Here is a 51607-nt window from a genome sequence, read left to right on the forward strand (position 1 = left end):
AGAAACAGATTGGATGTATAATGTACTTTAAATTTATGTACTAAAATAATGGATAGAGTAGCTTGTTTGAAGCTATAACTTGTTTGGTAGAATGAAAATAAGGGGCTACATGCTTGTCATGATATCATGTTTTTCTAATGACATCATGGTTAATTTGTATAGAATGAGGATATCTCAGTCCCTTCTATAATCTGTATCTATATTTATTTATTTATTTTGGAGGGGACTATGACGTCAAAGTACTGTTATAAATTCATCTTTTCAGGGTGTCCAGATTAGATGATGTATTTTAAAATTATTTACTAATATAATGGATAGAGTACTATTCCCATCCATGCCTTTCCTGTCTGGTTTTATAATTTCTGAAACTGTACTGTAGAACCATCAAAGTTGTGTTTGCGTAAACTAAAATACAAGTTGGAGGAGATAAAAACAATAAAATGTTGCAAAATTGTATTGAAAATAACAATACAATGTTGCTCTCCAATAATGTTTTCGAACTTTTAATGACACCAGAGGACCTAGTTCAAAGATAAAATTACACTTAAAGAATTTCTAAAGGTGCTCGATGCCCCCACCTTGCGCTAAGAGCTGAGATGGTGGCTCAAAGGGCTCCAAACTTTAGCTACCTCATCATCTCCTTATGTGGCAATTTTTAAAACAATAGTGAGTACTTGTCATTTCTAAGTGGCACAAACAGGACCATTCACCCCATTTATTATTTCAGAGGGTAAAAGATTCACTATCAATCATTCAAGAAGCTTCTGGATTATATATTTAAGTGGATAAAGGTACAACAGACATGGCTAAGCTTCAATGCTTTCCTATTGGATAAACATTCAAAGTTAACCATGTGGTCCTTCTACATGGCAAAAACAAGAGATCCCAATATATATATATATATATATGCACTCCCACCGACCCCCCCCCCACACACATACATGCAAGTAGTCCCCATTATCTCATTATGGGGGCATGGCAAAACCACAGGCTTCCCTATTGGATCAATATTCTAAGTTGACTATGTTGTTTTTCCACATGGAAAAACAAAGTTTCTAATATATATACATGAGCATTCTGATACAATAACATTTCCAGAATGCAAATAAAAGCATTGTGGTACAATAAACTCTTTCAGAATTGATTAAAAAGTGGGAAAGTGGATAAATAATCACAAACCTGGGACTATTCCACTGGTATATGGAGATTCTGGTGGAGCATGGACTGTTATATTTTGAACTTGCACATTGCTGCATGGTATCCAAATAAATAAAAATACTCCTTATGTCCAGCATCTTCTTTCATAAGTAATAGAAATTTGAGAAATAGCATGATAATGAACACATAATAAGCGTTTGCTAAATACCTGCAATAGACTGGATGGATGCTCCAGGCAGGGGAATTCAAGAAGGTAATATTTGATACTACAACATTATTGCAGCCTATAAATTCCACAAGATGGGGACGGCTGTAATTCAAAGAATGAGAGTTGAACCACTCCCACCAAATGGAACCCTGGCCATCGATTGTTCCATTATCTCCTAATTAATTATGAAAAGAAAAAATGTTATGCAATAGAAGCCAATAAGCATGCACAAATAAATTCCAGAATCAATGGGTTGGGAATTTAAAGTATTTGCCTGTTATCACTACATCTGTCAAGTTATATCCTGTTATCAAGCTTCGATATCTTCCACCTGGGAGTTCAATCCCTCGACCATATGATGGTAAGGGATCTACAACATCCCAGTGAGATGAATCCTGTGAGAACAAGAAATATAAGGCCATAAATCAGAAAATGCCCAATAAATCAGTCCCTAAGATACTATTATCATATCTAAAGATATCAACCTCCCCCACCCTTTAAGACAAGAGTCATCTGAAATGTACATAAGAAGCAAATAGCAAATGCTAGTAACCATCATCAATTACCATCAGGGAAGTCTAAACCTATGCATCTTGCCATACCAATTCAGACTATATAGGGCTGAAAGTCCTTAACTGTTATCATGCTACCTTGAAACTAGCCCTCTTAGTTGGTCCCCACAAATTCCTAATGTCTTCAATCTGAGCTACTTCTAACTGGGGCCATTATTCATCTTGTTGCATATGATGAAAACATCTTATTGCACCAAATGAATATAGCATAACCTTGGATTGTTTGAACACAAAAAGGACAGATTAACAAGAAATCCATTTTTTTCCTTAGCAAGGTAATGCAACTGGGTTCTTAGATGCAACCTTTGATATCTCAAATTCAGTATCTGCTTAAATCCACACAAATATGCTGCACCAGGATGGTGTTTGATTTTCCAATTGGGATCATAAACAAGGGTTTGTCTATGATACCAAAAAAATTTATAACCAATCAACCAGTATCATAAAAGTGGTTACCAATCAGGTGGTATTCATCAAAATTCAAGGAGGGTGGGTTGGGTTAATTGGTCATAGCCCTATCATGTCTTTCCAGCAGCATAGTTTTTCTCCTATAAACAATTTAACTATGAATTATCAAGGTATAAAAGGAACATATAAAAGCAAAGGAGTAGGAGATTTACTTCAAAGAAATGGTGGGTAAACAAGTTGATAAGTGGGTAACAGTGCTCAATCTAGAATCCAGGACATTGCTCTTGGCTCTTGTCATAGTTCCCATGATGCATTGGAATTTATAGAGAGCTCAGGACTAATGCTTGTTGGAAGTTGATAAGAAAATACAAAAGGAGAATTAATTTTATGGTGAAGCTATATGCTATTTGACTACATGTACCTGATCAATGGAATATATTCTGCAAATGTGAGGAAAATTCTGCATTCTAAACCAAAGGGTCTTTTCAAAGACAGGGTCATGGCCACCAAGATTCAAGAACATGAAGATAGAAGACTGCTTTGGAATGAAAGTGATACATTGGAGAGGACCAAAGAAACTATCCAATTTCCTTTAAAATTCTATAATCCAATGTAAGGCTTTTATTTTTCCTGATAATCTGATACGCCTCCAAGCAGTCTTCTAACATATTATTTATAATCAATTTGCTTAACATTCTAAATACAGAGAAATTTCCATGACCTCAGTTTACCCACCCAAAACAGAAAACTTCTTCCATCTTCTACAATGAGGAATTTCCTCTAACATTTATATCTAATTTCATGACTACCCAAACAAGGGGGACAATAGCCAAGAAAGTAAAGGAAGCCGAGCAAGACATGCATAAATACCTGGGATCCAAGAACGAGGGCACCTCTCTCCAAGAATAGTGTGAGGTGGCTGGTAAGACTGAAGCTTCCAGTAAGCCATCTACCCGGAGGAACATAGAGCTGAGCGCCCCCCTTGTCAGCAAAAGACTTGAGATAAAAGATGGCATTCTGAAAGGCAATTGTGTTCAGTGTCTTTCCATCCCCAACTGCACCAAACTCCAATATAGATACACTATGAGGCCTGGAGTCCAAAGCCCTCTTGTACCTGCACTGCCCCTCAATACTTCCATCAATTTCAATGCCATTGCTCAAAAAGATAAGCAAAAAAAGTGTCACCTGAGAAAGAGGACAAGGAATAGATCAGAAAAAGGAAAGAGGACAAGGATAATTTATTGCCCACGGAAAAGAGTAGGTCACTAAATTGTGGAAGAAATAATGAAATAAAAAAGTGCAAAAATACTTCAATGTTACAAAAGCCCAACCAGGAAAAAGAATGAACCAGCAAAAATTTTTTTTATCAATAATCAGCAAAGATTAACAACCATAAATTCTACAAAGCTCTAGAAACACAAAACAGAAAAATGAATTCATAGAAAGAGAATATGACAGACAAAAAATCTAGAGGATAGGAACCTTGAATAAAACTCTATGTTCAGTAACTTCAGATACTAAACTGATAACAAGAAGCAGATGTCCGCTCAGAAAAATTAGCAAAACTCATAAGAAAATTTCACCAGAGTGACTACATTGAAATCAATAGATGATGACATGAAGAAACTTAATCAATTAGAACGAATAATGAGGCCTTGTCAGGCTTTAAAAAAAAATGAATGAATATTGAGAAACCCCAGGAAATTGAGCACCGGAACAATCTTTTCTTGATAAAACGGAACAACTTAAGCCAAGACTTCCTGGTTACCATATCTGGAATTGGAAAGTCAACTACCTAGTCCCTACTTCGGTAAAGCAGAAATTTTGATCCCAACAGAAATAGGACATGTGACTTAAAATTAAAAAGCAATAAAAACAAAAGAAAGCAATAGGATTAAGAAGAACGAGACATGACAACACCTGTAACCCAAAGTTAAAAATTTGGAGACTGATGATACATTCTCATTATTGGAGAAATAGGAAAACAATGTCACAGACAAAACAACCCACTAAAAGTAAGATTTCGATTACCAGTATGTAGGAACATGAAAACAAAACCTTGAAAAACCTCTGATTCCTAAACAAAGCAGCACGAAAGAGAAACAAGTGAACAGTCACAAAGAACAAAAGAGGAGAAAAACAAAACACAGACAAACACGATTAAAGCCAGAACACTCATCTTGAGACTCCATCTAACTGGAAGCTGAAGAATACATTATTACAATGTCCACTTTGTAAAAGCATTCCCGTGATAGCGAAAAAAGTACATTCAACCCATATCTTGATTTAGAACTCAATAACCGCTACGAAAACCACAATAAATTCTGAATTGCAGAAGATCCACGAAGAAAACTCAAAAACATGATCTCAAGTAGATTTAGAAAAAGACAATAAAAAAGCAAGATTTAAAGTCCTTGGAGCTCATTGTCATCTTCAAAGGTCACTCCAATAGAAAATTATACACTAGCCACAATAAAATAAATGAAAAAAGAAACGAAAATCTGAGTCACCCCAAGTTTTGAAATTTCGTGATCAGACAACAAAAGATCTACGAAAAGAAACTAAAAAACGTACTTACTAGCCTCTTCATGAGCCTCTGCTCCTGGAACACACCAACCCAGAAAAGGCAGCAGGAAACAATAATAGCAACAGATTCTGCAACTCAGAGAAGAAGAAGAAGAAGAAAGAAAGAAACAAGTCTCAGTGTATATACATGAAGCAAGAGGTTTACAAAATTGAGGGAAACAAAAGGATGATAACAGGACCAATACTGAATGCTCTGCTAATAATAATAAGGGAAAAAAAAGGAAAAAATAAAAGAAGGCAAAACTTCATGCATATATGACGCAAATCAAAATTAGAAGGTGCAAAGGGAATAATTAAAGCAATAATTATGAGTAATTACTCTCCCGTCTCTGTAGATTATTACTTAAAACGTTCCTTTTCGCCGACAATAAATACGCATGAAAACGGCTTCATCACATTCGCAGGTGGTAGGTTTTATCTAAGCATTTGTTAATTATAATTAGTGACAGATAATCGCGATTGTTCAACTTCGACGGATGGATTGGACAGTAAGATAGATAATAAAAATAAAATAAAAATAATAAAGACTATAAAAACAAAAAAAAAGTATATATCTGTAAATATAAGCTCTGTGTGTGTGTTGTGTGAGCAATTGTGCATGGGGTTTCGAGTCGCATGTGGTCGCCAGGACGGGCGTGGGATCCACTCCAATCATGTCCCCAATGCCAGGCTGGCTTCACTCATCTTGGCAGAACAGAAGTCGTTTTGCCGTCACTCATGCCCCACCCGGCCCCACCATAAATAAAAGAAAAGAAAAGAAAAAAAAAAGGAAAGAACTCTCCGCTCTCGGCTCTTCTCCCTTCTGCCTGTGGATGTGGGGGACTTGAAATGACGAAAATATCCTTATTGACAGCAATGTAAGTGTCTAAGTTTGACCTGCAATGGTAACGCTAACGAAGGCAGGAAGAGAAGGCTGCTTTTCCTTTTAATTTTTTCTATTGACCGCCTCTCACTGTCACCGGTCACCGGGTGGGGTCGCTTCCTGGGAAAATGACCAATCAGCCCAGATCAAAATTTTATAGCCCCAGGGGAAATGCATCCTGACCGTGAATTGATATCAAATTCAGGGACAGGATGTGGTTTATACGGGTAGTAAAGAGATTGGAATTCAGAATTCTGCATTGGATGTATCCGTATTTCTTCATTTATTTATTCGATTCGAAAATAACAAAGATTGCCATTGTGGAAAATTGAATGACGGAAGTGTTGTTGGGACGGACAACGAACACAACTGCTGTGTGCAGAGTGTAGAGAATAGAATAGACTGTAGAGTGTTAGGGTTAGGCCAGAGAATGATTTGTTTGGCGTTGTTTGTTGCCGGTGATTGAGATTCAATGTTTCATTTACCCACAATAATGAATGTAAATTATTGGGATGCAAACGGATTGGTTCGTTCGAATTCGAATTCGAATCAGAGTATATTTAAATCCTATCCAATATTGTTTATATCGGATCTGATCCGAAGATTCGATCAGATTTAATAAGATTTTATTTGATTTCGAATTTTATCAGTAAGTTGAATCTTCAAATTATATTCTATACAACTTGTTTTCTTTAAAAAATAATAAATTATTTAAAAGAAAAATAAAATATACTAATTTAAATAAATTAAAAACCAAAAAAACAAATATTTTTTAATTATTTTTATCATACAGATATATATTTTTTATAAAAAATAAATAATATACCAATTTTATAAAATATAATATAAAAAATATATTTATAAATAAATAAATAATATATATGTGTATTATATATATTTATATTTATAAATATATAATATGTATTGGATCGAAATCTTTTCAAATCAAATAAGAGTAATCCAAATTCCATCCAATTTTTAATCGGATTCAAAGATCTTTGAATTTGAGCAAATAGCATCGTATGTCGAATCGGATGATATCCATTTACATATAGTGAATTAAACGTGTGAGTCGGATAATTTGGGTTGATGGGTGGCTCATCTCTTTCTATTTGATTTTTGGGAGCGAGATGATGACGATGATGAATAAACTAATAATATAATACAATACTGTAGACTGTAGTGAAAGCAAGAGACGCGATGGTGGGTGAAAGATAAGACAACTCTCGTATAGAGACTCTTGTAAAGTGTTTACCCTAACCCAATTGGATAGGATTCCCATCATGGGACTCTTTGCCTACATTACATAATTTAGATTCTAAGGCCCGTACCTAAACCTTTATATACGATATGTGTCAGCATCTATTCCATACCATTCCATGGTGGCTGCAGTCCACAAAATCCACGGCAAGAATGGCTTGGGTTACTTTACTTTTGTGTCAGAATCCTCTACGGGACCTGACGATACAGGGCCAATCACGACATGACATATCCACATGCCATGTGGAATGTGCGGTGTGAGATTCATATTTACACAGCTGGCGTGGTATCCTTTTTATGATTTGCTGAGTATTACACGAGTACGTGTAATAGCTATTGTACGTGCTTGCAAAATTGAGAAGGATAATAATTACAATCATCATAACAGTAGAAAAACACCTAACCGGGAGGACTTTAAAAAATAATTTCAGCATTTATTAAATAAACGCTAGGGTGTTTGATTCGTCGGCGTTTATTCAAATAATGTGTCACTTTAATAGTTCCATTCTATTGCTCTTAGGTATGCATTAAGAATGTCAAAAGTGAACTTCAGCTTTTATGCATTTTTTTTAAAGTTTATACAACTGTTAAATGTTTTTTCATTGTTAAGATGATATAGTGCCCAGGTGCCTAATTGTCATAAACGATTTATAATTATTACCTTTTTTAATTTGGAGCCAATTTCCTCTCAAAATGAAATTAGAAAACCAACGATTCTTAAGCTTTCTTCAACCCATGCATTTCTTGGGATTTTAAAATTCATAGCTGAGCTAATAGTTTAAATTTATTAGTATTTGAAATTCATAGCTAAGCTACTAGGGTGTTTGATTGCGCCAGTTTAGCAATTCCCCTCTCCTGCTCTTCCCTATACATCAAGAATGGCAAAAGTAAACTTCAGTTTTTATGCACACCTACCGTTTAGAAAAATTATTTTTTAAAACTTATACAAACAGTTAGACATTTTTTCATTGTTAAGATGATACAGTGCCTAGTGGCGCCTAATTGTCATAAACGATTTATAATTATTACCTTTCTCAATTTGGAGCCAATTTCCTCTTAAAACGGAATTGGAAAACCAACCATTCTTAAGCCTTCTTCAACCCATGCATTTCTTGGGATTTTAAAATTCATAGCTGAGCTAATAGTTTAAATTTATTAGTATTTAAAAGACAAAAAAAAAATATTAGTATTTCCTTCAAAGTTTTCTTTGTTCGACTGCACAACCATACCCGAGAGATGAATGGTGTTGATTGCTTAATCTAAACAATGCTCTTTTCACTGCATTTCTTTGGACTTTTTTTTTCTTTTCACAGTAACATGATTTTTTTCCATGTTTGTTTTGAAGGAAAAGGTAGGGAAAGCTACACAAACCATAGTTTTCAAAACCAGACTGGACCTGACAATCAGATTGGAAAAAACCGGGAACCAGTTCCATTTCACTCCAAAACTGATTTTGGGCCAAAAACCGTTGGTTTGGTCAGCAAACTATTAACCCGGGAGGTCAAACCATCAAACTGTTGACCCAAACAATGGTTTTTGGCTGTTTTTATTTTTTTATTTGTTTAAGTTAAAACGGGCCATCCATTTGAACCAGATGATCAGACCATTCAACCCAAGAACCGGTCCCTAGAATGATTCCATTTCCCTACCTTTTCCCTACTTTTTTCCTTCAAACCAAATATTCAGTATATAAAATTGATTAATATGAAAAAGACTCAAATATTTCAGTACATAAAATTCTGTCCGATAAATTTTACCTTAAATAAATGGAGCTTTAGTACTGCTGAAGACAAACCATCACCTTTTCTTTCATTCACAGTATTCATTGTATTCAGAGTAATGAATCGCCAATGCTTGATTCTTTGGGTTATAAAAATAGCTGTTACCCATTCTAGGTTCTTTTTTCATCTTCATGGGGCTACCCATCCCCTCCCCTTAACCCCACTAACCCTGGTGGCAGTGGGATTTGATCCCAGGTTTCCACTCCAACCAGTCAGAGATCCTACCAACTGAACCACCAATATTACCTATTCTAGCTGTGCATCATTTTTGGAAACAGCGTATCCATATATTTGCATCTCTGTGTATTTGCAGGGGCAAGGCTGCACATCTATCCTCTCTCCGGACACGCATTGGCGAGTCTCGTGAACTGGACTGCCCTTTAACTGCAAGGGCAAAGGACTGGTTGTGCCTCATTTTGCAGGGAAGGTCAAGATGAGATTGTTAGAGATATCCAATGATTTTTTTATTTTTTGGTAGCATTATAAATCTACAAGAAGGATTCAAAATTAAATGCTTTAAAATGATTACTGGGTTGCTCCAGGTAGACATCCAACTGTCCAAGAGAGCGTTATTCAATTACAAGTAAATTTAGAAACATCAGCTTCTCTGAACAAAAGTCTTCTTCCTAGTTCTTTTTTTCATCTTTAAGACTTCCTCAACATCATTTATAGCATTAGCTATCTATTTCTCATAATCATTGTCCAAAAACTGAGTATATCAAAACCCAAATTGGTTATCTACATGACTACGTTTCCGGTTTGACTAATTGACTAATTGACTTGTATATTAGTTCTTAAATTCAATTGGTATTTAATTCATGTTAAATGACCCAGAAGAATTTGTTAACTACTTAAAAATTAATAAAAAATGGTTATACACATGCCTACTGTTTTTGACTATTCCATCATGTAAAGCTCCTCCACTCAGTTGAATATGTAAATATAATGTGTTTCAATTAGCTTAAAAAATAAAAACCATGTCTCTAGCATGGTTCAAAGCATTGATACACAACGCAAAAATTGGGTTTCATGAGTTTTCAAACAGTGATAATTTATTTTTTTCAGTCCAGTATTTCAAAGATAAATGCTGATCCAGAGTGGCTTGCTGCTGTGCACGATGCTGATCGTTCTTCTGTTGAGTTGGGAGATGCTCCCTAGCTTGGTTTCTGTTATTTTGTTTTAGTAGTGAGTAGGTGTTTTTCTTTCTGCTGTTTGTTTCTGTGTTTTCTGTATGCTGGGTGTATTCCCGTCGGGAGTTTGTTTGCTTCCGTAATGAATCTTCTTTACACCAAAAAACTAAGTATTTCAAAGATAAATATGTTGGGAGGGGTTCTAAGAAAACCTTTATATCCTACTATATAGAGTTTTGGTGACCCTGAAAAACAATACATATCATACGATATGGTACAGGTACAATACACATTGATACTTTGAACATGGTCTCTAGTTATCCAAAAAAGATAAATTAATCCAAGACCATGATTTCTCAAATAATGAGAGAAAATGTAAAGTAAGATTAATGCATACGCATTATGACATTATACATCCATTTGTATGCAAATGTGAAGAACATCAAAAGATTCCCTTTCCTTTCTCTTTTCACTGACTATTAGTCAATGTTAAGTTTTTCAGTATAATGAAATAGGAAATTAAACTAAAATTTCAAGTCTTAACCCATCAAGGACTTAATTTTGTTTGTGCGACACAATAATTGGTTTCACCTAACATATAAAAGGACTATTACCTAATGTTGTCCCTGTTATCTGAGGTCTTAGGAGAGATGCATACCTCTGGCATTTTTTTTCATACCAAGTGGCCAATCTCTGTCAACACATGTTCTCAACTTGTCAGCCCAAGGTTTTTTGTCATTGCACTCAATATGTAACTATGTGGCTCAAAATTTCAACAACCAATTGGAATCAAGCTTAACCCTGGTTTATTGCTTATTTTATTAACAGGTTGACTTGTTGAGAAGTGGATCAAACTTTCTATAGCAACAGTATATAGTTTAAAATAAAGTTACAAAATCCTCATTCAGACTGAATAAAAATATCAATCATTCAGCAATACAATTAACCCAACCAGAAGAAGATTTTGATTCATTATTTTCTGCTGTTTTACATAGTTTCCAGATTCAAGATTTTTGGGGTACATATAGTAGCTTCACCCTTTTCCACTGATTATCAAGACCATGCAACATACTTTCATATGAAATCATAAGTGATAACAAAACTTGGTGGTTAAATAAAAGTTGTTTTGAAAAGATGTTTGATAGAGCAGAAAAAACATACAGTATGCAAGGAAAAAAATAGATATAATATGGAGGATTTATCTTGCTTTAATGATTTCTATGATTATCTTTGAGGTACATATTTAAGTACAGGGAGAAACTACTGTACAATGCCTAAAAAGGAATTTGGGTAACATACATGAGCATTAATCTTTGGAGCTGCTAAGGTGCCTGATTGCTGGTGGTTGATCCTGCTGCTGTCCTGCCATTGGGTATCCCATCATCAATAGGTGCTGCCACTCCCCACTTCCCCTCAGACTCTGAGGGTTCTATCACCTTAACAGAACCATCTGTCAACCCAATGGCCAATTGATTTGGCTCCTGTGGGTGTGCCGCAACAACAAGTGGATACACAGCATGATCGCTACAAAAAAAGAATTTACAGGTATTGAAGGTGAAGTTTCACCAAAAAAATGGTGCTAAAGGTGAAGATATAATTCCACAGAAATATAATGTGAGGCGATGTAGTTCAACAAAGAAAAAATTGCAAGGTCAACCATGATAGGTCTCAAGGGTAGAGAACAGATTGAGAGCTATCATCAACTTCTAAACTATTAGTGCTTTTACGGCTTTGACATTTCATTCCAAAAGGAGTATATTTACTCAACTGAAAGACAACAAAAAAAAAATGACAATGTAAGAGAGAACAAATAGAACATGAATAGCAAGAGATACAAAGTATGCTAGTTGGGAGAAAGACACTCTAGCCTGACCAGTGAAAGAAGGATGATAAAGTAAACAAGACATTTTTTATGATATTAAACAAACAAATCAAATTACTAATAACAAAAAAAAACTCTAAAAAAACAAACCAATCAAAATTGACTTTGGAATAACTATGGTAAATATCAACAAAGAGATTGATAACATCGATACTAAGGAGAAAGTAAAAAAAAAAAAAAATTATTCTGTCAACCATGATTATACTTGAAGAAAGATGGTCCCTGTGCAATAATGGTGAGGGAAAATGAACCATCGGGAACTAGATTAAGTATGAAAAGGTTATAAAACCTGTGCACTAATGAGGCATAAGAGTGATGGAAGTACCTATTTGACACTGCCTGGGGCAGATATGCTGATGGAGCTATCTGGCATCTAAGTCTGAGGTTTTCGGCATCAAACACACCAATATTACCATCAGAAAAAGAAGCATAAACCAGTTGGCTATTGCAGGAATATGCTGCACAGGATATAGATGCAGACAATGCACCTTGAGGCACCCACTGCAATGGTAGAATACAGAAGAGAGATGTTGATACTTTATAGTCATATATATGAAGACGAATTATTTTTTTACCAGATTCTGGGGAATATATTTGAACCTGCCGTACGCGGTCCATCTTTGAGGCATCATATGTTGCTAGCTGTGTTTCATGGAATACCAACAACCGTATTTGATCAGAATGAAACTGTACTCTTGTGTCACCACCAGGTCCCTTCCCAGCAGGCAGTTGGATAGCAACTGATTTTCGCTTCTCCCATGTATCTGTGTTCCATAAGCAAATCTGTACAGAACAACTTTATGTTGATACTAACGGAAGCAAATTTATTGTGCATGCAAATGTAAGGATACATCATTTTGTGTCATTTTTAATTGTTTTAAGAAAAAAGCAAATCAACATGAATTGATGTAAAACCAGGGATGCTGAAGAATAGCAAACAAACACAAAATGGAACTTAAATAAGTAAAAATATCCGAGCATGATCTGGTCAAGGATTAAATTTCAAAAAAAAAACATAAAAAGATTAAACTTCAAAGAAAAATGGAAAATGCAAACACAGAATTTCCATTCTCAGGGACCAGCACATGATGCTTAAAATCCAATTTGAATGGTTGAGGGTTTAGGGTAATTTTCTTTTTTCATTCTTCCTTTCCTTTTCCTCTCTCATTAATAAGATGAACTGCATAGTTCATGAAAAGGCACACAGACAATGAGAATAAATATGTGAACACAACATATTGAACACATGTAAAGACAAGGACTAAATATATACACATGCATCAGCATCATCTTCTTCTTTAGTCCCACTTAACAAACTGTTAAGCAGCATAAACTTGTAATAAAGAAAATGTAATCCAATTTTTTCTCGTTAACAGATCCAAGATTTTTTTTTGTTAACATTCATCTTGTCCTCTCATAAGTCATAACCTTCATATTGCAAATCCTTCTCCTACCAGTATGTTCTTCCCCCCACCCCCCCATCCCCTTCTTTCAATTTGTTGGTTTTCTTTTTTCTGGTGGAGAGCCTCCAATTTTCCAGGTCCTTTTGGAGCAACCTCATGTCTAGAACACTCAAAAATTGGCCCATCACACCCCCTCTTACAGCATGCTCTCCCTTTCTACCCTACAATATTCCACCCAAACCTTGTTTTTCACATCAAGAATTTAGCTGGTTTTGAAGTCTTTTCATCTAAAGGTATGATGCTTTTTTTTTTTACTTTTTTAAGGTATGATGTTAAGAGTCTTTCAGAGTCTTGGAATTAGGAAAAGAGTCCATGTAAGGTCCATAATGTGGCTAAGTGGATCATGAACTGCAGAATTACATTGAGACTTCACTAACAAAAGGGAACTTTCATTTAACAAAAATGACACAAAAAGAGGGAAGGATATACAAGATGTATAAGAGATACACCTCACCAGAACCGCTAAAAAAACCAAAAGAATCCTCCCAATCATTTACAAAGGAATCATGTCACTATACAAAAATTCCCTGCACACCCCAGACTTAGCTAGAGCATCTGCCACAGTATTCAACTCTCTAGGGATCCACCTGAAGGTACAGAGCACCCAAGACAGAATTTCCCTGATTTTGTTGAACTGATGAGAGTATCTCCAAGGCCCCTCCTGCTGGCTTAGCGTCCAACTGATAACCACCTTTGAGTCTCCTTCTACCACCACAGAAGAGATATTCAGAGACATCACAATCCTCAGACCCGCCAGCAAAGCCTGCACCTCAGGTTCAATTGCTTCAGCCTCCTCAATGGGCCCACTGAAGGCCCAAACCAGATTTCCAGAGGAGGTTAGAATCTGCCTCCTATTCCTGCCTGACCCCTGTGAGTTAGCCTGCTCAGACAGCTGCCATCAAACTGGAGACTACTCAGAAAAGGGTCCTGTGAGTTAGCCTGCCCACTGAACAGTAGCCAAGCACGAAGAACTTAAAACCTGCCCCAGGTTTCTTTCTAAATCTCCCATAGAGATGCCTCTAAAAAGTTTTGTAACCTTCATCAAGGAGTTGGCACAGAAAACCACCCTCACTTTTTCCAAAGAGGAACACTTGTCTTCAATGATTCTTCCATTGCATTCCTCCCAAATGCACCACCACACCGCATGGATGACAGCCTTCCATACAGAAAACCTCTTTTACTCAAGTTACAACCTGGCCATTTTATAACGAAATCAGACACAGTGTTGGGAGGAACCCAGTAGAAGCTGCAGCTGTAGAAGGTATCCAGGAAAAATTGCCAAAGGATTTGGCCGATCTTATTCCACAATAACGAAAGCACTTTTTCACTCTTTCATATACTAGGGGATTTCACTTGGAAAAGAAAATGTTCCATACTAATGGATTCAGGTCCATAACCATGGGTTCCAATGCACAAGTTTCACAATTTATAAGAAGATGGCCACATGACTACCCTTCAAATACATAACACGAGCGTGAGGAGCAACATAAAGATGCCCCTTCCTCTTCCTCAAGATCATGTCAAAAGTGTTGAAGCTGACACAAGAAGCCTCCCACACAAAAAACAGACCCTAGGAGGGATTGCTGAAAGCCATATCTTTTTATGGGGAGAAGGAGAGTTAGTTGACCTTGCCACCAAATTACAGAAAAGGGATTTGATGGAAAACTGACCATCCGCAGAAGGCCACCAAATTATCTTATCCCGAGCCAGGGAGGTAGGGAAAATAGAAGAGAGGGAGGACAGAAGAGAAGAGATATCTTGAGATTCTACATCAGATATAATCCTACCCTCTTCAGCAACATGTAATAAGCATGCTACCATTTCAGTATCTCTACTATCTGTTTTTGACTCCACAAAGTAATTACTTAAGCAGAACTTGTGCACTCATGTAACATAATACAATGCAAGTCGTTATCATCCTTATAATAATAGGTCAGTATATTAAATAATATAACTATTTTACACTTAATGCTATAATCTGAAAGAAATAATATTACTCTTCACCAAAATCAAGTAATTTTTCCTACACATAAACACATAATTATTTATCCCATAAATGTATAGATACCACACACCACTTGGCTGCCAAGCATTAGCGCAACTAAGGCGGGATAAAGAAGGGAGGAAGAACAAGTATGTCCACTGTCTAGTTTTTTAGTGCATTAACCTTCCAATGAATTGATGCTAACAAAAAGCTCATTGCTTCATACATCCTGACAGATGTACAGGTTGAAGGTGACTATAAAGTGATCATAAAATGGACAAGGCTTCATGATAAAGTCCCTTGAACCTTCAGAGTGTTAGTTAAAAGAGACTGGAGCTTTGGTTGCTACCCTGAAGCGCTCATTCAGGTAGATACCCAGAGCAGCTAATAGCCTGGCAGACTCACTTGAAAGAAATTGAGTCTCAAGAGATCAACTCTGTTGGGGATCAACTTGTAAATCACTTCTTGTGAATTTTGGGGTGGGCGAGCACTGCTAATTTCTGTACTTCATAACTGTTTCTTTGTTGTTATACTTCAACAGCATTTTTGCATCAATAAAATCACAGTTTAGTGTTTCTTATCAAAAAAATACCATCATAAATTATCTTTATTCCATCAAAATATCTTATGATGTGTGCATTACCATCTCTAGACATTCATCAAAACAATTTCAATGTCATCATTATCATCATCATCTAATCCTTGTCCCAACTATATGAGGTCAGCTACTTGAATCCTGTTTTGCCATTCTGTTCTGTTCAGTGCCATATCCATGGTTAAATTATGGGTGCTTAGATCACATCTTCTGTCTAAGTTCCTTTTTGGTCTGCCCCTAGATCTCATTTCCCCTTCAACTTGTAATAGATCACTCATCATATCTCAGTTTAATGTTTCTTATAAAAAAATACCATAAAAAATTACCTTTATTTCATTGAAATATATGCAATTACCATGTCTAAGCATTCGTCAAAATAATTTCAATATTTGAGTGTGAAATGGTGTAAGATTGTCTGTTATTGTAATTCTTAGGGTATTCTCAACGTTGAAAAAAGAAATTGCTTTTAAGCCAATAATCTAATTCTTTTAAAATGTATACTTAGTACAAACACAATATACACATGCACAGGATTACTTTTCTGGTGTTATTTTCCATTGAAACTACCTCAACACAACTCAACTCAACTAAACATGGCCCCAACTACATGGAATCAGCTTACATGGGTCCTGTTCCACCATTCCACTTTGTTCAGTGCCATATTCATTGTTAAATTATGGTCCCTCAAATCATTTCTCACTACTTCAACCCATGTCCTCAGTATTTTCCATCAAGAATACCTAGGCTCAATAAATCATCTGTTAGCATTACAGTGTACTGAATGTTTCCCACTACATATTCCAATTCAAGATTGAGTAGCATATGGTTGAAAGAGGCCCTCTAACAGATCAAGTACATTTAACTAATTCTATATCAGAATAATGAAATCTCAAGCAGTTGAGAAATACTGAACTTATAAAAGCATATAATCTTGGTCATACATCACATTTCCATATAGACATGAAGCTAGGTCAATTTCCCATCCATAAGGAATAGAAATAGAAAGGGAAGTTCAAAGCAATAGGCCAAAAGGTTCAAATAAGACCATCGTGAATTAGATGATTAGATACTATATACAACAGGACAAAAAAATATGCAAGGGAGCCATGAGCAATACTTACCTGAGCATCAGACCCAGAAGAAACTAGAATGTTAAGGTAGGTGGAAAAGGCTAAACAAGTTATGCGTTTCTGATGACCCTTCAATTTTGTTTTCGCCTGAAAAATAGTAGTACATGTTACTCCCACTGCTGGAACTAAAGATCCCAGGATGAGACTTCACATAGAAGTATTTACCTCATCCACCCTAACATTGTAAATGTGGATGGATGAATCCTCCATTCCAATTGCTATTATGTTATTGTCTTGTGGATGAAAGGCTAGGAAGGTTGAAGCAGGTGGAGGTGGCATGAATGTTGTCATTACCTGTGTATAGATGCATTTTAGTTCCCAACAATACAGTCAACACTGAAAAGTTTGAAGGGAATACACAAACATAATTACCTAACTTATGCATAATTCAAGTTACCTTAAAGGTCATCATGTTGAAAAGTGAAACCTTTCCACCACAGGCAGACATTACATATGAATCATTCTTTGAAAGTGCGATGCATGGTACCGCTTCTTCAAGAGTCACATCTGAGACATCATTAGTCATGAGAAGACCACTGTTTGGTTGCCAATGCTGTGGAGCAACACTGGCAGTGGCCTTTAACCCTCACTTGAATCAGATGTTTCTTCTTCAAATGAAAAGTTTTATGTAAATATTCGACATGAATCACAAAGAGTAAATAAACTAAATTCTCTGTCAATCATTACCTTGCCACTGGGATTTTGTTCATTGCGGCTCCATTTCCACAGCCTTTGGATCCCATTTGATCCAAGAGCCAAAATGCCAACACCAGAGTTTGTGTAAAGAAGACGAACAACCTGGATCATTCAATTATTAAAAAAAATGCTGAAATGTTTTATATAGGACAAAATTCAGAAAAACTAAACAGTGAGACACCTTGCTGGAAGGATCTGCACTGTCACCAAGGCTTACTGCTCGACACTGAGCAGGTTCCAAGATCTCGGTTAGTTCCCATGGTTTGGTTTTGTCAGATAAATCTTCCAAAGGTCTCTTTTCAATGCTTCTAGCCATAGAATCGACTCCATTCTACAAATAAATAAATAAAGAACAAAATTAGATACATCCACATAAAAAAAAAATATTGACTAGATGAATTAACAACTTAGCCTAGCCATAGATGTAGGAGCTGCTAAAGAAAATCTTAGCCTAAGAAGCAAGGAGATATTCTAATAGAAACTAATCCTACTAAATCCCCGACGTGCTCATGATGGAAATGCCTGGACCCAACATTCAGGAATCAGAGCATGGCACCCTTCCTGCTTCTGATATGCCAGTATGTCAGGTTAAGCAGTACTCAAAATCATATAGCTCTGCAGATTTACATTCCATCTATCTGACATACAAGAACTGCAGAAGGTCTTTTCGGAGAGCTTGTCTCCAAGCGTTCTACTTTGCTAATGCTTGGACTGATGCTTGCAGCTGTAGCAGCAGTAGTAGCCTGATTGGAAAGAGAAAAATAAAATCATGTAAGAATCTAAGTAAAATCCTATAAGGTTATAACATATAAACAATGATGAAGATGGTGAAGGTGACAGTTATCGTGAATTCATGATGGGTTAGGACCAGGTTGGGCTCATCATCATGAATCCTTAGATTCAAAATTAGCAGATTAAGGTTAACTCACCTTAGCCTGGGGTGAAGCACAAGGCGCACCAGGCGCACACCTTTTTGAAAGTGCTGCACCTGGGACCTAGGTGAGGCGCATATGAATGCGCCTAGGCACGCCTTTTAAATCACTGATGTATACACAAACACAAGCATGCATATATAAATATCTATATCATTATATGATATTATACATATAAAATAAAGACATGGTTGGGTTGATATGTATATATAGATATATACATTAATGGATGCTCAGTTACATAAATACATAAAACATACTCACACATGCATGTGTACATACATACACATTTATATCATTATATGATATTTATACATACAAATATAAAGACATGTCAAGTTTCATGTTGGCCACGACATCAACCCTAACTCAACCAACAGTTAAGCCGGATTCATATTTTTCAACCCTAACCTGAACTTCAACCCAACCCAAAACAGACTTTTTATGTTAGGTTCAGGCTAACCCAGCCCAATTTGCAGCCCTAGGCAATGGTGATGATATGGTTAGCAGTGCTGGTGAATGGTGATGGTGATGATGATAAATGATAATGATGACAATGACCACAAGAATCTCTACCTTAATTGCAGTAGGTTCAATGGGTGCTTTTAATGCTTCAAAGGATCGGCTTTCAATTGCTCTTAGTGATCTGAGACCATCAGAATTTGCAAGGATCTTGAAACCATTATCCACAGTGGTAACAGCAAGAAGATTTCCTTCCTTGTTGAATTTCAGGCGAGGAAGATTCTGAAATAGTCAAAGCAGTGACTCAATGATCTGATTTAACACAAAGACATTAAAAACTTAAATATAATACTCACTGGGAGTCCACCCTCAGCATCTGTGGTTGTGAGAATGTTCACATTGTCCATATGCCAAAATTTTATCTGGCTATCTTCACCAGCTGCCAAGAAGTGATTCCGTGTAGTGTCAAACTGAACAACCCCAGCTGACTTCTTTCTAAACCCAGAATATGTCCTTTTTATTGCTCCCTCACTTTCATTCCATTCAACCAGAAAAGAGTCCCCATCCTTACTTGTTCCACAAGAGAATAATCTGAGAGATGGAAGGATCTTAAGTCATGCATCATTTATGTGTCTGTATGTCAGAATATTATCAAAACAGAGTTCCTGACTCACTTAATTCAATACAGTTTTTGACTTTTTTCTTTACACAAAATATGCCAACATATAACAACAACATAAAGTTGGATTTCACCTACCTATTTCCATCAGCACTGTAAAGCATTGTAGTGCAAGAATGTCCAGGAGCATCATAGTCAACTCTAGAGCCCACATTGTCATACAACCAGGCCTTAATTTTCCCATTAATAGCAGTTGAGAAAGTGAACTGCAAATTTAAAAAGAACCATAGGTTAAGTATTAGAAGTATAATAGACATTTTTTTTGTTAGCCACAACTTTTTTATGGGAGAATAAACAAAACATTATAGAGAAGACCTTTTGTTTTTCTTTCTCTTGGGCAAATAGAAAGAAACAAGATCTTTCCTTACCACTCCAACCCAGTTTTTTTCTTCCAATTGTTAACAGATACTTTTAGAGTAAAGAATGAAGAATACACACAAAGATGCCATGCATCCCCCAGATTAGGCCAAATTTCTCTCACCTGATAACAAAACAACTATCCTCTACTAACCCTTCATTTTTCTATTGCATCAGCCAACTCATTGTCTGATCTGTGGATCCAGCTGAAGCTAACTAGTTCCCCTGCCATTAGAGGTGTTCAAATTCGGTTGATAAACCGAAAACCAAACCAAACCAAATAAGCTAATTCAGCTATCGGTTCAGTTCGTTTTTTTTTTAATCGGTTTTTGGTTTCAGTTCGGTTTGACTGAAATTTTCAACCGAATCGAAAACCGAATTAATGCTGTTATTTAGTTAAGTATATTAAACATTTATGTTTTATTTAATACTTTATGCTAATTAATTATTATATTTACCAATGAACAATTAATAATAGTTAATTAAAACCTAGACTCGTTATTAATTGTTTATTAGAATCATTAATTACTTTTGAAAATGGTCAATTCGCCAATTCCCCATTGGCATAGGGCTTTGGGCCTATTTTAGCTTTTAATTAATAATAGCTAATTAATTAAAACCATTGAGCTTTGGGATCATTCTAACTTTTAATTAATAATAGTTAATAATTAATTAATTAAAACCATTTTTGAGGCCATTTTAACTTTTCATTAATAGCACTTATTAAATGCTTGTCATTTATGTGGAACCAGGGTCCAACCGAACCGGATTTGGTTAGCATCGGTTCGGTTCGGTTAGAGGAAATGGTAAAATCGAATAGTCGGTTAGGTCCTCGGTTTGAACCAAACCGATCGATTGTACACCCCTACCTGCCATCAGTCTTACCTCTTTCATGGTATTTCTGTACTGCCATGGAATCAGGGTCCAGACCATCATTTCTGAGCCAGATGGCCACCACTGTATCTCCTTCCACTTCCAGGTTTATATAATTCTAAGACCTTGCCATCTTCAAGCCTTCTAAGACCAAATCTAGTTCAACTTTGTGGAGTTTGCTTGACCAATCACGTCTGAGAACAGTGCCATGATATTTCCATTGCAATCCCTAAAGCTTCTTCCAATTCCATCTGGGCCTGGATTGCCTCAACTGCAGACATCAAATTTCAATTTAACCATGCTTAAATATACTGGCCCCCACCTAGAAGCAACCGCAACTCTGGCTGAAGAGGGTTCAACCACCCAATACCACCATCCTCTTGAAATTCCTTCAAAGGAGAATGGCTTAAATAATCTCACTGTTTTAACACAATGACTCATTCTGATAGTCTGATTATGATAGATTCTATGATTGCATTTCTCAACCACTCTTGGCCATTAAAAATTCTGTCATTCCTCTCATCCCTAATGGTCTAAAGTATAGTTTCAATTGTACATCTCCATATGATTTCCCTTTTTCTGTGACAGACTAAAAAAATGAGGAGTTGAAAATGTCATGTAAATTAAAAAGGGGGTTCCACCTGCATCCAAAAAGGCCAAAAAACAATTCCCAAATTCCAGCAACAAAAGGACAAGAGATTGGCAAGCGATAAGTAGTTTCTCCACTTCAACCCTATTGAGAACCTTATACTTTTATATTCAAGTTTAGTTAAGGTACTGTTTAGTTTATGTTCTTTTATAAAATTTTATTGGGCTACTTGTTAAGAGTAGTCAATCAAGACTACAATCAGTCTTGAATCCCAACTGGTTTCGGATTGAGAAAATAGAAGGAAGAGGAAGAAGAAAGGAGAAAAAGCAGAAGTGCACAAGGGTTTTGAAAGGAGGGACAGATTGAATGAGTCTTGTGCCGCCACTCTCTTAATATTTATAGGTTATGTTCACTACATGTAGGAAAGGACAAAACTGCCTTTAATACTTACATGGCAAATAAAAAAAATAAAAGACTGAAATAACAAGCTATCTAAGATAACTACCAACTAACACTGACATGACGAACAAAGGTTACACATGCTGCCACACATACACAGTGGGAACCACAGCCGTGGGGCCCACATCAGTGTTCTCTACACTCCCCCTCAAGTTGGGAATAGATATTTGTCATTCCCAACTTGAATAGGTCGGCCTCTAACTTTTTCCTTGGTACAGCCTTGGTGAGAAGATCTGCGAGCTATGTTGGAGGTGATATACGGGAGACACACTTCCTGTGATGAGACCCTCTCTCTGACAAAATGTCAATCAACTTCGATATGCTTAGTTCTGTCATGCTGCACCGGATTGTGAGCTATATTAATAGCTGCCTGATTATCACAATACAGCATCAAGGGCTTCTCATAATCAATACCCAACTCTTCAAGTAGTGATTTCAGCCATAGGATTTCAGCAACTCCGTTAGCCATTGACCTATATTCAGCTTCGGCGCTAGAGCGGGAAACAACGCTTTGTTTCTTACTCCTCCAAGAGACAAAGTTACCTCCCACAAGGGCACAATATCCAGAATTCACACTTTCCAAGAGAATTCACACTTGTCCTCATACATAAACAGTGCTCAGCCACACTTTCCAAGAGAATTCACAGTCAAGTCTAGCCCTTGGGTTAATGACAAACCCTAAAAAATTGATGACCTCTGAGAGAAAATAGGAGGGTTCAGCCGCTCTCCTCCTAGATAGGTCCAACCTATCTTGATTGACAGCAATCTCAAGGGAAAAATAAAGACTTACCCAGAGAGTTCTAATCGCTACCTTCAATCGTGGCCTAAACCCTAACTTCCTCTGATTCTTCCTGATTACCAAAACACTCTGCAAGCCGCGACAAGTCTTTGAACAGCTGCTAAACTTTTCTGGTAACCTCCAAGAATCAGCCAACGAACAGTCCTTTGTAAGATTCCAGCCCTAGATAGTTCTCATGTGGTCGGCTGGACTAGACTCACATGAGAAACCCTAGATAGGCTCTGATACCAAGTAGTCGATCAAGACTACAATCAGTCTTGAATCCCAACTGATTTCGGATTGAGAAAATAGAAGGAAGAGGAAGAAGAAAGGAGAAGAAGCAGAAGTGCACAAGGGTTTTGAAAGGAGGGACAGATTGAATGAGTTTTCCGCCACCACTCCCTTAATATTTATAGGTTATGTTCACTACATGTAGGAAAGGACAGAACTGCCCTTAATACTTACATGGCAAATAAAACAAATAAAAAACTGAAATAACAAGCTGTCTAAGATAACTACCAACTAACACTGACATGACTAACAAAGGTTACACATGCTGTCATACGAGCACAGTGGGGACCACAGCCGTGGGGCCCACATCAGTGTTCTCTACATTAAACATGGTGGCAGTGGGGGGAAGTTACCATTTTCTGTCTTGTTATGACCAGTATTTTTTTAATATTGAAAGACAAAGCTTTATTAAAAACAAGAATTGAATACATCCAGGAGGTGTCAAGGAAACACCTCCAACACCAAACTACAAGACTAATCAAAAGATAATACATATTTGAAACGACCAATATATGTATGAATGAAAGGGCAGACACCTAGAACTGATGCTCTTATTATCACTTTTCTTCTCTACCATAGTCTCTTCTACCATATTCCAAATCTCTCTATGTTTCTTGTTCTTGAAGTCAGCAAACAACTTGACTATCTTCTTAAATTAGAAAAGCAAGTTAATATGAAATCAACTCTATCTTGGGTGAAGATCATACAGTTGTAGGATACTAGGATCAGAAAACTACAAAATGATTTGGAGGTTGACCAATATATGGTTTTGCCTGAATTTGGATGCCTTTTAGATTTATTGATTGAAGATTGGTTACCAAGTTCTAGATGATCAAGAAAAGTTAGATAAAACATTGGAGGTTGTTTTTGGGTGCCTTTGTAGGTGGCAGTGTCACTATGCTCTCTCCAAATCTATTACATCAACAACAGGGAACTATTGATTTTGGGATTATCTTGGATCCTCTGAGTGAATACCCCAACTTCCTCTCTTTTCTACCAGTGGTGCCACTGGAGATTTCTCCCTAGGGTGCAATTAAGTGTTTGGATCTTTCCAGTTGAATTGACCAGTATATGCTATTTGTCACCTTTGATATTCTTAGTAGGTTGTGTTGAATATCAATGCTATGCACTTATAGGGTGTTGGTGAGATGTGGGACCAATCCATAAACCATAATTTCATAGAAATCTGACTGAAGGGCAAATACACTACAATAGATTTCATCCTACTGTACTTTTTCTTGAGAAGATTGGTTTTTTGCCATAATGACTTTTGACATAGAAAAATACACTATGGCATATTTCCTCCTTTGCTTCAAGTTGTGCTTACCTCCCATTTTAGCTGATATGCTCTTGCTGTATCTAGGACTTCTAAACAAATTTTAGAATCTGCTCCAAAAATTTTGGCAGTTTTCATCCACAAGTAGTTCCTTTTGATGTGTAGGATCATAGATCCCATCTTGCATGACTTGGATCAGTAGCTTTTGGATCCTTTACTGCACCGGTTAGGTAACCAAGTTTACCACATCCTCCTAATATAGATATGTATAGGTTGAGACCATTCCAAATGGTTTGTTCCATCTATAGTTTCATTGTAGTGATCTGTAGTCTAGGTTCCCAACTCCACTAGGAACACCTTAGAGATATATGCCCATCTTGATTTTTACTTCATGTACAATCCATCTTACACAATAAGACACAAGTATTATTGACATACCAATTACCAAACATCAACCATACATACCGGAGAAATTTTCATTTGCATCCTATAAAGTATTTGATGCGTTATTCTTCAAATTACTTCCTTGTCAAGAAGCATAAAAAAAATTATTATTTGTTATTACTTATTGAATTATTATGCTAGCACTAGAATTCAGAGAATCGATCTCTACAAATATTGAAACTTGTTTTGTCCTTTGTGGGTAAACAGGATAGGCTCATTAAATCCTAATTGTTGAATGCATGTGATGTCCTGAGAATATGATTCTAAAACTTGAAGTGGGAGCTGTGCAAACAACAAACTGACAAACTCTAGGGGATCAAATATACCAAGTTATTAACCATGTTTCTAGTGGTAAGCAACCCATCGTTTTGTGCCCAAGATTTTATACCATGTCATGTTGCCTTTCATTTGTTTAAAAATCCAATGGTAATAACCAAATAATATTTGATGTTGTCATACCTGAATGTTCTCCTTATGGTGAGGGCATATAGAATGAACAGGTGCTTCATGTCCTTCAAAATTATAAAGCTTTCGCCCATTCAAATCCCATACCTGCCATAAATGTGTTCCTTCATTTAGGAAACATAAAGGTAGAATAAAAATTTAAATGAAGTACTATTAGAGCTACCTTACTTTTCTCACCTTTATTAGTTTATCATCTCCACAAGTTACTATACATAGTTGTTTGTTTGGATTTGGATGAGAAAATGCCAAGTCATTTACACCACCAACATGAGCATCAATCTGCCTCAGAAAATTGGCAGAGAAAGGTCAACCTGCACTTAAAATTATTTTAACATATTAGACAGGTAGTAGAAAGTTATAGCAGACCTCTAAATGTTGGCGCAAGTCATTAGGCCCATGATAAGCATACAGGTGAATCAGATGTTTGGTAAAAGCAGCCCCTGTAATAAGAAAAAGAAATTGTAAGAAATAGTAAGAAGCACCTGATCATAGATGATCTCAGTAATCATACTTTTTGAGATATAAGGGTTTAATTGGGCTTAATGGGCATTTATATAACAAATACACTTTTTAGTGTAGCAGATAGACAGATCTGTCATTATGCCCCAGTGAGGGGTATTTATGTCTTTCTCCCCCCTAATGTTTAACCTAATAAAATATTGAGTGGGTTACCCATCAAGGTTCCATCATGGCTCCACGTCACACGACTGATAGATATTGATGAATCTTTCATAATGTCAGCCTGCAAAATGATATTGGTTTCATCACTTTTCCTTCATAAACACAATTAATTTCCTCAAATCGTCATATTGATAAAAATTCAATCCAAATATAGAACATAATGAAATCCAACAAGCTTATCTCCATTTTAAGGCTAAGATTGTCAGCACTCAGGCTATAGTATTAAGGATCTTGAGAGATTAAAAAAAGAAATCGAATATGAAAACCATAATCCAGCTTCTTAGATTCTTTTTCCATGCATTGATCACCAAAACCAATAAATAGAAAATGCACTTTTTAAGAAAGACATTAAAGTCATAAGAACTTGAGTAAAACAAACCAAGTTGTTCAACAAAAAAAAAAAACAGGCACTGCTTTTTCCTTTCTAATGAAGCTTCGACTAAAAGAGGAAAAGAAAACCTGAAATGGCAACGAACAACTTGTCATCTCCCATATCTTGAACGGCTTCGAGATCAACCTCTCACGCAGACCAAGTTCCCATAGTGTAATTTCACCATTGCCAGAACCAACTATTCAAAAGATATTCCAAGTCAGGAAAAAGAATCAAAGTTTTGTGCTGGTTAGACCATAAAGTAAGTTTCTAGATAGATTTACAGGGGACAAAGGAAGATCATAAAATACCAAGAAGTAATGTCTGATGAGAAGGATGGAAATCGATGCTTGTGACATTTGATCCTTGATGAATGGTGCAAGCTACTGTCCGTGGCAGATCATCCAGTGACCATGAAGTTTGTTGAAGAGGAGCTGAATATGTAACCTGAATAGAACAGAAGAGAAAGTAATTAATGACAATCAGCTGCATCAATCCATAACAACCAACAAGACAAGAAATTTCAATTGCATAATCATTAAAACCATAACAGGTATGCATAGTATCTAAGAACTGCAGATGTGAAAATTCTGAGTTCTTCTCAATTACCTCATCAATGGGTTGTGCCCGCAGACGTTTCATTAGTTGTTCATGATCGGTATTTTGACAATCAACCATTCCTAAAGCATTAGGAGGTGTTCTTGGACGTTTCAAGATTGAAACTGTTACAAGGAAAATCTAGATGAAATTATAATATGTTCATGTAGAAGGACTTGAATTTGTTGCCAACAGAAGATAACACTCTGTACAAGGGTTATATGATTCTAACATATGTAAAATAAACACATAAATTACAGTAATTCAGAAAGGATCATATTGTTATTAATGTTGAACAGGCAATATCTCTAATTTGACAATGAAGATGGCACTAAACAGAACGGAATGGCGAAACAGAATTCATGTAGTTGACCCCATATAGTTGGGACAAGGCTCAGCCAATATCTCTAACTGAAGGGTAGATAACATTCAAAACATTATGATAAATATCAAGCACACTTTCTACCTTTTTTAAACCAATGAAAAATACAAATTAGAACAACTTGAAAAATTAGAACGTTATGATAAATATCAGGCACACTTCCTTCCTATCTCTTTTTCTGAAATTGATTTATTTTCCAAATTTTCCCTTCGTATCAATCATTCAAAGGAAAAGTTGCAACTTTAAATTCTCTATTTTTTGTTGTTTATAAAATGTGTATTGCTTTTTCTATAGAAACCAACCTCAATAATAATTGCATGGATATTTTGGACGTTTTTGTGACTCTTTTAGAAGATTCTAATGAAGGAGGTCTACTTAAAACTATGTCAGAGAGTTCAGGGGAGGTGATTGCAATTATCAAGCTCCAAGTGATGACTAACCAATTCAACCATTAGAATCAAATTGATCAACCTATGAAATCATAGTTAGATAATAAAATTTTTAAATAGAAATAAATATAGAAAAATACAAAAAAGTAGAAAAAGTAGACAAATTTATGATATTTTTATTTAATCAAATTAAAATATATATATATATATATATATATATATATATATATATATATGTGTGTGTAATAAACAAGAATTATTTATAGTAATGATGAAAATGAAATACATAATCTGAAACTAACCAAAAATGAAATTATTTTCCTATTTGGTGAAGATCAATAGTTCAACTTTTGGATCAAAAGTGTCAACCTTTAATGTCATAATTAAATAAATAAATAATACAAAATAATTAAACATAAAAACACATAAATGAAAAAAATACATAAATTTTACAAAAAGCATTTGGGCACATGTGTAATATCAAATATTTATCATATTAAACAAAAAATAAGTGTACATAACAGAATTATTTTTACACATATAGAAATAAAAAAATTATAGATAAAATTGAACACATCTATAATTCTATATCTACACAAATATAAAAATATAAATAAGATTGTAGAACCTTCTTTTGACTAAAATACCCATTTTTTTAATTTAATTCATATTTAATTGTGAGGTTTAAAATGTAAGTTGAACTACTATTTCTCACATCATTCAATTCCCTTTCTTTAAATCTTACATTTTTTTTATAAATGAACAAAAAAGATACAATAAGAACTAAGAAGATAAAACATTACAAAAAGAAGAATTCAACCAAGTAGGTAGGTTTGTCAATGATACCCAAAATTTGTAGCCCAATATGAGGTGTTTACATAATCGGATTCGGATTTTGCAATTTGCATCCGATTAATAACAAAAAATAAAAAAATACATGAATTTTATAGAAATTTTTGGATACATTATTACTATCATTATCATCATCTAGAATTGCCACATGCAAACGTGCACACTTACTAGTGCTTTATAAAACTCCCAATCTCTCCTTTATTCTTGTACAACAGGAGTCTACAATGTTTTTTGTCTTTAGATCTTGTAGCACATCATTGTTTACCAAGTCAAGCCAACCGATCCCATGCAATTCCAAACTCCTATATCTTTGTCACAACTTCTTTAATTAATAAATCATTCAAAAAAATTTACCGACAAAAAGTTACTATTCATTTACTTTCATCTAATTTTCATAAAAAAATGAGGCCACTACCAAATGTTGATCCTCATTATCTAGGGTCTTGGGAGGGGTAGACTGGTACAGTTGTAACCTTTTGCATTTTTAGCACAAAGTGGTCACCCTCAGACTCAAACTCAAACTCTCAATCTCACACTTTCCAGCCCAAGATTTTACTAACACCAAGCAATGCCCCTTTCTAATTTTCATCAATAATCACTAAAAATAGCCTTCATCACTTGTCTTTAATCTCATGCTGCACCAGAAGTCTTCAATCCATAATGCTAACTTGATCTACATCTCCACTCTTCTTTTTATTCTTATAAGTTTGTAAACATTTCTTCCATTCTGTTGTTCCCAGATTTAGGCTAAAGATTATTATTGCTTTTAATTTTAGATTAGCCTGCTTAAGAAATAATAGCTTTTAAAAAAAAAGATAAATAATAAGGCCTAAAATCTAGGAAAAATTACATATAAGAGCTAAAATATAAATAGTAAAGATGTTTTAATTTCAATAGAATTTTTTGGTGCACAAAAGTGGATGAACTGATAAACAATCTACTCAGCTGGGTTCTATGGATGAGATCGGAGCAAGGAACAAAGCCTTTTGGTAGTTTTCAATCCACCAAAGAAAGAGAAAAGGTTGAACTGATAGGGTAGTAGAAGGGCCAAAACCTTTTTGGAACTGGAACTTCTCCTTCATTGGATACCTGAACCTCAAAGCTCATGTACATGAGATCCTTTTGCTTTGCAATCTCTCTTTTGGACAAACAAAAGAAACTAAGATCAAGGTAGTGAAGGGTAATCCCAAGCCACTCCTTAAACATTTCTAGGCCAACAAAGAAAATATATTCTTTAAGTTATGTAAAACATAGATGAGGAACGAAAAAAAAAGAATAAGTATGTATCTCAAACAGATAACCCTTTTAGAACTTTTGGACCAACTTCCACAATGTCAAGTCAAACTGCAGGAAAGAACTGACCTTGGTTAGGTGGTACAGATATTGATGATGCAGCAACAACAGCAGACTGAACAGATGATGAAGCAGTAGCATTCGCCATCCAGCCTACCAAAGCATTAGCATTGGGAGCTGCTGCAGTGGGTGGAAAGGGCTGCATCAAGTAACATCATTAGAATCCACTTGTCAGAACACCATAAGCTCAGGTACATCATCTGAACAAATTAAAAATTCCGGGATAATTAAAATCATACTCCATGTCCCCCAAGGGGTGCATATGTGACAGGCTTTGGAACTGCTGCAACTGGAAGAGTGACTGGCGTAGGAGCACGAGCCCCATTTGGAGGTGTACATGTATGGTCAGTGAATAAGGTCTTAATATCTGGGTTTGGCCTTGGATTCTTACAGAGTTGGTGCTGCCAGTTCAAACTACATAACCGTGATACAATACTTTAGGAACCAAACAAACAATCATGACACTCCGAATGTTCAATAATATTTGAAATAGGAAACAATATCACATTAGGGATTATAACAATTGTTTCCAGCTTTTTAGGAGGTTTTTTTTTCCGAAGTTCAACATAACTAACTAACTACAAAACAGAACTTCTTTTTCCAAGAGAAAAAACCGGAAGCAGCGAGAAAGGGATATAAAGAACTCAGGCAGAAAGTTGTAAGCCAGTTAACTTGCCAGAAAAAAACCAACTATACCTTTGGTTTATTAAAGTACGCAATCTAGACGTCTTAAGAGTGGGAAAAACCAACTTATCGCGGAACAGAGGATTTGCTTCTATCAGTTTCTTAAGCTCTATCAGCATTATGTTTCGAGCTGATTTAGTATCACCATACTTGGACAATTGTTCATTTTCCCTGTTTAATACAAATAAGATACAGAAATACAAAATAAAATGAGTCTCTTCCAGATGAAAAGTTGAGGTTAGCATACCAAATTTTCAAGTAAATTCTTTACCAATCAATATGAATCCACGGCATTTATATAACTCTTGATGATGTCCTAAAAGCATAAAATCACCTGAAATTATCAAGCGTTAAGAGCTGAGTGATTTCTTTATACAATTCCTCGTTGAATGTGCAAAATACTTTCAAATCCTTCACTAATATTTCGACCGCCTTTGCTCTGTCATGTCTGAATAAATAATAAACCAAAAAAGTAAAAAAAAAAAAAGAAAATCATACAAGTCACAATTGTTCAAATAAAAGGCAATTACCAAATATTTAAGCAAAAAAAAATTACATACCTATCTAGCGCTTCAAGATACTTCTGCTTCCTGATCTCGAAGAATATCTTCATGGAGTATCTGTTGTCGTCAACTTTCGTAAATCCAGAAAGGTACTTCTCAACTTCGTCCCATTCGCCAGCTTGGGCTTTCTCCTCGAAGTATTTAATGTTGAAGAAAAACCCCGACTCTTGCTCGAGCCTACCTCAGAACCATCACCCAACCAGAAACAGAGGTGTAGAATGATAATAAGAAAAAGAGGAAGAGAAGAAGTCAGAAGATGAAGATTGAGCTTACTTGTGTACAGAGTCTTTAAATTTCTCCTCTTCGAGAAATTGCAGTATAAGAAATACCAACTCTCTGCTTAAAGACGACATTTTTTTCTTGTTTTCTTCTTACAAACGGAGCTCAAATTGAAGAGGAAAAGAGGGAACACAATCCTTCGAGATGCTCAGATTATAAATATCATGGAAACCTCAATTATAAGGTAGGGCTTTGATCCAGAAGGCAGGCGGAAGAGATGAAATTCTACATTGGAAATGAAGCGGAAATGCAAAATAAAATTCACAGAAGACCGCGGAAAAAGGAGCAAAAACCGAAATTTGGTAGTTTTAAGAAGGAAAGTTGCTCGTATTCCGAGAATCGTCTAGGGTTTCAGCTCCCATATTCAGCTGGAGCGAAAAGAAAACAAAAGCTAAGGAGAAGAAAAGATAAAGGAGAGAGAGAAGAGTGACTTCGTCTCACTTTCTTCGATGCGTTTTGCAGGAGTCCTTTACACACCGACTTATCATATATAAGTACGTCTACTTATCTGATAAATCAACTGTTGGATAAGATTAAGCGAACGAGCGAGAAAAAAGCGTGGTTTTGCGGAATCGAAACAACAAACTCAAATCTAATGAATATTCTTCATAACGTCCACCACATTGCTACCGCTGTCGCTGTCGGGAGCTGACGTGGTATCGCTTTCCTCATTTAATACTCATTAATTTATCGCCATATATATTAACTTGATGTGTAACGATACATTACCATCTCAAATTACATCAGTGGGGACAGTGGCGGGGACTGAGAATTGTGTGCCATGTTTTTCATCTTGCCTCGAACGCTTCAACTCCACATATGGGCTGCCAGCGGGTCGGGTCTTGTCCAGGTTTGGATAGAACTGCATCCGCTTTGATCATAAATATCAAAAGACCAGAACCGAATCAAACCTTATAGGGTCTGGAATACCCAAAAAAACTTATAGGATCAGTAATTTTAGACTTTGAATCGAACCCATCAGTTCTCCAGACAAATGGGTCAGACCTAATGGATCCATCTATAATAAATATGTTAAAAATATTTATATTTAATATATATGTCTCGGTTGGATATGAGCCGGTTTAAGACTGGATAGAATTGATTTACAACCAGAACCGACTTATGGATCAGCAACCAAAACCGGCTCAATTGATTCGAATCCATCGGATCAGAGCTAACCATTGACAGCCCTATTCACAAAAGGATTTCCTACAATCAAAAACTCTATACACAATATCGGTACATACTATGCAAGCAGCCAAGCACCAGCATGTGTACAGAATTTTTGCTTAGAGGAGATCTGATTCCCAATCTACATATTGGGAACATCTATCATATATGCATGTGGATTCCTATGCTTTTTGAGTGTGTGTACAGCTTTTGCTCGCAAAGAATCTATCGCGGCTCTTGGAATTCATTGGAACACGCGGGAGCTTTGTACAATTGTACTTGGAATTCATTGGAACACATGGGAGCTTTGTGCAATTGTACTTGGAATTATGTGAATCCGTCCCTTAACTTTCTGCTATCTTCTCAAAACAAAAATCACCTGGAGCGAAGACTATAACCCCACTCACTTTGTCATATTTAAGGCTCCGTTTGTTTTTTAATAAGTTATTCATCTAGGTAAATGTATTTATTCATATTATTTTATTTTTCATGTAAATAAGGTAATGACCATTTTAACCATAAAAATCTATTATAAAAGGGGTATTTTTGTCTCATTCAAGTATTGGCAAGTTTCTCCTAGGTGGAAAAGTTATTTACCCACCTAAGATCACTTACATGAGAAAATAAACTTTTTCATTGACCAACTTTCCCTAGTCCCCACATAAATCTAAAAAAATAACATGGGTTTCTTGGTTAATGGGAACTAAAATCCCATTGACCAACTTTCTCCCCTCTCAAAATCCAAAAAAAAAAAAAAAAATCATATGGTCATACCAACTGGGGTGGTTAGGAGTCAGGACAGATCTAAATAGAATCGGGTTAAACCATATGGTCACACCAAAGTTGTCTATCTAGAATTTCTCTATTCGCAAGGCTCAGTCAAGGCAACCTAACTAAATCATAGAGTTTCATTGAAATTATGTTATATTTTCAAAACAATGCTAAATTTGATGAATAAAAAAAAATTAAGATTTTGGACCAAAATGCTCACCCATAAAAGGGCTCACCTATACTGAAAATCAATGTTTTAAAAATCAACCCGAAATCGGAACCATTTTGGCCACCAATTTCTGGGTCGATGGTTCAACCGCTCAGTTCAAATAAAAGGCCCATTCTATAGGGGTGCAAATGGATCAGATCATTATCCAATCCAACCCGAGATCCGATCCTATTTGGTCGAATTCGAATCACCCCCTATTCGATCCGATGTGTTATATTTATAAATATATATAACACATATATATGTTATTTACTTATTTATACATATATTATTTATATTGTATTTTTATAAATTTATTATATTATTTATTTTTTACAAATCATGTATATATATATGATGAAAATAATTAAAAAATACTTGTATTTTTTTTGTTTTTTCTTTATCTAAATTGGTATATTTTTTCATTTAATAATTTATTGTTTTTTAAAGAAAAAAAAGTCAGATCTCAGATCCGATAGTGATGGAGGACGATTTGGCTCAACCCCGTGAACCTATGACACATGCGCATGACCTGGCATGGCGAACAGTCCAGCCTAGCAACACGATCCCGACTCGACACGGAGGAAGCGCCAAGTCAAAGACAGTCAACTTGCTGAGGGCTAATACCTCGACGAGTTAGTCCCCCACCTAGCTCGGAGAGCCCGGACTCTCCCCTAAGGGATGCCAAGCTTTTACCCATCTGGGGAGGAGCACCTCGGTTCTTCGAGGCAGGAACCCATCTGCCTCGAAGCACCCCAGTTGGTGGCAGCTCAGCGAGCCGCATGAGGGAAGGCAAGAAAATATCCTGCCCGACCGCCGCACTAGACAAATCTAGTGACAACAGTCGTGTCCCTCGTCAGGCAGCATCGTGCTTACCACCTTTAGAAGGTGTCCTACACCTGACAGACACGTACCCAGCGGTGACGGCCCCGCGCGTGCCACCTCAGCCTTGCCAATAACGGCTGCGGTAGGTTGGCAACGACGGTTATACCCGCCATGTCAGAAGCTGACAGGAAGAGGTAACAGATTTCTGCTAAAAGGAGTTCAGCATCAAGGGGGGAGGGGGATTGATCTACGGTACGCGCGCTATCTCACTTTTAGTCTTCGTCTTCCTCCTTGCTTCTCCCACCAAGTACTAACTTAATCATCGGAGTATTCCCTCCAGGAATTTCCTTCTTCTCAGGTATCTTCTAGATGCCACGTGAGCACCAGCTATGAGTGACCGAATCATGCTACATCATTTGGCGTCATCTGTGGGAAACACTTCAAAAAGCCTTTCTCTAAACTTTCACATCTTTTTACTCCCCAAAAACTCAATGCTCTTAGCATCCTCAAGCAATATCGGACGAAGCACGGAGATGAATAACTCCAGGGAACAATCCTAGCTTCCTACTATCTGCATCAGATAGTTCACCATCTCCCTCTCAGCGGTGGGATCCCTAGTTTGAACGTGCCTCTTGTAGGGGCACCCGTCGTTGCTCCACTCCCTACCACAGTCGGAACAACCTTCACTGAACCCTCGATTGTGCCCCAGCGGCCAGCTCGAACCAGCTGGAAGATTTGGTGCAATGCATACGGACCATGCAGGCTTAAATGTAGCAGTTTCAACAGTTTCAGATCTATCAACAGCACGTGCTACACCAGGTCTCCCAGTACTAGTATCAACAGCAATTCCCTCAACTGCCCCAACCTCAGCATCAGTAGCCGCAGCCCCCTCCTCGGCACCCGGCCTCGCAACAAGCCAGGTCTCGCCGTTAGGAGGAGCACCTGTCTCACCAAGGAGAGGCCCCCCAGAACCCTCCTAGGAGCCAAGCCTCGTCCCGTAGCAGGCGCGAAAGAACAGCCACTTCGGCCTCACCGCGGGCAGTCAGGTCGGGAGGACCCCAGCTCGCTAGGTCCACGTCTCCTCAGCCCTCGAAGCCCGCTACGCCGTTCCTAGAGAACCAGTTCGAGATCCTGGCCGTAGGCTCCAAGCAGGATCCCTCTGTCCGCAACCAGCACCGGCAGCTTGAGCTACTTCCGGCACACACCATTACTGACAGTACGGAGGTGAGCAGGACCAACGCTGAGCCCGCCAAGAAGAAAAGACGTCACCGCCGAGCTCGTCGATCTACCACCCACGACCTGCCCGAGCTCGGGGGCAAAGAAGAAGTGAGCTCGGGCGAAGCCAAGGCACCCATCCTTTCAATCCAGTCTCCCCTATCTCCCGAGCTCTTGGCAGTCCCAATGCCTAAAGACTTCAAGCTCTCACGTCTTGACAAATATGATGGGTCGTTCGACCCAAACGATCACGTGGACGCTTTTTAGTCGCAGATGCACCTAGCGAGAGCCAGTGAGTCATGCATGTGTGTGGCCTTCTCCACTACTTTTAGGGGAGCATCCCGCACGTGGTATCGGAACTTGGCGCTTGGGTCGATACGAAATTGGGTGCAGTTCGCACAAGCCTTCACGTCCCACTTCGTCACCAGCAAACGGTGCCCGCAAACTGAAAAAGCCTCCTCAGCATAGTGCAAAGAGAGGGAGAGTCCATCCGAGGCTATATCAAGTGGTTTAACGATGCTTGTATGCAGATACCGCGCCTGGACCCCACGTACGCCTTGCAGCAGCCAAGAGAGGTGTGACACACAAAGAGTTCAAATGGCACATGGTCATCAACCAACCAGCAACCATAACCGAGTTTCTGAAGCTTGCGGACAGATTCATAGCCACCTAAGAGGAGATCAACCAAAAGGGCGAGGGCGCGCCCAAAAAAAGAAAGAGGGAATAAGAGCTTTCTAGTCAAGGGGACAGCCGAAAGAAAAAGGAAACAGTTCGGGAGGCAAAGTCGGGTCAATTGTCCCGAGCTCCCGTAGTGGACCGAGCTAACTACACCCCACTGAACGCGAAACAGGCCGAAATCCTGATGGCAATCAAGGACGCCCTGTATGGGAAGTGGCCACCCCATCTGAGGGGGAATCCCAATAAAAGAAATAAGAACCTGTATTGCAGTTTCCACAAAGATCACGGTCACAGTACCGAGAGTTGTAAAAACCTCCGCGACGAGATAGAGGAGCTCATCTGTCGCAGATATTTGAGAAACTTTGTAAAAACAATAATAACAATACAGGTCAACAAGGTGAGCATGGTAAGGATGCTCCTGAGTCCAACAGCAGGCCGGCCGAACAACCACAGAGGCTTGTAAATAAGTTGTTTGCGCCGTTAATCGACAGAAAAGTAGAATGCTATGTAGACGACATGGTCATCAAAACTCGATTCTCACATGAATTAATACAATATTTGCATTCTATTTTTGAAATTCTGCATAAGTTTAATATGAGACTGAACCCAAACAAGTGTGTGTTTGGTGTGACCTCGGGCAAGTTCCTAGGATACATCATTAACCGGCGTGGCATCGAAGCCAACTCGGATAAAATTAAGGCCATTTTAGATATGAGACCACCCCAGAAGTTGAAGGAGGTTCAGAGGTTGAATGGTCGCATAGCCGCCCTGAGCCGCTTCATGTCTAAATCGGTGGACCACTGTCTACCATTCTTTAAGGCAATTAAGAGTAGAGGGTTCGAATGGACCCAAGACTGCCAGCTCGCGTTCGACGAGCTCAAGAAATACCTCACTAGTGTGCCGCCCTTAACCTGGCCCGATGAGGGCAATGTTTTAGAACTGTACCTCTCAGCGAGCGACGAAGTGGTCAGTTCGGTACTAATAAGGGAAGTAGACCGGGTCCAACGATCCATCTATTACGTTAGTAAATATTGCAAGGAGCAGAAACAAGATACCTGGAGATGGAAAAGCTAGCATACGCATTGATAATCACAACTCGGAAGCTTCGCCCATACTTCCAAGCACATACTATTATCGTCCTTACCGACAAACCTCTGAGGCAAGTATTGATTAAGCCCGAGGTCTCTGGTCGGTTGACGAAGTGGGCCGTTGAGATCAGCGAGTACGACCTCCAATACAAGCCGCGAACTGCCATTAAGGCCCAAGCCTTAGCAGATTTCATAGCCGAATGCACATTCAACTCCGAAGTTACCAGGCCAGTTGAAAGCAAGGCTTCCAACCTTGGGTGAGCCCGAAGCTCCCAGAATGGTCGAGTCCGAACCCCGTGAGGTAGCAGCCAGTGTGGCATCTCTCCTAGCTCGGCCAACCGCGAGCTGGGATGAGGAGCCCTGGATCCTTCACGTAGATGGCTCCTCGAACCAATAGGGCAACGGTGCCGGAATAGTTCTGCACGTCCCAAGCGGCACAAAACTGGAATACGCACTACGCTTCGAGTTCGCAACGTCTAATAATGAAGCAGAGTATGAGGCATTGATAGCTGGACTAGCCATAGCCAGAGAAGTAAAAGCAAAGCACATTGTTATCTGCAACAACTCCCAGCTCATGGTTAACCAAGTCACCGGCGAGGATGAAGCTCGCGAGGCAACCATGATTGCCTACTTGACCAAAGTTAGAGAGGCCCTGCTCGACTTCCAGTCACACTTCATCAGAAAAATCCCTAGGTCGGAGAACGCTAAGGCCGATGCCCTGTCCAAGTTAAACAGCACTAGCGACATCACCATGAGAACCGTGTACATAGAGGACCTATCTCAGCCTAGCATTCTCATGGGGGCAGAGGAGGTGCTCCTGTCGTTCAAGCAGAGCCGAGCTGGATTAACCCGCTCGCGAGCTTCTTGCTACATGGGACCCTCCCTGTAGATCACAATGCAGCCAGAAGGGTACAGTGCCAAGCAGCCAAATATGTCATGATAGACGAGTGGTTGTACAGGAGATCCTACACGCTCCCCTATCTGCGTTGCTTGCGGGTGCAGACAGGTCGAGCATGTACCCTACTATGTCACTCACCTCGGTGTACACAAGGCTACCCCTACTAAGTGTCAGAATACAGTTCGGGACCACGATGGTTGAGGAACCCACACTCATGGTAATCAGCCTAGTAGCCTAAAAATTCAGAATAAGACAACTGCTTTGGCAAGTAAAAGAAAATTACGCAAGTATTTGGTGAAAATGTTCTTCATTATATAGGCTCCATTACACTGCATAAATATATTCCATACAAAAGAGAGGGAAATCGAGCTCGTAAGCCCAGAATACAAGGAGCGCCTGAATACTTGGGAGGCTCATCGGCCTTACTTGGGGTTTTTTCAGGGGTTTTCTTAGAAGAATCAGTCAGATTGGTGGCGTCAGCCTCCCCGTTGCCGCCGTCGTCTTCAAAGTCTGGGTCATCCGCGGCCTGGCATGCCATGTCATCTGTGATGTTGAAAGAAGTGAAGGCACTTATATCCAGATCGGGGTAGGTATGCCTTATCCACCATCGACCGAGCTTGAACCCCCTGTGGTAGGCCTTCGACATTACGTTGTCGAACCTCGAGGACTTGACGTAGTCGATGACTGAACCTTAGTCTGTTCTAGAGAATCGTGGAAGATTTTCGTCTTCTCCTCGATATCGGCCTTGAGAGACTCCACCTCGTGCTCTAGGGCCTCCTTGGTTCCCTTGAGGGCCTGCATCTCGAGCTGCAAATCCTTCTGGGCCATTTTGAGGCTTTCCACCTCAAGCTTTAGGGCTTCCTAACCAACTCGGAGTGCGTTCACCTCTGCCTTCAGCCTGTCTCGTTCCTGGGCCAGCTCCTCCCTCTCCAGTGCCAAGGTGTCGTTCAGATCTTTCTAGGCAGCGGCAACACTCTCCAATTGATGGACCTTGTCCTGTGTTGCCTTCAGCTCAACATGGGCCACACAGGATGACTCCTCAGTAGCCAAAGCGCGCCTCATGTGTTTATCATATTGAAAAGTTAACGCGTGCACGACAGTGTTCGCCTAACAGAAGGAAACTAGTCAGCAAAAAAAAAAAGAACTTACCACCATTATGTGGGTTGCCGCATGACCTCCAAGCTGACCTGGGGAGAGTTCGGCCCTACTCATGACTTCTGCATTGATGACACCCCTCTTGCTTCAGTCGAGGCTGACCTCGGGATCCAAGATGGACTCCCCCTCTTCGGTCCCTGAGCTGGACACTGCCGCATCTGTAGTATGCTGAGCTGACCCCTCTGTAGCCTTAGCGGCCACCCCAGCTGAGCTCGGAGTCTCAGTAGTAACCCTGCTGGCTCGTTCTCCAACCCCCTCGCAGCCTCACGTCTTTGGGGTGGAAATTCACCCTCTAGATCTATTACCGGAGGGGCACTGTTGAGTCCGGTCTCAAGGGCAGGAGCCCGGGAATGATTGGGTTCGGGGGAGGGAGCCCTTGGTGACTCCACACGAGCCCTTTTGGCGACCTTCTTCACGGTCCGCTTCTTCCTCCTCTTCATTTGGTTAAGGAGCTGAGTGGCCGTGATTCTCTCTTCTTCGTCCATGGGGCCTACCTGAACTCAAACTGGCCTGAGCGAGCTTCTCTTCGGTGATGTATTCCCGATGATCGAGCTCAGCCTGAGCCCACGAGTGGAAGGCCTCCCACGTCTACTATTTGAGGGCGGTGCTGGTCGCCTGGGTAGCCACCCTCCAACTGGTAAGGAAGGGTCGTCTTGTGCTGGCTCGGACCACAAAGTAGTCCCGCTTCCAAGCCAGGACCTTGCTCAGGAACTTATGCAATAACTTAAAACCTAAGCAAGGAGATAAGTAGTAGACCTGCTCATGCTCAGGGAGAGCGCTAGATGCACTCTTTTTTATCAGCAGTATGGAGCAGAGTATGTTCGTGTCCAAAGAGAACCGCTTTTCATGGCAAAGAGAAATGGTCCCCACTAAATTCCGAATGGAGTGGAGGTGGAACTGATCCAGCGTGATATTGAAATGTCTTAACACCTCAGGGATATGGGGGTGAAGAGGGAGGCGAAGCCCGCCGACGAGCTGTTCCCTGAAAATCACGACATCATCCAGATCGTGCTCCCAAGGGAAGTAACCGGTGGGAAGGCTATATAGTTGTACTCAGAAGGAAGGTTGAACTACTAGATGAGGTCTCGAAGCCTCTCCGGTGTCAAAGTAGAGGGATCGAACTGGTCCAGCACCCGACCTCGATGGGAAGTGGACGCCAACTTACCCAAAGCTGCCCATGCTTCGTGGGCAGGTCAGGCCGGGGAAGGGTCACCATGACCCGAAGTGCCCACCTCGGGCTCATCTGATAAGCTACTCTCGCTAGACATAAGGAGGACGGGCTAAGAAAAGAAGAAAGGAAAGACTCCGAGACTCACCTGAAATAGGCGAAAATGAACTAAAAAGACTCGAGCTGGAGACTTCATATGCGAGCTCAAAGCGAAAGCTACTTAGCAGCGAAAAGAATGCCAGAACCCCACTATTTATAGACGCAGGGCCCGGTGGCCAACGGTCAGGATTGGATCAATCCAACGGACTTCAAAGAAACTAGTTGTGGGGCTCCCGACGCGAATTTAATTTAGCGCATTTTTTGGCATCGCAGCATAAAGCGCCTGACGTCCGCACGTGAGTTTGCACGAGACATGGGTTTTCTCCCATAAAGAACCAAATGCTCAGCCGGTCCAGCCCTTGAACCGCCTGGTATGGCATTATGAGTAACCGAGCCAAGTTCGCCCGATGAACCATGAACTCCCTGCACTGGGGCCCTCGGTCCCCAGTACGGGGAGTGGGGGGCAATTGATGGAGGATGATTTGGCTCAACCCCATGAACCCAGGATGGCTTGGTGAACAGTCCAGCCTAGCAGCACGATCCCGACTCGGCACGGAGGAAGCACCAAGTCAAAGATAGTCAACTCATCGAGGGCTAATACCTCGACGAGTCAGTCCCCCGCCTAGCTTGGAGAGCCCGGACTCTCCCCTAAGGGATGCCAAGCTTTTACCCATCTGGGAAGGAGCACCTCGGTGCTTCGAGGCAGGGACCCATCTGCCCCAAAGCACCCCAGTTGGTGACAGCTCGGCGAGCCGCATGAGGGAAGGGAGGAAAATCTCCTGCCCCACCGTCGTACCAGACAAATCTGGTGACAGCAGTCGTGTCCCTCGTCAGGCAGCGTCGTGCCTACCACCTTTAGAAGGTGTCCTACACCTGACAGACACGTACCCAGCGGTGACGGCCCCACGCGTGCCACCTCAGCCCAGCCAATAACGACTGCGGCAGGTTGGCAGTGACGATTATACCCACCATGTCAGAAGCTGATGGGAAGAGTTAACAGATTTCTGCTATAAGGAGTTCAACATCAAGGGGGGGAGGGGGATTGATCTACGGCACGCGCGCTATCTCACTCTTAGTCTTCGCCTTCCTCCTTGCTTCTTCCACCAAGCACTAACTTAATCATTGGAGTATTCCCGCCGGGTGACTCCCTCCGGGAATTTCCTTCTTCTCAGGTATCTTCTAGGAGCCACGTGAGTGCCAGCTAGGAGTGACCGAATCGCGCTACATCAGATAGGATTGGGATTCAGATCAAGTCCTATTGGATCCGATACGTTTGCATTCCGACCATTTTGACAAAAAAATATAAAATATAAAATAAAAATGGCCAAAATTGTTGAATGGGTCAAACAGATCAATGGTTCAACCGCATGGGTTAATGGGTCATTGACCAATTCAACAGTTTTGGGCTGAGGACTGGATTTAGGGTAAAACGGAACCAATTGCCTAAACGGTTTCAGGTCCAAATAATCAAATTGTCCAAATCAACAACGTTTTAACAACATTGCTAAAAATACATTGTATTGAAAGAACTTTTAACATTTTAATCAACCCACCGGTATTAACAAAAATTATATTCAATCAGGTGGCATTTATCAAAATTAACAAGCATATTTTATTAGTCAAATCGAAGCATGGATTTTCCCATAAAAATATAATCTGAACCAATTTTGGAGGCTTTACTTTCTTTATATTCCAAAACTCAATGATTCTTTCTCTCTTTTCTCTTCTTACTATTAATTTATCTCAAGGGAAGAGATGTTGGCAAAAATGAGTATGATTTTACCAGTCTCAAATAGGATGTAACGAGAATTCCGTTTATTTGGAAGGAGACGAATACCTCAAAAGAGATAATTCTCATAATATTTAATTAAGAGGGAAATTACAACTTAAATAGACTCTTGAATAATAATCGATTTCTAAAAATTTAACCCATAAAATTAAGTAACAACTTGACCCACTCATCCCAACCTCAATTTGAAGAAACACTTCTTGCCAAGGTCGTGACTAACCAAAATACTAGATAAACCCACTACACGCTACTTGTGACCCATTATGCTTCTACCCAGCTCTTGATACAATAACCAATTGTAGCCATATCCCCTAAGAAACTTGATCTCACTTCACACATACAATTCTTTATTTATTTACAATTAACAACCTAGCTAACATCACCCCAAATATATATAAACCCACTAATGGGTATGTGATAGATTTTCTCTTCTTATTATTAATTTTATATTTTTTATATAATATAAATTATATTTGATGAGAGTAGATTTGGCCCTTCGCTGATATCATGACACGTGACATCTCAGAATAGCTAGACGACCCAGCTGGCGACCTACCTCCACCAACTTGATGGAGTGACCTACCTCCACAACTCGATATGAGGAGTGACCTCCCTCGAGGACTTGTCAACTCGAGAGGTACAAGTGACGACCTGCGAGATGTGCTTGTTGACCTCCTCCGTGTGTGCATCCCGTCATTCTAGGGTATTCCAGAAGTTAGCTCCTACAATGAATGTTTTAGAGGAAACCAAATAAGGCACAAAGCCTGGTCTATGTGTGACACTACCTCTAAGGACTTTAAACCAGTCAGCCACATATTCTCGGACATCTTAGACGCAGTGTGTGAAGCCCACGCAAAAGAACACCTATATAAAGGTCTCATTTTCAACCTCAGAAGGTACGCACAATTTAGCTCTCATATTCTCATACTTACAAACAATCTAGCTCTATACAAAATTCTTTACTAACTTAAGCATCGGAGTGTCTACACCAAATAAAATACCATAGGACCTCTGATACCACTTTCTTATCATTCAACCGGCCACATAGCAAACAGACGTTCAAATTATATTCCAGCAAGACTAGATTGCACATCATCAATATCAACATACAAATGAAGTTGTTCATAATCTGGCATATGCATGTAAATATAACCAGGTGGTATATATTGAAAGCAATCTTGCTTTTCAGAGTCATTTTAAAAAAAAAAAAACTATAATGCGAGAAAGACATATAATACGGAAAAAGCATATAACCAATGTCATAAAAGTGAGATTTCATGAGGTGTTTTATTTGGTCAAAGATTTCCTGGTATTATGTCGGCATCATCGACTTTTCCATCTATAAAATATTCGTTTGCAAGAAAAATAAGGCATTGAGCTATGTAGTGGACAATAACAGTCTTAAAATTTCTTGCGAAAAATTAGAACAAAATTTCGCAAAACTAAATATCCCTTTGAAATCAAGATCTCCACCAAAAAATCGTGGAATTTGGCAACTGACAAAACTGTTGCCATGTCTTTCTTTCATATAACAACAAAGAAAAGAAAGAAACAAGGTTTCTTAATGAGTTTTTTTTCTTTTTTTTTTTTTTGTATCGCGATAAATAGTCGTGATTGGATCAAAACCCAAAAGTTGTTTCTCTATGAGAATTTATATTCATATACCTATGAGAAAACAACACTCGGCCGATAAGATGACTTATCATATATTGATATAGTCGTGATTGGATCTACGACGCAGTTCTCAATTTCCCAAGGCTCGGCAATCAAATGAAAATATGAAAATTCTTTCCCGATAGGCCCACTGAGTTGTTATTTCTAAGATCAGATCTCCTCACGTAGGGCGCCTTACACTGACCTTACATGGAGATAGGATCTGCTCCTCACACATGGCGCCTCACGGGCACATCCTACCATGGTGGATATGCATGTGAGGCACCCATTTGTGAGGAGCATATCCTATCTCCCTTACATGCACATCACACTATACATTGAGAACATTTTCTATGTTTATACATTATTATTTACAAAAGATATTCCCAATGTATGGTGAGATGTGCATGTGAGGTTAATGTAAGGCAATCTGTGTGAGAAGCAGATCCCAATTCTTTCTTTTGAGTATCTTAGATCTGGGCTTGCCACACAAATGCCACTATAACTATTGAATTAAAGTCCGGATCGGCTTCTTACAGAGCGTGCCTCACATCGACCTTACAATATGTCCTAATCAGGAACATCACCGCCACCTGTACTTATTATTTACGGGGAAATGTTTCCAATACAAGGTGGATTGTGACTGTGAATTCGAAGTGAGACATGTTCTGTGAGGAGCAAATATAATTGATTTAACATTGCTAAAATAGAGGACAATTAAAGGCAAGCATAGTATAATGCATTGATTGGATAGAGACGTTAATTATATGGATCAACATTCTTGGGTACCATTTGTCAATAGAAAAAGAAAAGTAGATGGTGTGATTTCTAGAAAAGGGTGTCGGTTAATTATCCACCAAAATTAATAGCCCCAAATAAGAAGTGAAGATAAATCGTGGGTAGAAGAAAACAAGAATGGGTGAATTAAAGGCGAGTTGAAGCATAATGGTCTGAAAACGCGAGTGAGGCTTATACCTCAAGGCATTGCATGTATAAGTTTAAAAGTTTAAAAATAAAATTAATTAAAATTTATAAGTAGATGCTTATCAAAAAAGTTTATAAATTGATAAAAATATCATATAATATATTAAGTTAGGATGATAAAAGGCATAAATATCTATAAGATAAATGTTTATAAGTAATAAGTTTCAATTGTTAAGTATTAAATAAAATATCATTTTCTCAAATATTTCAAATGACCAGTTTGAAAGAAAGCAAACAAATGAAGAATCATTCATATAATTGGATATTAGATTTATGGTCATTCAATAGTTAGAAGAAAGAAAATAACTCGGTTAATTGGTCTATGTAAAAAAAAATCAATAAAAAGAAAATAAATCCATTAAGAAAAGAAATGAGAAAAATAACAAATCTAAGATGTTATAATTAAAATAATAAAAAAAAGTCACTTGATATTCAAGTGAAACTAAGAACTTTATTGGCTCATTTTGCATTGAAATCTCCTAAAATACTAAGAGAAACTAATAGAACTTGATTTCCCCAATTGATCTTTCATTTTTTACTTTTCTTCATTGAACCAAGACTTGAATTGCCCAAGCTATTAAATTTGATCTCCCCAAAAGAAGAGCCCCAACTACTAGTAACCACTTATCCTCTATCTGCCCCCCCCCCTTTGTCATAGTCATCATGACATCAAACCAGTGGTGATTACTCCCCTCTCACTCTTCTCCCTCTTTCTCCCTCCTCATTCCTCTTCATCCTATAGAAGTCAAAGAACACCACCATCATCACCAATGTCCTCAATACTTGGAGAAGACGTGATACATGCAATAATGGCAAAACATGGTGTTCTCTTCTATTGCTCAATAGGAAAGAAGTCGAATTAGGGCTCAAAATGGGTTTAAAAGAAGGGGCGGCATGGGTCATTTAAAAAAAAAGACTGTAGAGACATTTTGTACTTTCATCATGATCTGAAGTAGGGATGGCAACATGCAGGTTTGGGGAAGGTTTAGTAAATTCATGACCCTACCCGCCTCCCTAAACCCCCCAGCCTGTTCCTGCCCCAAAACCTGTTGATGTGTGGGTTGGAAGCACCGTTTTCTAAGAAAATGGTGTCTTTTTTTTCTGTTTGGAAACATTGCTTCCAGATAGGAAGTTTCTTGGAGCAACAACAACGTTTTCTGTTTAGTACCAATGCTCTAGGAAAACGTTTTCAGCACTGGTACCTGTTATCCACTGCCACATCATGTCCTTATCACTGCCACATCATGTTCCTATTGGCAGCAACGAGTTGCAACTCTAGTATACACCAAATTCGGCATTGCTCCAAACCACACCTTGTCAATTTCCAAGGCATGTCTTGGAGCACCGTTTTTTATGAAAAATCATTCCAAACAAACATGCATTTCTTGGAGCATTGTTTTTTCTGACATGGCGCTAATGTGTCACCGTTTTCTGGAGCAACGGTAGCGATGCCAAACAGACGCTGGAGCAATGACAACAATGCCAAACAGACGCATAGATGCATGGTTTTTATCAAATTCATCATCTACGGCTGCATTGAGTCTGTGATTGGATTGTTGATTTTGTTTGCTATATTTGTAGCAAATCCCATAAAGAAAGAAGATAAATGAATATAGACAACATGCCATAGTGGTTACTAGCACCCGTAGAGGTGATGGTAAGGTGGTGACAGTGGTGATGATTGTAAGGGTTAAGGTTGTTGTTTTACCCTAACATTAAAATTGATCTACAACTGGTTGCATTTGAGAAGCTTTTGAATTGGACATGCAGTGTTTGGTTTGGATTTGAAATAACCATATCCCTTCAAGTCTAAACCAAAACAATCTGAACTAATGTAGAAAGGGTGAGCAAGAAGAAGGAAATAAGAAAAATGTATTAATCATTTCATCAATACGTCAAAAGCCTCAAGGCTGCATGTCAAGCCAATCTATTTAACATTCACGAGAACCCATTTTGAAGGCTTATGTGTTGATTGAGTTGCATTGACTGAATCATTTTGGATATGCTATCTAAGATGGCTTCATTATTCGACAGTTGATTTTCGACTTTTTGATTTTTCACCAAACATGATTTATCAACTTTCCAAGTTTCTGATAAGCTCATGTAATGCCAGATGCCATTGTGCAAAAGCTACTTTGAAGAAACATAGAAAGAAGGGGAATTACGAGCCCTTGGAGAAGAGGAAAATAAATCACTTTGAATAAATTCGTTCAATCGAAACCTATAGTACCTACAAACAAGGGATTTGATGCTGCTAAAATCCACAAAATGCATGTATACTTAAATGATAACACACTCACACACATCCTGTCTAGGCGAAAAATGTACCTAAAAAAAAATAGAATGTTGAAATCGAAATCAAAATCCATGGCTTAGTTTGGAAGGAGTACAAATACAAATATATAGAGTACAAAACTTTGTATTTTATCATTGAAGAAGGTTTAAATCATAAATAGAAATGCCTTAATGCCTTTTAACAAAAGAATAAAAACTCTCCATTTCCATCTATATTTGTTGTGTAACTTGAGCCTCATTCATTTGGTTTGTGGGAAGATTTGGGTGGGATGGGAAAAGATGGGATGGGATCGAATGGGAAAGTGTAAAAAATTACACTTCCATTATTTGGTTTTATATAGGGAAAACATTGTTACGAGGGAGAAGAGAGAAGAGGAAGATGGAGGGAGAGACAGAGAACTCCATGAGTGAAACTTCGGTTTGTGTCTACGAACCCAGATCTAAGTTCTACCATGGCAGAAAACCCAGGAAGATGGTGGTTACTCAGGAAGGTGGTGGTTACCAGGAACCTAGATCTAAGCACCGATTTGTGTCTCCGAACCCGAGAAGATGGTGGTTGCCAAGAACTCAGATCTAAGCTCCGATTTGTGTTTGCAAACCCAAGAAGATGGTGGTTACCAGCAGCGACAGTGGTGCAACAGAGGATGAAGATGAAGAAACTCAAGTTTTCTCGAGATTTTCCACCGAGGTTGCACAGTTTTGGTGCAACCCCGATTCCACAATTTTGGGATATTGCATCCCACTTTTTTCTCATCCCATCCCCTTATTTCCCTTGAAACAAACGAGAGAAAAAAGAATATTCCCTTTTTATCATCCCCATTCCACAAACCAAATGAAGCCTTACATTCTTTTATCTTCCATCTAAGTGAGCTAATGATCATTTTATCCTTAAAAAGACAAAATTTGAAGGGACAATATTGTCCCATCATGTTCTAGCTACTTTTCCCCAGGTGGGAAAGTTACTTATCCATCTAGGAGTAGGGTATCACTTACCCGAGTAAGTGGATACCCAAGGAAAGTAACTTTTCTTTGGGTCTTGCATGAATCCGCAAAAAAAAAAAAGAACTTTGAATTTTTCCCATTGACCAACTTTTCCCCTAACATTTACCAAAAAAATAAACATACCCTTGGAAATAACCTTTATAGGAGGCACATTAGGTTTTAAGAAAGTTGGTCAATGGGAACACCCCTAACATTTACCCAAAAACAAGCATGCCCTTGGAGATAACCTTTATAGCAGATGCATTAGTTTTTAAATAGATAACGAAATGCTTATACAAAGAAATTTGCAAGTCTATTAGATTCAAATATGTAGATTGTAAAACCTTGTATTTTGTATTATTTTGTATGTATTTGCACTATACATATTTGTATTTGTATTCTTTCTATTCTAAGCTATTTTTTGCCTTTGCCTAGAATGATGAAATCACAACATATAAATACTAGATGTTGGATTTATTTCAAAATTTGATAGAAACAAGGGGTCAATAAGAGAAGCGAGTCAGCCACAACCGCGACATTACACTTAAGTTTTGAGCAAGCAAAGATGTAATAAAGTCAAAGGTAAATTATAGATTAGTATATTGTCCTTTGTGGATAGTCTCATTTTAGTACTAGAACCATGGTTTTCAAAACTGGACCGAACCGGAAAAATTGGGAACCGGTCACCTGACTACTTCCGTTTTCCCCAAAAACCGGATTTCCCCCCAAAACCGTTGATTTTGGTCAACGAACCGCTGAATCGAGTGGTTAACTGTTCGAATGGTTTTGATCATTTTTTATTTTTTTTGAATTTTTTTCTGTTAGAATGGGCCGAGCATTCGGTTTAAACAGTCAGACCGTTCAACTCAGTAACTGGACCCTTGACCGGTTTGATCACCGGGTTAGTTTTAAAAATCATGACCATAACTTTAAAACATGCCACTACAATACTTAAGTTTCGAAAAAAAAACTATCACTTTAGTCCTGATGTTAGCATTCCATCTGTTATTTATAGCACATGATATGTGACTTAAAACTTTAAAAAATGCCATAACTACCATTCTCATTATTTTTAAGACCATTTAATCCTTTTTTTTCAAAACCATTGAAGCTTAGAGTTGTTCCCTATTTTTTATTCAAGATCATGGTACGGGGTTCTTGAGAAAGTTAAGATTTTGATGAAGGAGGTTTTGAATGAAATCAAGTTTAAAATTGCATTCATTTGAAGAACAAATGTGTTTTTTCACCTTGATTTTCTTCTTGGCAATGGCAACAATGATTCATCTTTTTTAGAAATGACAAAAGTTTAAAACTCCCTTCTTCTCATGTGAATAGCTGAAAAAAAAGATTAATAAAAAAACCTCTATGTTATTAGCGGTGATAACTAGGGATGACAACAGGATAGGATTGGGGGAGGGTTTTGTAAATTATAGATCCTACCCACCTCCCTAAACCTCTCAATCCATACATGTCCCAAAACCCGTAGTGGTTTGGATTTTGAGAATCCAAACTCAAATCCAAACTCTCCCCCAACCCTTCCCTCCCTGCATTCAAGGGTAGGAGCGGGTTGGGTTTAGAGCTCACATCTAATTTCCTATTATTTCTGGTCATATATAACCAATAAATAAGTAAAATGATACAAACAAACATGTAAAAGGCATATAAACTATCAGCTATCAGTCACATAAAATTCAAAATATTATTAAATTCAACACCTAATACATAAATAGATATGACAATTTGACCCACCCCCATGGGGCCCCACCCTACCTCGCCCTAACTATATTATATTATAACATTATATATAACTATTAATATATGTTATATTATATTATAATATTCTAGATTATACTATAATATTATATTACATATTATAAAATAGCTCTACATAGGTTTCAAAAAAAATAAAAGAAATAATTTTATATGTATACAAGTAGGAATTAATGAGGCAAGGCGGGACAAACTCGGAGATCCTCGTTACCCACAGGGACAAGGATAGGGTTAGGGTTTCTAGTCCCGCCAAGTTTTAGGGGTGGGACATTTAAGTTCGAGGTCGAGGATGGGGCAGGCAAAACTTGGCCCCACCCTGCCCCATTGCCATTCTTATACATAAAGTTTATATACTTTTCAATAATATGTGGATAAGGGAGGATTGGGTTTAGCCTAATATCATACCCTACTGGTATGTGTATGGATTGTAGAATCCCAAAACCTATCCCCATCCTAAAACGCATCCTCCAAGCAAAAATTTGTCATCCCTAGCAACAACAATGTTCTACATTGATGGGAAATACCAAAAATAATGTGAGGATGGTTAGCTTTACATAACAAATATTGATCGATCAACCTTAAGGGTATTTTTGTCTTTTACCTACCATCTAATGTTGGTTAACAGTACTAACATGTGACACATTTTAACTGGTGTTTGGAATGGGTGATGGGATCTGCTCCTCACAAATGAGCGCCTCACAGGCACATCCATCGTGCATTGGGAACATCTCCCATAAATTATAACTAATAAGTATGGGATATATTCCCAATGTATGATAGGATGTGTGTGAGGCGCCTCTGAGGCGCCAGGTGTGAGGAGCAGATTTGGTCTCATGGAATGGATGCCTTTTATTTTAAAAATAGTGTCACATCAGCAACATTTCAGAGAACAGTTGTGTATTTTTCCAAACCACGCCTTGTATGTGTTTGAGAAAATACTTTTTTTTGGTGTTTTCTCAATTTTAATGTTGTTAGTGTTAGCACCCGATTTTTGCTCGGTCTGCCACCTGAGCCTCCAATTCACCCCAAACACCCGATCAGACTCATCTGACCTCTTTAAAACACCCAAAAACCTAGAAAACCCAAATTTTACCTCAGAAGCCCTCAGATCCACCATTAAACCTGCCCGATACCTATCCGATAGCCCCGACCGACCCGCACTCACACCTCAACCATTAGATCAAGTACAACCATCAGACCCAGGATCTCTCAAAACACCTACCATTAAAATTTCAACTTAAGTTTCCCCTGTTTACCCCCTCATCAAATGAAGATTCCATTTCGACCTCCTTCATCAGCCTAAACACCTAGAGCCCAGATTACCTTGAAATTGACACACCTGAACCGATCAGACCACACGTTTAGACTCCGCACACATTAAAACACCTTT

The 51607-nt window shown here is 38.4% G+C and overlaps 2 protein-coding genes across 6 annotated transcripts in view; both read right to left on the minus strand.

Annotated features, from left to right (window-relative positions):
• The window catches only part of LOC148861409 (Pectin lyase-like superfamily protein), a 7810-nt gene extending 2314 nt beyond the window's left edge, over nucleotides 1-5496 (minus strand). Inside the window, exons 1-6 of one of the 3 annotated variants that reach the window (XM_088941318.1) lie at nucleotides 5252-5496; nucleotides 4925-5001; nucleotides 3217-3531; nucleotides 1641-1761; nucleotides 1367-1541; nucleotides 1180-1250 (exon numbers count right to left, since the gene is read on the minus strand). In XM_088941318.1, coding sequence (XP_088797444.1) covers nucleotides 1180-1250; nucleotides 1367-1541; nucleotides 1641-1761; nucleotides 3217-3531; nucleotides 4925-4936 — 694 coding nt within the window. In that variant the 5' untranslated portion in view covers nucleotides 4937-5001; nucleotides 5252-5496. Of the gene's footprint in view, nucleotides 1-1179; nucleotides 1251-1366; nucleotides 1542-1640; nucleotides 1762-3216; nucleotides 3532-4924; nucleotides 5170-5251 lie in introns of those variants that run through there. The other 2 variants (XM_088941319.1, XM_088941317.1) reach the window with 2 other exon arrangements.
• A 5560-nt stretch (nucleotides 5497-11056) lies between these two features.
• On the minus strand, nucleotides 11057-31932 carry LOC148861410 (topless-related protein 2-like). 3 transcript variants are annotated; one of them, XM_088985630.1, is made up of 25 exons: nucleotides 31465-31932; nucleotides 31189-31368; nucleotides 30963-31076; nucleotides 30641-30799; nucleotides 30184-30358; nucleotides 29954-30083; nucleotides 26981-27093; nucleotides 26683-26818; nucleotides 26461-26570; nucleotides 25993-26062; nucleotides 25687-25760; nucleotides 25498-25599; nucleotides 25315-25407; nucleotides 19867-19994; nucleotides 19466-19700; nucleotides 19224-19391; nucleotides 18363-18458; nucleotides 17897-18046; nucleotides 17707-17817; nucleotides 17417-17596; nucleotides 17185-17313; nucleotides 17011-17106; nucleotides 12448-12630; nucleotides 12173-12348; nucleotides 11057-11489 (listed from the first exon to the last, which is right to left on the minus strand). In XM_088985630.1, the coding sequence occupies exons 1-25, from the start codon at nucleotides 31542-31544 to the stop codon at nucleotides 11288-11290; spliced, it is 3390 nt and encodes a 1129-aa protein (XP_088841756.1). In that variant the 5' UTR covers nucleotides 31545-31932; the 3' UTR covers nucleotides 11057-11287. The 3 variants fall into 3 exon arrangements, with proteins under 3 accessions (XP_088841756.1, XP_088841758.1, XP_088841757.1); XM_088985632.1 differs by lacking the exon at nucleotides 30963-31076 and adding an exon at nucleotides 30900-30962 and having other exon boundaries at nucleotides 31465-31930; XM_088985631.1 differs by having other exon boundaries at nucleotides 30900-31076; nucleotides 31465-31845.
• Nucleotides 31933-51607: the final 19675 nt, after the last annotated feature.

The sequence above is a fragment of the Nelumbo lutea genome, chromosome 4, assembly GCF_056320005.1.
Source record: "Nelumbo lutea isolate HS-2025 chromosome 4, American lotus-T2T, whole genome shotgun sequence".
Taxonomy (NCBI): domain Eukaryota; kingdom Viridiplantae; phylum Streptophyta; class Magnoliopsida; order Proteales; family Nelumbonaceae; genus Nelumbo; species Nelumbo lutea.

Excerpts from the sequence above, each read along its gene's own strand:
- LOC148861410 (XM_088985630.1), bottom strand. The coding sequence starts at position 31,544 with ATGTCGTCTTTAAGCAGAGAGTTGGTATTTCTTATACTGCAATTTCTC. Across the intron at positions 26,063-26,460 it reads GTTGTTCGTTGCCATTTCAG|GCTGACATTATGAAAGATTC; the intron begins GTTTTCTTTTCC and ends ATCATTTTGCAG. Across the intron at positions 19,392-19,465 it reads ATGCTGAGGGTGGACTCCCA|AATCTTCCTCGCCTGAAATT; the intron begins GTGAGTATTATA and ends TGACTATTTCAG.